Raw genomic sequence first — 71,481 nt, 5'->3', positions numbered from 1 at the left:
AAATGCTGTAATTGTAATTCTTGCTTGATATCTGTCTTGTTATATGTAATTTTACTATGTTAAAGTTAAAACCTTCCTTTTTATTTAAACAGAAAGAGGAAATGGTGTGGGAAGTCCTTCTGTATAAGTGTTGCTTTTATTGGTTAATAAAGAAGCTTCTTTCAACCAATGGCTTAACAGACTATAGCCAGGCTGGGAGAGATATATAGAGAGAAAGGAGGCAGAGTCAATGAGAAGCCATGGAGCCTCCAGAAAGAAAGTAGGACTCTCGGCTCCTCCAGCACCATGTCTGCCCACATGCTGACATGGCCTGCCATGATGATAATGGACTGAACCTTTTAAACTGTAAGCCACCACCTCAATTAAGTGTTTTCCACTATAAGAATTGCTGTGGGCAGGGTAATGTTGGCGCACACCTTCAATCCCAGCACTAGGGAGGCAGAGGCAGGTGGATCTCCATGAGTTTGAGGCCAGCCTGGTCTGCAGAGTGAGTTCAATGACAGGCTCCAAAGCTACAGAGAAACCCTGTCTCGAAAAAACAAACAAACAAAAAGGTTTATATCTGGGCCAGGTGTCGTGGTTTACACCTTAATCCTAGCCCTGGGCAGGCAGAGGCAGGCAGATCTCTGAGTTCAGAGTAGCCTGGCTTATAGAGTATGTTCCAGGACAGCCAGAGCTGTATAGAAAAACCCTGTTTTGAACTCCCCTCCTTGCCTCTCCTCTCTCCCCTTCAGCCCTCCCCCAAGGTCCCTATGTTCCCAATTTACTCAGGAGATCTTGTCTTTTTCTACTTCCCATGTAGATTAGATCTATGTAAGTCTCTCTTAGTGTCCGCATTATTGTCTAAATTCTCTGGGATTGTGGTTTGTAGGCTGGCTTTCTTTGCTTTATGTTTAAAAACCACCTATGAGTGAGTACATGTGATAATTGTCTTTCTGTTTCTGGGTTACCTCACTCAAAATAATGTTTTCTAGCTCCATCCATTTTCCTGCAAAATTCAAGCTGTCATTTTTTTCTGATGTGTAGTACTCCATTGTGTAAATGTACCACATTTTCCTTATTCATTCTTTGGTCGAGGGGCATATAGGTTGTTTCCAGATTCGGGCTGTGACAAACAATGTTGCTATGAACATAGTTGAGCACATGTCCTTCTGGCACGATTGAGCATCCTTTGGATATATACCCAAAAGTGGTATTATTGGGTCTTGAGGAAGGTTGTTTCCTAATTTTTGAGAAATCACCACACTGGCATCCAAAGAGATTGTACCAGCTTGTACTCCCACCAGCAATGTAGGAGTGTTCCCTTTATCCTGCAACCTCTCCAGCATAAGTTCTTATCAGTGTTTTTGATCTTGGCCATTCTTATAGGTGTAAGATGGAATCTAAGAGTTGTTTTGATTTGCATTTCTCTGATGACTAAGGATGGTGAACATTTCCTTAAGTGTCTTTCAGCCATTTTAGATTCCTCTGTTGAGAGTTCTCTGTTTAGGTCTGTACTCGAGTTTTTTATTGGATTATTTGTTCTTATGATGACCAATTTCTTGAGTTCTTTGTATATTTTGGAGATCAATCCTCTGTCTGATGTGGGGTTGGTGAAGATCTTTTCCCCTTCTGTAGGTTGACCATGTCCTTTGCTTTACAGAAAGTTTTCAGTTTTAAGAGGTCCCATTTATTTATTGTTTCTCTCAGTGTCTGTGCTGCTGGGGTTATATTTAGGAAGTTGTCTCCTGCACCAATGCATTCAAGTGTACTTCCCACTTTCTCTTCTATAAGGCTCATTCAATGTGGCTGGCTTTATGTTGAGGTCTTTGATCCAATTATACTTGAGTTTTGTGCATGGTGATAGATATGGGTCTATTTTCATTTTTCTACATGTTGATATCCAGTTATGCCAGCACCACTTGTTAAATATGCTTTCCTTTTTCCGTTTGATATTTTTTGCTTCTTTATCAAAGATCAGGTGTTAGACGATGTGTGGATTGATATCCGGGTCTTCCATTTGGTTCCATTGATCTTCCTGTCTGTTCTTATGCCAATACCAGGCTGCTTTCAGTACTGTAGCTCTGTAGTAGAGTTTGAAGTCCGAGATTGTGTTGCCTCCAGAAGTTCTTTTATTGTATATGACTTGAGTGAGAGTCTCCCCATTCCGGGGGTCTTTTATTTAGGGGCTCATCTGGGATTGGCCAACACCCTCACCTCCGAAGACCTACTTGTCTGTGTCTTTGTGTTCCCATGCTGTGCTGGCTGAATTCAGGTTCTGCACTTTTGGTTTTGCAGTAGCTCGGGAGGAGACAGAGGGAGTGATCAACAGACATGCTAGGAAATCACCAGCTGCTGCCCTGGGAGACATCCTGGGAGGTGAGGAGGGACCCCAGGGACTTCTGGGAGATTCCCGTCTGGGTGCTGGTGAGGATATGGAAGTTCTTCTAGATTGGAGGAACTATACGCCCTCCTGGCTGTCTGTATTTCTGGAGTGGTTTTGTCTGTCTAGGTGGAGACGGACATTTGTTAGCCTTTGTTTGTGTGTCTTCGGTCTTTGTTTTGTCTTACTTGTGACTTTGATGATGGAACAGACTGTGAAATTGACTCTGGATCATTGGACTGAAGTTATAGCTAGAGCACACAACTTGTCAGTTGAGATTAAGAAAGGTCCATGAAAGACTTTACTTTTTGTTCCTCGGAGTGGCCAGTGCTTGATGTTGGCTGGCCTCCAGAGGGCACCTTTGATTTAATCATTATTTTTGAAATTAAAGCTATTGATTTTCAGGAAGGACCAGGATCCCATCCTGATCAACAACCATACATTCTGTATGGCAAGATTTGGTCCAGGATCCCCCACCTTGGATTAAGCCCTGGGTGCACGGATGGAAGCCAGGTTCCCGAGCCCTGGCTCTCCCAGAGCCGGAGCACAAACCGAAACCTGTAGCTCCGAGGTCTGAAAATTTGCCCAAGAACCAACCTTCAGCTCCTCCTGAAATCTATCCCAAGATTGAGCAGCCGCCTGAATGGCCGAGCCCCCCACCATCCCATTACCCACTGCCCCAGATGCCTGATCCTGGTGCTAGGGGCAGCACTGGGGGATGGGTGGAGAGGGCTGCGACAGGGACTGAAGTCGGCATGCTCAGAGTCCTGCACAGGGTCCCGGAGGACCAGATTCAACAATGGCGCTGCCACTGCACGTCTATGGGCCTCCAGTGGACTCACCCCACCTCCAACCCCTCCAGTACTTTAATACAGCAGCAGGTAGGGAGCGGCTGACAGTCTATTGCCGGGATCTCATGGCAGGTCTCTGAGGGGCCGCAAGATGCCCCACTAATTTGGCCAAGGTAAGGGAGGTTCTTCAGGGGCCGGCTGAACCGCCATCTGTGTTTCTTGAACGTTTAATGGAGGCTTACAGGCATTATACTCCCTTTGACCCAACCTCTGAGGGTCAGCAAGCAGCGGTAGCTATGGCCTTCATAGGACAGTCCGCATCAGATATTAAGAAAAAGTTATACAGTGGTTAGAAGGGTTGCAGGATTATACCTTGCAGGATTTGGTTAAGGAAGCAGAGAAAGTGTTTCATAAGCGAGAGATGGAGGAAGAGAAGCGAGAGAGGGGGGCAGGAGGCAGAGGAAAGAGAGGACTGGAGGGATGGAAGACAAGAGAGAAATTTGACTAGAATTTTGGCCGCAGTGGTAGGAGAGAAAGGGAAGACAGAACCTAGACAGATAGGGAACCTGGGCAACAGAAGATCAAAGATGAGTGAAGATGGACAGAGGCACCCCTTGGACAAAGACCAATATGCTTATTGCAAAGAAAGAAAAAGGACATTGGGCAAGAGAATGCCCAAAGAAAAAAGGAAGGGCCACTAAGGTACTGACCCTTGAAGAAGATGATTAGAGGGGATGGGGCTAGGACCCCCTCCCCAAGCCTAGGGTAACCCTGACTGTGGAGAGGACCCCTATGGATTTTCTAATGGACACAGGGGCTGAGCACTCTGTGCTGAAACAACCATTGGAGAAGCTAAAGAATACAAAGACTATAGTAATTGGAACAACCGGACAGAAACAATATCCATGGACCACCTTACGAACTGTAGATTTGGGAATCAAAGCCTTTTGTGACTGAACGAGTGACCTTCGTTCCCCCTGCTGTCCTCAATCCCGCCACCCTCCTGCCCGAGACTGATGACTCCTCACCTACCCATCACTGCGCTGACATTCTGGCAGAAGAAGCTGGTACCCGAAATGATCTGAAGGATCAGCTTTGGCCCGGGAGTCCGAACTGGTATACAGACGGTAGCAGTTTCATGGTTGAAGGTAAACAGAAGGCAGGGGCAGCAGTGGTGGACGGGAAGCAAGTGATCTGGGCCGGTAGCCTCCCGGAAGGGACGTCGGCCCCGAAAGCTGAACTTGTGGCTGTGATACAAGCTGTACGGATGGCAGAGGGGAAGTCTATCAACATCTACACTGACAGCAGGTGTACATCTGCCACTGCCCATATACACGGAGCAATATACAGACAGAGAGGACTGTTGACATCTGCAGGAAAAGACATAAAAAATAAGGAAGAAATTTTGAGCCTCCTCAAGGTCATACATTTGCCAAAGAAGGTAGCCATCATACACTGTCCAGGACACCAAAAAGCTCGATATTCTGTGGCTAAAGGAAATCAGATGGCAGACCTAACCACTAAACAGGCGGCCCAAGGAGCAATGATCCTGGCAGTCAAAGAGCCTAAAGATTATTATGATATCAGTGAAACTAATTTTAGATACACCCCCAAGGACTATCAAGTTATGGGCAAATTACAACTGGTAAAGGAAGCCCCATATGGGGCAGTAGAGACAGAAGGAGGAAAACTAGTCCTCCCACGAAAAGAAGAACACAAGTATTTTACCAACTTACACTACCCACTTGGGGGCCAAGAAACTAAAAGATGTAGTTAGGTCCTTCGACTATTATGTTATAGGACTCTCTGACTTGGCAGAAGAAGTAGTCAAAAGCTGCAAGGCCTATGCTATGACTAATGCAGGACATTCCATATATACTCCTGGGAAGAGGCTCAGGGGCGACAGGCCTGGGGCCTACTGGAAGGTAGATTTTACAGAAATTAAGCCAGCCAGATATAGATACTTTTTCAGGCTGGGTAGAAGCTTTTCCTACCAGGGCTGAGATGGCCAATGTGTATGTTTCCCTCTGGTGTCTTCCCTCATTCCTCCAGCGTCTCTTGACTCCTTTGGGAGCTAAAGAGATGGTTCAGTGGTTAAGAGCACTTGCTGCCCTTCCAGACGACCTGAGTTCCGGCACATACATAGTGGCTCACAGCCGCCTGTAACTCCAGCCTCAGAGGATCCTCTTCAAGCCTCTGAGCGGACCAGGCACAGACATACATGCAGGCAAAACACCTATACACATAAAAAGAAATATACTTGTCTAAAAACTGTAAATTGCTTTCAGAGGACTCAGGAGGTTTGTTCATAGTTAGACATTGCCTCTGGGGAGGCTGATGCAAGAGGATCAGCAGAGTCCCAGACTTCAAAACCCAGCGTGGAAAACATAGAGGTACATTTATTTTAGTTTCATCTCTGTTGCCATGGATAAAACAAACAAACAAATAAAAACAAACAAACAAACAAAAAACCTCTCTGTGTTGCGGGTCTAGTGGCATGACTTTAATTCCAGCAGAGGCAGTGATCTCTGAGTTCAAGGTGTACAGACTGAGTTTCAGGACAGCAAGGACTGCATAGGGAAACCCTGTCTGGGATGAAACAAAACAAACAAAACCACAAAAACACTTTGATGAAAAGCAACTTGGGGGAGGAAGGAATTTCCGTAAGCTTACAAGTTATAGCCCATCACTGAAGGACGGCAGGGCAGCGGCTTGAGGCAGAAACACTGCCTGTTGCTTGCTTGCTGGTCTGGGTAACTCCTCCCTTCTTAGGTCATGGTGAAAGCTAACTGGGACACCATCTCAAGAGAAAAGTTAGTTACAAACCGAATTGTTCCTAGGCCCCATGGATAAATTGAATCATAATCATTGGGGATGATGCCCAAACATTAAGAATTTTTCAATATACAATAATGGGAATCTTAAGTTCTTTTTTTTTCTTTTTTTCCCTCCTTTTTCTTTCTTTCTTTTGGTTTTTTCAAGGCAGTGTTTTTGTGTGTAGCTTTGGAGCCTGTCCTGAAATTTGCTTTGTAGACCAGACTGGCCTCAAACTCACAGAGATCCAGACTGGCCTCAAACTCACAGAGATCTGCCTGCCTCTGCCTCCTGGGTGCTGGGATTAAAGAGGCATGCGCCACTACCACCTGGCAAGTTTTATTTTATTATTATTATTTACTTTATATGTATCAATGGTTTGCCTACGTTAGGTCAGTGCACCAAGTGCTTCTATATTGCTCTTGGAGGCCAGGAGAGGGTGTCAGATTCCTTAGATTTTGAGTTACAGACAAATAGTTGTGAGCTGACATGTGGGTGTTGAGAATTAAACCTGAGTCTTCTGGAAGAGCAGCCAGTAGTCTCCAGTACCAAGTTCAGTTTTATAAATAACTGCTTTATGGGAAATTATAGGTGGTTTTACTACCGAAACTTATGAATGAATAATCTCAGAGCGTGATGAGTAAGCTTGGACAAGTCTTAGTTCCGCACTCCATAGACAATGTAAGTCAGCTCTGTGATGGGCCAGACTAAGGGAAGGAAGATTCTTTTCTGACTCCATGGCAGGTCTTTCTTTGAAGCCCACGGACAGGTTTGCCCACTTAGTGGAGAGCCAGCCTGGTGGTTCACGAGGTTGGCTGGGAAGTGGGCTGCGGGGTTTTAAATGCTGCCATCTGGACTGACTGTCCTTCCTCCCAAATCTGTCTGTCTGTGCCGCTGTAGGTCCCTCCAGAGAGTGTCCCTGACAAGATCTGTTGCAGATCCAGCCAAACTATTCTTCCCACCAGCCTTTAACTGGGAGAGTGAGTCAGGCTGACTTCAAACAGGCTCCCGTGATTTCTGACGATTTCTGACGCTGGCACGTGGTGGGTGTGGTGAGCCTACCCGAGATAACAAACAAAACCACTTTGTAAGCTGCGCCAAAGTGACTCCTACTTGTCATTACCCTGGGTCCATCCTGCTAGACATCACAAAGAAAAGTGGGCACTCAGCAGAACTAGAGCCGTGCCCCACAGCGAGTGTACGTTCTAGAAACTTGCTAAGGAGCTTTACACCGCTGAGGCATTGGCTCTTCCCATTTCCCTGGCACCACTGGGAATGCAAACATCAGTTATCTCTCCTTGAAAATTAAACTGCCACACGTGAAAGTGGAGGTACCTAGCTTTGTTTTCATTTCCTTCTCTAGCCCTGGGTAGAGAGCTGGCAGTCTGAGCTGCCCAAAAAGAGACAAGAGGACCAGTTATCTCTGCGTTGTGTAAATTTCCTAAGAAATTAAACATTCCATCCTGCAGGGAAGCTCCTTAAGCAGAAAGGCAAACAGCTCAAAATAGCTTCAGAAAACCCTCCAAGACCCACCAGAGCGACCAGACCCCTCCCTTCCAGGGTAAGCGGTAATCTGAGAGTCGCTTCCAGAAGAGCAGAGCCAAGCGGCAAGATTCTGAGACCGGATCAGCTTCCGGTCTGATGGGAAGAGGTTTAGACCCACTGAGGCGCCTGGAAAGGATGCTCTCCAGGTTCCCAGTTCTGTGAGCTGTTTCCCGTGCTGGAGTGAGTTTTGGTGATACAGCCATCTTTGAGTCATTTCTGCTCCTGTACAAAACCCCTCACCCATGCCCTCACAAGTAACCCCAATAAAGCTCATGGTCCACCCAGCAGAACTTTGGTGTTATCTGCACTTTGGTCTGTGGTGGACTCCCTGTCCGGGGTGTCTTGAAACACTTCCTAATGAGATAACATATTTTTCCTTCTTGAAGCCTCCTTTTCAGGACAGCCCCTTGCAGCTGCTGTCACAATATCTGCCACAAAGCCTGCCCACTTCTTAAGTTACACAGAAAGTGTGGATTTCCCTCCTCCCCGCTCCCTGCCAGAGCCCAGGCAGCTTCCCAGTGGTCTCTCTTCACCTCTCCTTCCAGCAGCTGGCTGCTCATCCATCTCCATTACAAGTGGCATTGTCTTTTCTCTTCCTCTTCCATTTCTCTGCTCTTGGCCATTGCCAAGATTTAGAACTTGCCTGTCCTGTTTCCTTTTTGTGTGTTTGTTTTGTTTTTGCTTGAGCTCTAAGGAATTGCACTCAAGCTTCTTGTCTTCTATCTTTACAAAACAATTTTAACTTTATTGTGTATCTGAGGCTTTTGTCAGTAGCACGGGCATGCCTGGTGCAGGTGAAGGCCAGAGGAGGGCATCAGGTCCCCTAGGACTGGAATCCCAGTATCCTGTGGATACTGGGAATTAATCGGGGACCTCTGGAAGAGCAGCCTGTGCTCTTAACCACTGAGCCATCTCTCCGGCCCCTTTCTTTTATTAATGAAACTAACAATCTTAAAAGGGAACCCCAGTTTTCTTTGTAAGGAAATGTTGCACATGTCGAGGCTGAATTTTAAGGCATTTGAGCTGCATCTTAGTAAAGCTGCCACACTTTTTTTTTTTTCGAGACAGGGTTTCTCTGTGGTTTTGGAGCCTGTCCTGGAACTAGCTCTTGTAGACCAGGCTGGTCTCGAACTCACAGAGATCCGCCTGCCTCTGCCTCCCAAGTGCTGGGATTAAAGGTGTGCGCCACCACCGCCCGGCTAAAGCCGCCACACTTTAAAGGATGGATTTAAAACACTCAAGCAGCAACAGTTCCTTCAGCATCTCCCATCTGAACAAATACTTCATGGTTAACTAAGGGGTGTAGAAATTTCTGAAGTGTCCACTAATAACCTTTCAGTCATTCCCTTCAGAAGAGTCTCCTGTGCTAGAATTTTACTGGTAATGACCATCACGAGTATATAAATGGATGCAGATTTCACATACATGCACATTGCACACACATGCAAAGATACACATTATACACATACACACACATCACGCACACAATGCATGGTCATACACACGCGCAAAGGTCTATAAAAGGGACTGAGGAACTGGCTCGGTGGGTAGAACACTCACTGTACAAATGTGGCCTGCCAGGTCTTGAGTCCCCAGAACCCTGTGAAGCTGGATGGGTAGCACACACCGGAAATTCTAACGCCTCAATGGTGATTTGGGGTCAGAGGCAGGAGATTCCCTGCAAGTTCACAAGCTAGCTCGCCTAACATCCACAGTAGAGAACAGCAAGTCCTCTGGCCCCCACATGTGCCGTGGTGCTCACGTGACCTCATTTGTACACCTGTACACTCAGACACAAGACTGAAAAGGAAACAAAAATTATTTCTGGTAGTGAGAATAGTATTCTGAATCCTTCTTAGGTTGACTGCATCTTAACAGCAAGCTACCACTGACCTGTTTGTGTGTCTGACAGCAACAGACTGAGTCACCCTTGCAAGGTAGGATAGTATTTGCCAAGACCAACAGAATCTCCGGTAAGGGTCCTGGAGCACACATAAACATGGAACCTAGGGTGACTGTCGCTGTGATGAAACATCGTGACCAAAAGCAATTTGGAGAGGAACGAGTGAGTTTATGTGGCTTACACATCCTAAATCACCATCCACTGTCTCATCAATCTCTAATTAAGAAAATGCCCTGCAGGCTTGTCTGTCTACAGCCTGGTTTTATGGAGGCATTTTCTTAATTGGGTTCCCTCCTCTCAGATGACTCCAGCTTGTGTCAAGTGACTATAAAACTAGCCAACATACCTTCCCAGACACTGTTTTAGCTGTGGGGAGTCTGTAGTCACCTCTGCAGCAGCGCTCTGAACCCAGGCTTTGCATCACCTTTCTTGGAGAATTTGAGCTACCGAAATTGCAGCTCCTGGGAGATGGGTGGGCACTGGTGAGTCTGAGGACCAGGCGGCTATGTGTTGTTTACCACCCACAAGTTGCCCTTGGTAAACGGTAAATGGTATTTCCACCAACATGAACAGTCATTTTCTCCATTGTTGGTGCCTTTGCAGTTTGAGGGCAGAAGTTAATGTTAGCTTTTCCCAGAAAAGGACAATATTCACAGGCTGAGTTAGAACTAAGTTCCTAGATGTAGTTCAGAGTTTACAAAGAGCCGGGCGGCGGTGGCGCACGCTTTTAATCCCAGCACTCAGGAGGCAGAGGCAGGCGGATCTCTGTTGAGTTCAAGGCCAGCCTGGTCTACAAGAGCTAGTTCCAGGACAGGAACCAAAAGATACAGAGAAACCCTGTCTCGAAAATCAAAAAAAAAAAAAAGTTTACAAAGAGGAGCCAGACATGGTGGTTCATGCTTGTAATCCTGGCTCCCAGGAAATAGAGGCAAGGGGATGGTGAGTCCTTGGGCTACAGAGCAAGACCTTATCTCACACACATACACATATGTATATATACATATATGTGTGTGTATATATATATGCGTGTGAGACATATTTACACATTATGCATATATTTTCATAAAAGGAATATTTAATGATTAATAAAAAGAATTTTAGCGTATTTTCTTGCCTTGTTAATCATGTTTAGACTAAAGTAGAAATATTACTTATAAGGTGGCATAAAAGAAATGAGTGCATTGAAATTTTTATGAGATGATTTTTGTCTCCCTAACATTTTCTCCTCTGAACAAATATATAAGCAAATAAAAACATGGAAACACAGAGAAATGTTAAATTTGTTGGGGCAAACTCTGTTTGCAAAACCATTGCAATAATTATATGTCATTAATATTTTTAACGTGGAAACACATGGGTTCTAGTGTACACACAGAAAAGGAAGGTTTTTTTGTTTTGTTTTGTTTTCTGAGATAGGGTTTCTCTGTAGCTTTGGAGCCTGTCCTAGAACTAGCTCTTGTAGACCAAGGTAGCCTTGAACTCACAGAGCTCCACCTGCCTCTGCCTCCCAAGGGTTGGGATTAAAGGTGTGCACCACCACCACCAGGCAAAATTTTGTTTTTTATTTTTTAATTATTAGTGTATGTGTGTGACTGTATGTAGTTCTGTGCACATGTGATGCATGTACCTTCAGAGTTCAGAAGAGGATACCAGATGTCCTAGGCCTGGAATGACAGGAAGTTGTGAAGGGACACAAACCAACTCTATTTTGATCTAGGCCCCAAGGTGGCTGTCTGTGGGAAGTTCCCTAGACTGGAGCCCAGCTGCTGTCAGCAGAGTGGAAAATCCCCTGGACTAGAGCCAATCAGAGAGTCACCCATACCCCTTATACCCATAACAATAGATTTGTGATTTTTTTTTGCCTTTATAAACCCTGCCTAAGAACAGTGGGGCACCTCCTCTGGCCCCCATTGAATCGGTGTGCAAGATGAAGTCTTGAGGAAGGTTGTGTCCTACTTTTCTGAGAAATCGCCACACTGACATCCAAAGGGGCTGTTCCAGCTTGCACTCCCACCAGCAATGCAGGAGTGTTCCCTTTTCCCCCACAACCTCTCCAGTATAAGTTGTCATCAGTGGTTTGGGTTTTTTTTTTTTTTTGAGACAGGGTTTCTCTGTAGCTTTGGAGCCTCTCCTGGAACTCCCTTTGTAGACCAGGCTGGTCTCGAACTCACAGAGATCCGCCTGCCTCTGCCTCCCGAGTGCTAGGATTAAAGGCGTGCGCCACCACCGCCCAGCTGTCATCAGTGTTTTTGATCTTGGCCATTCTTACAGGTGTAAGATGGAATCTCAGAGTTGTTTTGATTTGCATTTCTCTGATGACTAAGGATGTTGAACATTTCCTTAAGTGTCTTTCAGCCATTTTAGATTCCTCTGTTGAGAGTTCTCTGTTTAGGTCTGTACCCCATTTTTTTAAAATTGGATTATGTGTTCTTTTGATGACCAATTTCTTGAGTTCTTTGTATATCTTGAAGATCAGACCTCTGTCTGATGTGGGGTTAGTAAAGATCTTTTCCCATTCTGTAGGCTGTCGTTTTGTCTTGTTGACCGTGTCCTTTGCTTTACAGAAATTTTTCAGTTTCAGGAGGTCCCATTTATTAATTGTTTCTCTCAATGTCTGTGCTGCTGGGGTTATATTTAGGAAGTGGTTCCCTGTGCCAATACATTCCAGTGTACTTCCCACTTTCTCTTCTATAAGGTTCATTCAATGTGGCTGGCTTTATGTTGAGGTCTTTGATCCATTTGGACTTGAGTTTTGTGCATGGTGATAGATATGGGTCTATTTTCATTCTTCTACATCTTGATATCCAGTAATGCCAGCACTACTTATTAAATATGCTTTCTTTTTCTCATTTGATATATTTTGCTTCTTTATCAAAGATGAGGTGTTCGAAATGTGCGGATTGATGTCTGGGTCTTCTATTCAGTTCCATTGGTCCTCCTGTCTGTTCTTATGCCGGTACCAGGCTGTTTTCAGTACTGTAGCTCTGTAGTAGAGTTTGAAGTCAGGGATTGTGAAGCCTCCAGAAGTTCTTTTATTATACAGGATTGTTTTGGCTATTCTGGGTTTTTTGCTTTTCCATATGAAGTTAAGTACCATTCTTTTGAGGTCTTTGGAGAATTTTGCTGGGATTTTGATGGGCATTGTGTTGAATCTGTAGATTGCTTGGTCTGATCATTTCTTGCAATCACCTATTCTTCCCTTTTGTAGCCAAAATATTTATTCTGCATCATTGTATGTTATTGTATGTCGGAAGTGTATAACTTGCTTTCTGATGTTAAAAAAGTTCACAGTGGCCAGGCGGTGGTGGCACACGCCTTTAATCACTTAGGAGGCAGAGGCAGGCAGATTTCTGTGAATTCGAGGCCAGCCTGGTCTACAAGAGCTAGTAGTTCCAGGACAGGCACCAAAGCTATAGAGAAAACTTGTCTCGAAAAAAATCTCCCCCCCCAAAATAATAATAAAATAAATAAATAAAAATAAATAAAAAATAAAAAAGGCTCACAGTGAAGACAGTGCCTGGGTCTCTAAAGAGATTACATTTAAGCTTTTGCACAGTTTTGGAGCTGTTATGGACTGAGGACTTTTGAAGTTGGAATGAATGTTCTTTGCATTATGTCATGAGCCTGTGGTAACAACAGGTGGAAGATGATGGCTTACCAGTGGTATGTTTGGGTGTTACACTGAATTACCATGGTTAATATTGATGGTCAACTTGACAGGCTCTAGGATCACACAGGAGATGGTCCTCTGGACCTTCTTGTGAAGGGTTATCTAGATTAGGTGACTTGCGGTGGAAAGCCTCCCTCACCCTGAAGCATCATGGTCTAGCCCAGAAGAACCACCCCTGAAAAATTCCTGTAAAACATAAGTCTGTTCCTTGAGTTCATCCAAATGTCCAAGAGATGCCTTTTTTTTTTTTAAATCTCCTATACCGTTTCATTCAGCCTCAGGTGTAGATGGAAATTTCTGTCTTGCCTGGTCCTGTAGCTGTTCAGTCCCAACAAAACACACAGAGGCTTATATTGATTATAAACTTGTTGGTCTATTAGCTCAGGCTTATAATTTTTTTTTTTTGGTTTTTCGAGACAGGGTTTCTCTGTGGCTTTGGAGCCTGTCCTGGAACTAGCTCTGTAGACCAGGCTGGTCTCGAACTCACAGAGATCCACCTGCCTCTGCCTCCCGAGTGCTGGGATTAAAGGCGTGCGCCACCATCGCCCGGCTCAGGCTTATTATTAACTAGGTTAATAATTCTTACCCATAATTCTTATCTATGTTTAGCCACATGACTTGGTAACTTACTCCGTAAGGCATTCTCATCTTGCTTCTTCTATGTCTGGGTAGCAACTACAGACTGATCCTTTCCTCTTCCCAGAATTCTCCTAGTCTGGTCACCCTGCCTATACTTCCCGTCTGGCTACTTGCCAATCAGTGTTTTATTAAACCAATATGAGTGACAATCTTTACAGGGTACAAGAGCATTATCCCACAGAACTTAGGTGTTCTCCAAACACCCATGCCATTGGTTAAGGGAAGGACAGTAATGAATGGATTAGGTTTCACAGTCAGTTGTATCTGATAATCTAGTATTTTAGGATTGCAAAGGTTGTTAGAAATCATGAAAGTATAAGGGAGCATTGATTTATCACCAAAATGCAAACATTTTGAGAGTGAAAAAGGATGTTGTAAAGTATATGCCAAAGGGCTGGGGGAATGTAGCTTAGCAGGGAGAATGTTTGCCTAGAATGCATGAAACCCTGGTTTGACTACTCAGCTCCACATTCATGGGACAGATGGTGTGTATATGTGTCATCCTGGCACTCAGGGGGAGAAACACAAGATGCCGAAATGTAAGGTCATTCTTAGCTACGGAGGAGTGAGTTTGAGGGCAGCCTGGGCTATGTGAGACTCAGTCTCAAAATAAAAGGTTGCATCAACTTTCTCTTTATCATCATACACATACACACACACACACACACACACACACACACACACACACACACACCCCTCCAGTAACAGGTCTGGACAAATTTCACACTGAGCATTTACTATTAATTGAATTTTATCTTTTTTTTTTTTTTTTTTAAGATTTATATATCACAATACAGTGTTCTACCTGCATGCCAGAAGAGGGCACCAGATCCCATTACAGATGATTGTGAGCCACCAAGTGGTTACTGGGATTTAGGACCTCTGGAAGAGCAGGCAGCATTCTTAATCCCTAAACCAGATTTCCAGCCCCTAAATTTTATCTTTTTTTTTTTAAAAATAAAAAGTACATAGTTTTATTCAGAAGCATAGACCTTGTCTTAAAACTAAAAGACAAAAATAAAGTGTTAACCGTGGACTGGGTGTGTTGGCCTATGTTAGTGGTTCCCAGCCTTCCTAGTGCTGTGAATCTAATACAGTTCCTCTTGTTGTGTTGAGACCAACCATAACATTATTTTCATTGTACTTCATAACTGTAATTTTGCTACTGTGGTGAATTATAATGTAAATATTTGTGTATTCCCATGGTTTTAGGCAACCCCTAAAGTGAGCAAGACCCATGTGTTGAGGATCAAATCCCAGCACTCAGGAGACAAAGGCGGGTGTATCTCTGTGGGTTCAAGGACAGCCTACTGTATGGAGAAAGTTCCAGGCTAGCAGAACTTCTCAGTGAAACCCTGTCTAAGAAAGACAGGAAGGAAGGAAGGAGGGAAGGAAGAAGGGAGGGAGGGAAAAAGGGAAAGAAGAAAGGAGAAAGAAAAAATGAAATGAAATGCTAATTGTGCCAGAGTTCTAGAGACAGCAATCAGACTTGGGGACGAAAGGTCCCTCTCTCTTATTGTGTCCCCATAATTTCTCTGTCACAGTCTGATTAATTGTAATCAATATTGTTTGTTTGTTTGTTGAGTCTTACTGTGTAGCCCTGGCTGGCCTTGAGCTCACAGAGATCCACCTGCCCTGGTTCCTAGAGTACTGGCATCTTGAGTACTGACATTAAAGGTGTGTGCCATCATGCAGGCCTAAAGAATGGTGGATTTTTAGATAAATTCTTTCTAGATTAGAGTAGGCCCTAAAGTCAGGATTAAATGTCTTCATAAGAGAAGAAAAAGGCTGAGGATGTAGCTCAGTGGTAGGCTTTTTGCCTAGGAAGGTGAAATCAATACCGGGCAGAGATGGGGGTTACACAAACCCAAGGCCTCTGGGAACAGAGGCTTGAAGAGGGAAAAGATCCTTGCGAGGGCTTAGAGGGGCGCCTGACCTACACTACAGATGCCTTGATCGCAGATTTCTGGCTTCCATTAAGTGAAAACTGTGCTATTTGGTGTCTCAGAGGAGTCCTGCCTGCAGGAAGGGAAGGAGCTTCCCAGGAGGTAAGGCAAGCCTGAAGCCTCTCCTTTTCTAAGGTTGCCAAAAGCGCCAGCATCTTTTGGGGGGCTGTGCTGGTTTTGCAGTCTTCAGGTGAGAAGGAACACTGCCCTTCTAGCAGTTTTCTGACTTCTTGATGCAGCTTTGTTTACAGAGCCATTCCTAAACAAAACCCCAAACCAAAGCCAGTTCACAAGTTCAGTTATGAACAAGCAAACATACTGGGGCGCGTGTGCACTCGGTACAGTGTGTTTAAAGAGAAACGAGGGCTGCCTGGATGTTTCCTCTACAGGGTGGATTATGGAGCAATCATTCAGCATTTGGTTGGAGGAAATAAAGGAGGCTAAATATTTTTCCTGGACAATATTAAATGAGCTAGTAAATCTTAGATTGTGAGCTAAATATATAAACCATATGTGTACACAAAGATATATGTTGGCCAGCTTCCAGAAATGTTTATTTCTGCACATAGATGTTTCTTTTTGTGTTTTTGAGACAGGGTCTCATATAGCCTTGAACTCCTGGTCCCTTTGTCTCCATTTCCCAAGTGCTGGGATTACAGGTTTTTCTCTTCATGCCTGGCAATTTTTTTTTCTTTTTGTTTTTTTTTGAGACAGGGTTTCTCTGTGGCTTTGCAGCTTGCCCTGGAACTAGCTCTTGTAGACCAGGCTGGTCTCAAACTCACAGAGATCCTCCTGCCTCTGCCTCCCGAGTGCTGGGATTAAAGGCGTGCACCACCACCGCCCGGCTTGCCTGATAAAATTCTTAAGTGATGTTTTATTTTATCGTGGTGTGTGTGTGTGTGTGTGTGTGTGTGTGTGTGTGTGAAAGAGAGAGAGAGAGAGAGAGAGAGAGAGAGAGAGAGAGAGAGAGAGAGAGAGAGAGAGGCCAAGGAGAACCTGTGGTCAGGGGTAAATTGATCCTGAGCTTGCACCATGGGAGTTCAAAGACTGACAGTCACTATGTTTGGCATCTCACCTTTGTTGGCGAGCCATCTCACTGGCCCCATTTTGAGAGTAAGTTCCTGATATCTTTCCCTTCACAACTTCTAGTGGGGAGAGTGTGGACAACTGGTTGGAGGAGCAGAGGAGGTTCCTACCTCCTTCACGCCCCCTGGGGGGTGGGGTAGCCTTCTCTGCAATGTTTGTTTAAATTAACACGTTCCCGTTCAGTTTGCGGGTCACTCTTCTTTTTCCAGCTCCAAAACCAGTTCCCGACGGTCAACTGTGAAGTTAGTTTGGTCTTACTAAGGATTTAGAGCCGATTCAGTGATGGTCTGGACCCTACTGTTCTCAGAGTCCTTTCTCAGGCTTAATCTTAAAACTGTTTGTGCTGCAGCGGAATACACGTGCAGGCTTTTTTGTTCTTTGTTCTAGTAAGGGCTAGCACCACAGCGGCGTGGGACATGGATCCCCGGGAAACTCGTGTGCGGGTTGGGTGAAGGTTAGCATTTGAGAAGCATTTTCTGCTGTCTGTGCTGAGTGTGGGTGGACTAAGGGAAGCTTAGACTGGAATCTCCTCCGGGGAGGGGAGTGACAAACAGCCCCCTCCCTGCTCGCCCTTTAAAGAAAGATGGATCTGGCTATTTAGCCCCAGGCTGACTATTGGAACACCACACAGCCCAGTACGGTCTCCTCTTCAGTCTCAGATTCCTGAGTGTAAGTGCTGGAATTACAGTCCTGCGACACTGCCACTCCGGTCTTCTGGGTCTCTTCCGTGCCAGGGAGGTGTTGGCAGAGTGATTAGGAGGCTTGTGGAGAGCGAACGCGCTTTCTCCTTTCCTGCCCGGTAGGTTTCAGCCCTGCGGCTGGCTGGGTAAGGAAGGAGGCGTGGGGGAGCCAGGAGCGGCCGTGACTGCTCACCCTTGCTCTGCAGTTTCCTACGGAAAGCTTTTCCTACGAGGTCGTTTTGCACGTTCACAAAACAAGGTTTTCCGCAGTGTCCGGGAGACCTCAGATTCTGTGGGTGAAGATGGAAAGTCTGCTCCCAAAAGGACCTTTGCAGGGAGTGCAGTGCACGGGGGCGGGGGAGAGGCGGGACGGAAGGCAGTGGCTCACAAGGCAGCATGCCCCTGGGACTCAGTCGTGCCAGGGAGCTCCCCGTTGGGTGGCGAGGGGGGTGGGGCAAGGGCAGAGTGCAGTAAAAGGGGTTCCCGGCACCCGAAAGCAAGCCAGTGGCTTGCTACCCGCATAGCCCGCAGCCCACGCCAAGCCACAGGGAACCTGCAGGGATCCTCACTGCCCCTGGGCCTCGGTGAGTCACCGCGGGGTTGTCGCAATCGCTCCCCGGAGGAAATCAGGCCCGGGGTGGGGCACGTTCCTGGCTGCCTTCGTGAGCTCTGACCGCACCAACCAGGGTGTCCCCTAGATCCCCGCCAGTTGGGTCTTCTCAGATCTGCTCCTGCCGCGGTGTGGCCGCAGCTTGGCCTGGGCCTCTAGTGGAGAGTTAGCCCTTGGGACAGCGGGGACCCCAGAGGAGGAAGGAAGGAAATCGCCGTAGTTCTGAGAGTTCTCCCTCTCCTCTTCGCTCCGCAGAGCTGAAGGGAGTGAGGCTGGCAGCTCTGACTCCCCGGAGCCCGGCTCCGGGTCGGACGCTGTATTTTCCGAGCTGCACTGGGCTGCCCAGGACTCAGGTATCTTTCTACTGCGCCCGGACCTCCTGGGGACGTCTCCCAGAGGGCGTGCCGAGACATGGAGGGCACTGACCTGGCGGTGAAGCTGCTGTCTACCTGGCTGACGCTGGTAGTCACCCTCATCCTGTTGCCCTCGGTCTTCGGATTATCTCTAGGCATCTCAGAGGTCTACATGAAGATCCTGGTGAAAACCTTGGAGGTGAGCGCTGCGGGGAAGGATGCGGAGCCCTGATTGCTCAGAGAACTTAGGGAGCCTGAACTTAGAACGGTGGGAGCCTTTTGAGCAAAGGGTCAGGGTGGGACGTTGGGGGGGGGGGGTAGAGATGGAGTGGGAACCTGGTCTGCCTTAGTGAGAAAGACAGCGACCCACCTCAGAGGAACCCTTGCCCCTGGGCTCTGTCTTCACTAGTTTCACGAACGAGATGAACTCTATGACAGCCGTTTGCTGGATCAGCAGATTCATTGCTCACTGTGCATGCCTGCAAGCTGTCAGTCACTTCGTTGTGAGTTTTTACAGCCCCAGGTTTCAGAGGTCCTTTTGTGCCTACAGAGATCATGTTTCACTTCATGCCCAAGATAAGACACTAGTGGCTGGGTGGCAGAAAAAGAATCTGATTTTATTTATTGGAGTCACGGGGATTTTCATCCCCGTGTCCCTGGCATACCATCACAAAGGTTCTTGGACCTCAGCTTAGCCTAGGGTGTGTTTCCAAATTCCCCTAAGGATGTTAGGTGTGACTGAGTGGAGATTGGAGGGACGACTTCAGCTTAACTTTACACAAGTCTTTAGTAAAATTCAGGAGGCCTCTCCACGCAGGGAGGCAGGTGCCAGGAGACTCAGCGTTCCAAGGTTTGTTTGAATTCAGCACGACAGACAGTGGTCTTAATGGAAAGGGGCCCTGTAGACTGTACAGATTTGCCTAGATTTGATCTAACAAGGTCATCTGATTCTAGTACTTCATTGCACTCGTCTACCTAATAGGAGTACCAACACCTATTGCCTACTGTTTTCATTTGTCTGTCTGTCTGTTTGATTTGAGACAGGCTATCACTCTTGGAGCCCTAGCTGGCTTTGAAAATCTTTTTTGTTTTGTTTTGTTTTTCGAGACAGGGTTTCTCTGTAGTTTTGGAACCCACTCTGTAGACCAGGCTGGCCTCGAACTCACAGAGATCCACTGTCTCTGCCTCCTAAGTGCTGGGATTAGAGATGTGCACCACCACCGCCCCACAAAGTTCATTTTTTTTTTTTTTGGTTTTTTGAGACAGGGTTTCTCGGTGGTTTTGGAGCCTGTCCTGGAACTAGCTCTGTAGACCAGGCTGGCCTCGAACTCACAGAGATCCGCCTGCCTCTGCCTCCGAGTGCTGGGATTAAAGGCGTGCGCGTGCGCCGCCATCGCCCGGCTAAACGAAAATAGGTGGGTCCCTAGCAGGGTGCCTGTTTATTAGCTGCCCTGTGTGTTTGGTGTGATTAAGTGAACGGTATGGTTGTTTAGAGTTGGCTGTCTTTGTTTCTCCAGCTTCTTTATTACCACTCACAACTGTGCGGGTTTTTTTTTTCTGGCCTGTACTTTTTGTCCTCCTGTAGGATTTGGCTCTGTCTCTTCTTAGTAAAGGAGTGGCTCCTAGATGTCTATCTCTGCCACAGGGCTGCCTGCTGCTGCTTTTCCTAGATGTCTATCTCTGCCGCAGGGCTGCCTGCTGCTGCTTTCCTCTGGACTTTTTCTTTGTGGCTACTTCTTTGCTGAATCCTTGAGGCTATATTAGATTCTTTATCTCCAGTCTGCCGCTCGCTATTGCTTTTTCCAAGATGGCATCTCACTACGCAGCTCAGTCTGGCCTCGAACTCTGGATCCTGCTGCCTCAGGCTCCAAACACTGACCTAAGAGGTGTGTACCACCTTGCCAGCAAGCTCTTGTCTGTTGTGTGGTCACACTGTGCTCTGAGTGTGTTCCTCCCTCTGTTAGACATTCTAGCATGCTCACACCACAGCAAATGATCCTTTCTGCCCGGGCTTCTGAAATGATTGAGCTGGTTTCCTGGGTAGCAGTGCCATTTGGAGAGCGAGATAAGGGGAATCACACACATTGCTTCTAGGTACTTATTACTGCCTTTTTGCTTTAATCTTTCCTGGGCAGCTAAAGATATGGCAAGGAGGGAGTTACCACTTAGCCATTCTCAGCTGGTAAATTACTATATTTGATAAGATGATTGGCAGGCCAGGCTCTGACTTTGAGTTTGTTTGACAGGGCCCCAAGTTTTCCATCTAGAACAGAAAGAAACTCTACAGATGGTCTCACTCTCTCCACATGTGTATGAGTTTAAACCCAAACAACATACACATGTATATATATATATATATATATATATATATATATATATATATATACACACACACACAGCACACACACACACGTGTGTGCACACATATACACAGCACACATACCACACATACCAGACCATGTATATACACAGCACATACATACACCCAACCCCACTACACACACACACACACACACACACACACACTATAGCCTAAGTTAACCTGGAACTCAGAACTCTGAACTGACTTCAAATGGTCTTGGCCCCCCAAGTTCATGTTTTGAATTACTGATGTGAGCTTCCACACCTAGTGTCAGAGGTGAGTTTCTTGATAATTGGGTAAGTTTGTTTCAAAAGAAGTCTACATTCTTTTCTTTTCTTTTTTAATTAAAAAAAGACCCTTTTTTGGGAGACAGGATCTCATGTGGTCCAAACAGTCTCTGAATTGCTGTATAGCTGAGGATGCTCTTGCCTATCCCAACCTCCTGTCTCCACCTCCCAAGTTCTAGGATTCCAAGCACGCAACACTGCTTGCAGTTTCATTTGGTGCTGGGAACGGAGACAGGTCTTCATGCCTGGCCATCCCCAGAACTTGTCATTAGTTTTCTAAGTTGATGTGCAAAGCATTTTCACTCAATGATGCCGATACCATCCGATATTTTATGTCTCCTTCCTCCTAACTTCTCGTAAGGATTGCTATTCTAGTTAAAGCAGACATACTGTTAATCTTGGACAGTAGGTAGGAGCTAATGTAAGTAGTCATCTTCACTGCCAAGCTATTAGATTAGGGGGTGTTCGACATATACAGGATTTAGGTAGAGATTCATTTTGTGAATTGGTTGATTGTCGGTCATGGCTGTCTGGAGCTCCTAATAGGGACTAATCAGGGAAGAAAGGTGTGACCCCAGGTAACATCCTTCCCCCAGAACAGTGCTGTCTCAGCCACTTCCCAGAGGCTAGACTGACTACAGTGGATCGCTTTCTCCAGTGTAGGGATAAGTTTGGTCTTAGAACATGTTTAGTTCTCTGTATATCAACATTCAACAAAGTTAATTTTATAGACCCAGTACCTCTGTTACTCCTATTGCCCAGTAAGTGCTCAGTTAATTTGGTTCTGGGTTGTCTCAAGAATATTCTTGGGACACACACACAATTCTCACTATTTAACTTTAGCTGGCTTGGAGGAACTTTGAATATGAGTCCAACTTGGGTATATATCAAGTCACAGGGCAGCAAGGGATACACAATGAGACCCTGCCTCAAGAAACTAACAAGAAAACAAACAAGCAAACCACAGAGATCTGCCTGCCTCTGCCTCCCTAGTCCTGGGATTGAAGGCGTGCTCCATGTTGCCTGACTATATGTTGTTTAAAAACATCATTTAGTCTTGCCACTGTGTGTTTACCTTGGTTTTCTTACTGTTGGTAAATGGTTTTATAATGACCACACTTAGGTTCCGGAGGTTGAGTTGGGTGTGGATGTCTGCTTGTTATACTGTCAGGGTAGCTCATGGAAACCATGCGTGTCATCCTATCAAGCCCAGCAAGCAGAGACAGGAGGATTGCTTGGAGCTTGAGGACAGCTTAGGTTGCAGCATGAGACCTTGTCTTGAAAAAACATCCTTGAGCCCTCCTGATGGCTCATAAGAATTGTTACTATTGGGACTGGAGAGGTGGGTCAGTGGCTAAAAAGGTGCTGGCTGCTCTTCCAGAGGACTAGGTTCTAGTTCCAGCACCCACATGGCCTGGGATTCCAGCTCCAAGGGGTTCCAATGCTCTCTCTTGGCCTCCTCAGGCACTTTAAATATGTGGTAAACAGGCATACGTGCAGGCAAAGCACCATGCACGTAAAATTAGTAAGTCTAAAAAATTAAAGTGAAAAAAGTATTATTATTATTATGATTAATTTTGGCTTTTATGAGACAGGATCTAAGAATTATTATTTTAATTGTTACCTGTTAACTTTAATAAATGAAACTTATTATATATATGCATATATAATACATGGACTATCTGTCTACATACACATTATATATATATGGGCACTGAAAGCAGAAATGACTCTGGGGAGGAAGCTAGTGGCAGAGGGCGAAGCGAGAGAGGGCAGATATGTGGGGATTATGGTCAGAGTAGATGATGATCTGAATGAAACCCATCACTGTGTGCAAGGAATGAATAGATGCTGAGAGATTTCAGGTGGAAACAGAGCAAAATCTTTCTATCTGTTAACGCATATCTGTTAAGCCCTATAAACACCCGCCTAAAGTTAGAATTACTAACATTTCCTTATCTGACACGGTGGTCGTACTTATGATCTCAACACTCAAAAGGCTGCGGAAGGCTGTTGTAAGTTCGAGGCCAGGTTCAGGAGCCTGGTGAAATGGCACTTATCACCTAACCTGACAACCTGAGTTTGGTCCTTGAAACCCACATGGTGAGGCAGAGAGGTGACCATGGCAAGTTGTCCTCTGACCTCCACACATGCTGAGTTGTACATGCCCACAGATTCTAGTAGCCATCACGTTCTCTGTGAGCTATCATTTGATGTCTCCTTCCCCTTCCTCCTTCCCTCCTTCTCTGTCATTAAGTAGGACAGGATCTCCTTGCAGTGTGGCATTAAGGTAGTAAGGGGCATTGGCTTTTCTTGATTTGTTTCTTCCTTTAAAGGAAACACTTCTAATCTTAAAAATTGTTACTTTTTTATTGTATTATATTATTATTCTTTATAACTTATATGTGATTATATATCATTATGTACTATATAATTACATATTATTTACATGCCTGTGAATCTTATATATTTATATTACATTATTATTTTTATATATTGCTATTATACACATATTATATATATTTACATATGTGCTTGCATAATAACTATTTTTTGAGCATCTACTGCATGCTGCTTTCTTGGTTGCTAGGTGTCCTTAGATATGAATACATGTCTTTGGTATGGTGAGCTGTTTGAAGACAAGGCTTGAGTACTTGGGACAGGATCACTTCAGTGAGTGTGCAGACCTGGGATTTGGGGGAAATTGTTTTGGGATTCAAACTGAGAAGTAAAACTTCAGACTAAGGCGGTGTCCTCAGGAGAAATCCTCCCCCTGGATGGTCAAATGTATTGTCAGAATTCTGTGTGTGTGTGTGTGTGTGAGAGAGAGAGAGAGAGAGAGAGGTTTTCATGTTTATCCAACAGCAAATTAAGTGGTGAGAAACTCAATAGATCCATGCTTTTTAGCTTTCCTTGGGGCTTTAAGATTGAGGTGGGGTGTAGCAGTGGATGTTAAAGCTGCTTCTGCAATCAGGGTCCTCTTGTCTGCATGGTCTTGGGGCAAAAACATTCTGAGAATGCCAGAAGAACCGTCCTGGGACTCCCCCATGAGTGGAGAAGCTGGCTTGGTGAAAGACAAATAGTGGCTTGTTGGGAGAGACACTGATGGTCTGGGAACCTAAACCAAGTGAGGTGTGTGAGGAAGGAGCAGCCCACCAGGACTGCCTAGTATTCTACCATCTGGTGGGCATCAGGCAGCTGCTCTCCTATGCTTCCCCACACGTCCACGTCCTCATACTGGGGTTGAACCCAAGGACTTGCATGTGCTAGGCTAGTGCTCTCCACCACTGCTCTGTCTCCCCAGTCCTCATTTAACTCGTATTTTGACGTAGGGACTCAGTAAGTCATGCAGGCTGGCCTTTAGATCCCTAGAATTTGCTATTAGATTTAGTGTAGACAGGCCTTGAATTTATGATCCTCCTGTATCAGCCTCCCGAGTAGTTGGACTTACAGATCTGAGTCAGACCCTGCCTGGCTCACTAATCTTTACTGTCACCTTTGGTATTGACCCTCCTTAGAGAGATGATGAAACAGATTCCCCGAGAGCTTAAAGTCTCAGCTGGGAAATAATAGGAAGACAAATTCTCCCTGACACCAGGCAGGCTGCAATGCCTCTTGGTTTTCAGTGGTGAATAAGCACACACTGAAAAGTGGTTGTCTACACAGATTTTCAAGTGGTTGTCTACACAGATTCCCAAGTGGTTGTCTACACAGATTCCCAAGCGGTTGTCTACACAGATTCCCAAGTGGTTGTCTACACAGATTCCCACACAGATTCCCAAGCAGCTGTCTACACAGATTCCAAAGTGGTTGTCTACACAGATTCCCACACAGATTCCCAAGCAGCTGTCTACACAGATTCCCAAGTGGTTGTCTACACAGATTCCCACACAGATTCCCAAGCAGCTGTCTACACAGATTCCCAAGTGGTTGTCTACACAGATTCCCAAGCAGCTGTCTACACAGATTCCCAAGTGGTTGTCTACACAGATTCCCAAGCAGCTGTCTACACAGATTCCAAAGTGGTTGTCTACACAGATTCCCAAGCAGCTGTCTACACAGATTCCCAAGTGGTTGTCTACACAGATTCCCAAGTGGTTGTCTACACAGATTCCCACACAGATTCCCAAGCAGCTGTCTACACAGATTCCAAAGTGGTTGTCTACACAGATTCCCACACAGATTCCCAAGCAGCTGTCTACACAGATTCCCAAGTGGTTGTCTACACAGATTCCCACACAGATTCCCAAGCAGCTGTCTACACAGATTCCCAAGTGGTTGTCTACACAGATTCCCAAGCAGCTGTCTACACAGATTCCCAAGTGGTTGTCTACACAGATTCCCAAGCAGCTGTCTACACAGATTCCAAAGTGGTTGTCTACACAGATTCCCAAGCAGCTGTCTACACAGATTCCCAAGTGGTTGTCTACACAGATTCCCAAGTGGTTGTCTACACAGATTCCCACACAGATTCCCAAGCAGCTGTCTACACAGATTCCCAAGTGGTTGTCTACACAGATTCCCAAGCAGCTGTCTACACAGATTCCAAAGCGGTTGTCTACACAGATTCCCATACAGATTCCCAAGCAGCTGTCTACACAGATTCCCAAGTGGTTGTCTACACAGATTCCTAAGCAGCTGTCTACACAGATTCCCAGGCGAATGTCTACACAGATTCCTGTTGGGTTTTTTTTTTTTTTTTTTGGTTTTTCGAGACAGGGTTTCTCTGTGGTTTTGGAGCCTGTCCTGGAACTAGCTCTTGTAGACCAGGCTGGTCTCGAACTCACAGAGATCCGCCTGCCTCTGCCTCCCAAGTGCTAGGATTAAAGGCATGCGCCACCACCGCCCGCTCCTGTTGGCTTTGAAGAGCTGTTTCTCCAACCTTGAACAGTTTTGCTTATCTTGATCGGTTTTTGCAGACCCTTGGTGCTCTCCAATGGGGGAAACCTATGTATTCTCAAAGTTCTTATCTTTGAGTCTGATTTTTATGATGTATGCCGGAAGCTAGCGTGGTTATTACCTTCTGTGGAGTCTCCTGTTTCTGCCTCCCATCTATTCTGTAGGAGAGCTGGGATTATAGATGCTTGCCAACACATCTGGCTTTATGTGGGCCCTGGGGATTTGAACTCAAACCCTCACACATGCACGGCAGATGCTTTAACCCACTGAACCATCTCTGTAGCACTATCTCTGGTAGTCCGGATTTCTTCTTAGACTACTCGTCAGGGCTCACTTTAACGGCTTCATTTTAACCAACTCACATCTTTTAAAGATCTGCTCTCCAAATATAAGCCTTCTATATTTAACATGTGAATTTGGGAGGGTACATAATTGAGTGCTTATCTGCTAAAAGTGTTACGTCATTAAAATTAAAAATGCTCAGATCGTTAGTATGCCCTAACTCTCTAGTCTAAGGTGCCTTGGTACGAAATATAAAATCAGGTGGCCACAAGAAAAAGGTGAGTTCTAAGAATAATAATGATTGATTGTTCACACAGATTTATTTTATATGATCTTTGACTTTTTTTTACAAGTGATAATAGATGTCAAAGCTTTAGGGGAAAACTATGGGAATTCACCTTTTCCTCAGGTGAGAAAAGATGGGAGCCCAGAGTTTAGTGCCTCTCCCCCAAACAAGAAGAGAAAGGCAACCAGATGAAGACTGGGTCTACTGGTTGTGAGGGGCGACTGGAAGCCTGGAGGACTGGGCCTCTCTCTTTAGGTGTTCTAAGTTAGGTGGTCGTCTCCTGCGTGGCTCTGCGCTGTTGTGTATGGTCCTGCTAGAGTCTTGCTCCTTGACCTTCGACCTATGTTCTAGGCTGTTTATTCTCTTGCTTATTGGAAAAATACAATGTTGAATTTCTCTGTTTTAAGATGGATGTCTGAGCCTTTCAAGTTTCTTTTTGTACATTAAAACATCTGTCTTAGCCAGGCGGTGGTGGCGCACGCCTTTAATCCCAGCACTCGGGAAGCAGAGACAGGCGGATCTCTGTGAGTTCGAGACCAGCCTGGTCTACAAGAGCTAGTTCCAGGACAGGCTCCAAAACCACAGAGAAACCCTGTCTCGAAAAACCAAAAAAAAAAAAAATCTGTCTTTTCATCCCTTAATGGGTGCTTATATATGATTATAATTATCACAGTGCATTTTTATTTCTTATTTTGCTCCTTTCCCATTCTTTTCAGATAGTAAGTTTAGACTTTAGTGTCTAGGCTGGGTGCGGTGGCACATGCCTTTAATTTTAGCACTGGGAGGCCAGAGTTCGATGCCAGCGCCTGGTCCACAGAGTGAGATCCAGGACAGCTAGAGCTACAAAGAAATCCTGACTCAGAAAGAAAAAAAAAACAGATATTAGTATCTGGACTGTAGATATCATTGTAATTGGTTTTAAAAATAAACCTATTTACCTATGTTTCTGTCTGTCTATTATCTATCTGTTTATCAATCTATCATCTATCTGTATATCATTTCACTATTATCGATGCGTGTATAGCTGTGTCACCTACCATCTACATATCTGTATATCTATCATCTATCAGTCTGTCTATCTATCTATCTATCTATCTATCTATCTATCTATCATCTTTCTGTCCAGCTGTTTATCTGTCTGTCTGTTTATCTATCATCTATCTATCTATCTATCTATCTATCTATCTATCTATCTATCTATCTATCTATCCAGCTGTTTATCTGTCTGTCTGTTTATCTATCATCTATGTGCTGCTGAGGTTTTCCCCGCCCCCTGTGGTTGGTTTGGGATTTGGTGGGTCTTCTTTTCCAAACCAGACATTGTTGAAACCATGGCCTGTTTTTCTGCCCCGCACGCTTCACAGCTTTCTCAAGAAGTAGGCCATCATCAGTGACAACTCTAAGTGCACAAAGGAGACCTGTGTTAACCCTCTGGGTGAGAATAAACCACTGCCACGTGTTTGAGCTGAATTTGAAGCAAACTTTATTAAATACTGGCCAGGACGGTGGACACTGGCCAGGTCCATACCTGGGATTCCCAGAGAATGACAGAGAGTTAGTCCGGTGTTTATGGAACCCTAGAAGGCATGGTCTCTCACCTTGCTCCAGTCGGGTGAGCATACAGCCTGATGAGAGTCCTGACTTGCGTTCCTCCTGCGCTGTGTGATCAAGCACATCCTGTGCAGTTGGGGCCACCAACCTTGTTACAGATGTGAAAATGCGTGGCTTGTCATCTTACATGGACCGCAGCCCCCAGCACTCCAGGAAGTTATCTGGCTTACAGGCTAGAGGCTTTTTTGTTTTCTGGATCTCTTAAGCAAAGTGATTTAAACTTAAACCATAACTTTAGCCCTCACCCTAGCAAGAGTGCATCTCAGAGATTCCCTGGGGCGTCTCCCTAATTCAGACGGTGCCTAGCCTTAGTTTTCAATGTCTCTTCTGCATGTTTCTGTGTTTGCATGTGTCTATGGAAGAGTTTCAATGAATGCTTCTTGTTTTGAACAGTGGGCCACTTTGCGAATTGAAAAGGGAGCACCAAAGGAGTCAGTTCTAAAAAGCTCAGCTTCTGTGGGTAAGTCTTGCCTTCTAATCTGTTTAACTATGCAAACTGAATGGGTTTAGGGTGCTCAGGTTGAAGTTGGTGCTGCTCTTCTATAGGCCTAAGGCTATTCAGAGTTTGTGACGTGGAGGAGCAGCTGCCCGAGTTTGACAGAGTTGTTATCAGGAGGGCTGGGCGGTGTGTGTTAGCTCCTTTGTGTTCTTCCATATATTATTTTATTTCCAAGGCCTGCATTTGAAGAGGGTACTCATGGCTTTAAAGATGCAGTCAGCGATTAAATGAAACAGGCAGGCAACCAGTACTTTCGCTGCGCCAAGCTAACAGGGTATTCAGCTGATTTGCATATAATCAAGGACCTGGTGTGGTTCAATCTCCCACAGCACTGCGTACTTACTACTTGTTTATTTGGTTTTGTGTATGCTTGTTTTGGCGGGGGGAGTTATTGTTGTCTCTGGTACATTTTCCAGTTGCTGTAGATTATATGGCCGTCTTAATTACTCAGTACTTCACAATAGAATTTCTTTGTTTTATACATATATCACTGTTGTTTGAGTTTTCTAATCTTTACATTGAAAATTTTGTTAGCTTGAAAACATCGGTAATTATTTTTTCCATTTTGGTTTAGGGTTTCTCTGTGTAGCCCTGGCTGTCCTGAAACTCACTGTCTGTAGACCAGGCTGGCCTCTAACTCAGAGATCCAGCTGACTCTGCCTCCCAAGTGCTGGGATTAGAGGTGTGTGCCACCACCACCTGGCATGGTAATTATTTTTTTCATCTTAGTTTTTTGACTTGTCCTTCAACTTTGCTTTGTGTATGTTTTGATGGTATCAGTCAATTCTTTGTTTTACTTTGACCATTTACATCTTAATTTGCAGCTGACTAATTTTTTCAAGAGGGTGGGATGCTCTCTCTGCCTTGATGGCTACATTATGTCCTCTACATTCCAGCATCGTAGACGTCTTAGACTTGACCTGGGCAGTGGTTCCAGATGCTGCCACCGAGTTTTTACAGGACTTTAAATTCTCACTCAGTTTGCAGGACTTATCTTAGTTTCCAGTTACATTTTTTTCCTAAATATAATGAAAAAATGTAGAAAATTCTTGGTCCTCTGATTTCGTGTTAAAACTGGTCAAGTGGTCAGGTACTTTATAAGGAGAAATTTATCATCTGAAGGGTTGTGGATGAGGAACTGTGTGCTGTTTGGATCTGCGGATATTTGTTGGTAGATTGCCTGTCTGGCGTACCTGAAGCCCAGACTTTGGTCCCCAGTGCCACACGAGCTGAGAGAAGTGGTGCACACTTGTAATGCCAGGCACTCAGGATGGTAGAGGCTGGTCAAGATCATCCTTGGCTAGAGTTTGAGACCAGCTTGGGTTACATGGGCTATGCAAGACCCTCGTCATTTAGAGAGTAAGGCTAGCACCTATGACATTTGCTGTATTTAATTCAGAGAAGCTGTTCTTTAGCCGGTGAAACTGGAATAAAATCTCTAAGTTATGGACCCTCTGCAACATCTAACGTTGGCATGAGGTCCTAAGCTCATTAAAGGGTGGAGTCTGTTGGGAGACAGTCATCCTCAGGCCTCTGCGACAGGTACACATAGGTGAACACACAAGAGATGATGTAACAGGAGTTATGATGTGTTCTGTGTTCATTTGTGTGTATTACTCCACGTAAATCATGACTGTATGCTGTTCACCTCTGCCCCACTTCTGATTCTATGTTTAGGAAGCCCGGGCTTGGGGCAGTGCCCTGTTAATGCACCCAGTGTTTGGAGTCAGTAGGGAAACGGTGTCACAATCCTAGACAGACAGTAGAGGGTGACGAAACTCACTGAGCATTTGTGTGCCTGGCTGGCGCAATCATCCGTCCGTGGAGCATCGTGTGTCTGCACCGGAGCCAACAGAAGCACAAGTCAGGGTGGAGCCATCCAGCTCAGGCAAGGGTCACTGGCAGGCCTGGGGCCCTGGGCAGTGTGATTTCTGACATGCCTCTGAATTTACAGTCCCAACAATACATTTGGAGAACCCATGAGGCACAGACTGGCTAGAAAGGGGTAGGAAGTACTTATCTTTTGCACGCTCATGCAGAGTCTGCTCACATAGATGAGTCTGCTCACTCAGATCCTTTCTGCTGCTATTAGTGAAACACATATATTTTATAAGACATCAGGTCTCTACCAGTTATATGCCTTTCATGTTTTATTTCTTCTGTGCTCTTACTATATAAGCCATCTGCAAGCAAACCTAGGAAAATAGCATTATCATGGAGAAGTCTCTTTTCCTGTCTTTAGCTACGTTCATTCTCCTGTGCTGACTGTAGAAGATGGTGGTATTGTTTGGGCTCAGGATACATTCATGAGTAGGATCTTCCCTTGCCTGCATCTTTTTTGAGATTAGAGGCCTTTCTCATGGTTAATATATAGGTGGAGGTTAACCCCTTCAAGTAACTGTTATACTGGCATTTAGTTGGTGGGACTATAATTACTCCCTTACTCTCATCCTTCCTGGGTACCACCTTCACATGACACCCAGAAGAGTGGCTGGCCACACCCTTTGGGCCCTTGATTGAATCCACGACAATGTTAGGCTTGAACTGGTCATTTTGGTTGTGAAATTTTAGGGGCAGCAGTGATGTGGGAGTGATTTCTTATTAATAAAGAAACTGCCTAGGCCAATTTGATAGGCCAACCCTTAGGTAGGCGGAGTAAACAGAACAGAATGCTGGGAGAAAGAAGCTGAGTCAAGAGCCGTGTGAGGAGGAAGGGAATGACAGGGAAGGAATGCTAATGGCTCCTACGTTGTCTACCCCCACCCCCAGACAGGGTTTCTCTGTGTAACAGCTCTTGCTGTCCTGGTACTAGCTCTTATAGACCAAACTGGCCTTGTACTCACAGAGATCCATCTGCTTCTGCCTCCCAGCTCTAGGTTGCTTTTAGTCAATAACCATAGGACTCTGGGATATGGACTGAGATCTTTTTTTTTTTTTTTTTTGGTTTTTCGAGACAGGGTTTCTCTGTGGCTTTGGAGCCTGTCCTGGAACTAGCTCTGTAGACCAGGCTGGTCTCGAACTCACAGAGATCCGCCTACCTCTGCCTCCCGAGTGCTGGGATTAAAGGCGTGCGCCACCATCGCCCGGCTGGACTGAGATCTTAATAACTTTCATTTTAACTTGCTATAAATAGTATAAACTTTTAGGACTTAGGAAAACTTATTATTTTTAACATAAAGATAGGGTCTCTCTGTGTAGCCCTGGATGGCTTGGAACTGTCTATGTAGAGCAGACTGGCCTCAGAGATTCATTTGTCTCTGCCTTCTGAGTGCTGGGGTTAAAAGTGTGTGCTGCCTTGCTTGGACACCCAGAAGAGTGGCTGGCCACACCCTTTGGGCCCTTGATTGAATCCACGACAATGTTAGGCTTAAACTGGTCATTTTGGTTGTGAAATTTTAGGGGCAGCAGTGATGTGGGAGTGATTTCTTATTAATAAAGAAACTGCCTAGGCCCATTTGATAGGCCAACCCTTAGGTAGGCAGAGTAAACAGAACAGAATGCTGGGAGAAAGAAGCTGAGTCAAGAAGTCGCCATGATTCTCCCACCCAACACAACTGCAGGTTAAGATCTTCCCTGGTAAGCTACCTCATGGGCTACACAGATTATTAGAAATGGGTTAGATCAATATGTAAGAGCTAGCCAATAAGAAGCTGGAACTAATGGGCCAGGTAATGTTCAAAAGAATACAGTTTCCGTGTCATTATTTTGGGTAAAGCTAGCCGGGTGGCGGGACACAGCCCGCTGCTCCTATTACAACAGAGTGGTGTTATGCCTTCGCCTTCACAGCAGGTGAATTGTAGTGTAAGCATATTATGATGCAGGGACTCCAGGATGGTTTCCAGCTCAGAGTCAGCTGGCAGGAACATCGGCCCTGCTCTGAGAGTGAGTAGGACAGGGCCAGCACTGTTTGCGGAGCTGGGGTGCATGGAGCTGTGGCGCAATCATTCGGCCTTGGTCCTGGGAAAGTTATTAAGTTGTCTTTGATAGTCTCTTCTTTTTTTTCCTTGTGGTCCTAATGATCAAACTCAGATCTCATATATGTGAGTTGGGTGTTGTACCATTGTGCTATTCCTTAATCCTATAGTCTGTCTAAATTGGGTAATTGGTGTAAGTACTATTTATTATCTTGGTTTAAACTCACTGAATACACACCCAGGACTTACCACCCTAAAGCATGGAGTGCAGAACATTTAACGGAGTACTCTTAACCTCTGAGCTCTCTTTCTGGCTCCTGTTTGGCTAGTTTTGAAGACAGGGTGTGGTGGTTTAAATTAGAATGGCTGCCATTGGCTCATATGTTTGAATTCTTGATTCCCAATCAGTGGAACTGTTTGGGAAGGATTAGGAGGTGTGGCCTTGTTGGAGGAGGTGTGTCACTGGGGACAGGCTTTGAGGTTTCAAAAGCCCAAGTCATTCTAGTGTCTTTCTCTCTGCTTGTGTCTCAAGATGTGAGCTCTCAGCTGCTGCTCCTGAGCCATCCTTGCCTTCCTGTTGCCTTTCTCCCATCCGTGATGGTCATGGACTCTCACCCTTTGGAACTGTGAGTTCCCAGTGAGCTTTTTGCTCTGTGAGTTGCCTTGGTCACAGCGATAGAGCAGTGACTAAGACACGGGTTTAACTCTACAGCCCAGTCTGGTCTGGAATGCAGATTGGTCCAAGTTTGTCTCACATTCCTAAGTCTTTTACCTCAGGCTGCAGGTGGGATCAGTTTTGCTTGGCCCATCATGATCTCTTCTCCCCTCCACCCCTGGACTCAGGGTTTCTCTGTGTAGCCCTGGCTGTCCTGGAACTTGCTCTGAGGACCAGGCTGCTCTTGAACTCAGATCTGCCTGCCTCTGCCTACTGAGTGTAGGGATTAAAGGTGTGTACCACTGCCACCCACCCAGCTATAATTTCTTATTTTTATAAAAATATTTTTATTAGCATAAATGACTATATGTAACTACAGATTTTATTATGGCATTTCTATACATATATACATGTTTTTTGGTCACATTCACAAATTCAACCTCTGCCCCTTCTCGTCTTCCTTTCCCCCATCTCCTCCACTTCTCAACACTTTTACTCCTGCTAACACCGTTCCTCTTCCCAACTAGCCCCACTTTTACATTCATCTCATGTGTGTGTGTGAGTGAGTGATTCAGTGGGTTTTACTATGGTTGTTTATGGAGTTTCTCATCCTCCCTCACCAACCATTAGGGAGGGGTAAGGCTCTGTGAGCCCCTTCCTTTCCTTGACAGGTATCGACAGGCCCAGTCTCAGGGAGATTGTGTGCAGGTAATCACAACTACTGTGAGTTCAAAGCTATGTCATGCCCAGAGTTAGCTCTCCTCTCTTTTCCCCTGCCTTCCCTCTGGCTCTTATGTCCTTCTTATTCCTCCTCCTTCCTCAGTGTGTCCTGAGCCCAGGAAGGGGAATAATTAAGACATCCCGTTTATCGCTGTCCTTTATTCTCTGTACCTTGACCAGTTATGACTGAATCTTTGTAGCCGCTGCAGAGAGAAGCTTCTCTGAGCAAAGCTGATGCGGCACTCGTGTGTGCTAAAGGTCTGGTTATCTAGAGCACATCGTGGCCCACTCAGCTTAATATCCACTAACACACAGCAATATTTACATTACCTCAATTCAAAAATTTATTTAAAAAAAGATTTTTTTATTATGTATACAGTATTCTGTCTGCATGTATGCCTGCAAGGCAGAAAAGGGCACCAGATCTCATTACAGATGGTTGTGAGCCACCATGTGGTTGCTGGGAATTGAACTCAGGTCCTCCAGGAAGAGCCCCCACTGCTGATAACCTCTGAGCCATCTCTCCAACCCCTCAACTGGAAACATTGTTTACAATTGATGTGGGTGAACTGAAATTCACTTGTGGTTCAGCAGAAATGGTTACTAGCTTCCCTCTTTTTATGTAACTCCTGCTAAGTAGACCAGGCTGGCCTTGAACTCACAGAGTCTCCTGCCTCTGTTGTTCTTTTACTTGCAAATATGGAAGTTTTGTGGAAGTTTTTAACATTTTGTAATTCAAGGAAAGTAAAAATGAGTTTAGAAGTAAGTGGACCTGAGAGAAGTTTACCACATTGCTCCCTATTTTTTGTCTATATTTTTTGGAAGGTTTTGTTTTGTTTTTTTGAGACAGGCTCTCCTGTAGCCAGTTCAGGTTGACCTTGAACTCCCAACCTGCTTCCACCAGAGACTGCCAGCGCACGGCAAGGGGCATAGCTCTGTCTCCTATCTTAGTATTGACCTGTAGCTGGCAAATGTTTGGTTCTTTGATTACTTGTTTGTTTGAAAACCACAGCTTCCAGTCTCCATTTAAATGCAATAAAAGTCTTAACCAAGGACCTTGGAGAACAGTTTGGTGGCAGCTGTGTCTTAGTTTGGTTCTCTGCGATGGACCTCCATGAGTAGAAGCCATGTGGAGAGGAAGGTGCTTTTACAGCATGCTTCTGTGTCACAGTCCATCATCAAAGGAACTCAGGGCAGGAAGTCAGGCAGGAACCTGGAGGCAGGAATTGGGACCGAAACTCTATGGAGTTACTATGGTCACTGCCTGCTTATTTTTCTTTTTTTCTTTTTTCCTCCTTCCTTCCTTCCTTCCTTCCTTCCTTCCTTCCTTCCTTCCTTCCTTCCTTCCTTTCTTCCTTTCTTCCTTCCTTCTTTCCTTCTTTTTTTTCTTCTTCTTTTTTAAATAAAACCCAGGACCACTTACCCAGAGGTGACAGCACGCATAGTGCCACCTCAATCACTGATCAAGAAAATGTCCCACAGGCCTGTCTATAGACCAGTGTGATGGAGGTGTTTTCTCGGCTGAGGTTTTTTTCTGCCTTCCCGATGACTCTATCATGTGTCAAGTTGACGTAACTTCCCGGAAGACTTCATCTTGTGTCAAGTTGCTGTACCTAGCAGAACCTACTTACTGAGTGCAGCTGAAGATTGTTCTTTAGCTCACGGCCCACGGCCTCGTAAGACATCAAGCCTATCTAAACTCCGAGTGTGGCTGCACCAGGCCAGCTGACACAGGTGCGTGCCTTGAACTCAAACGTGGCTAGGAGGCCTTTTCACAGCAGGACGTTGACTTTCAAGCTCTGTAGCCGCTGGAGCGAATTAGCTGGACTTGGAAGAAAGGAGATAAATCTCAATGTTAAGAGAAAAGGGAATATATACTGTGATCACGTTTCTTTAAGATTTCCTGCCATAGGTGCTGAGAGTGTGTGGTTGGTGGTAGAATGCTTAGTATGTAAGAACCCTTGAGGGTTGTTTTTTATTTTTATTTTTTTAAATTTTTCCCAAGATAAGGTTTCTCTGTACAGCCCTGGTGGTCTTGGAATTCACTATGTAGACCAGTCTGCCTCCACCTCCTGAGTGCTGGGATTAAAGGCATACACAACTATGGCCAGCTTGAGCCCCCCGAGTTTAAACCCAAGCAGCACAAACACACACACACACACACACACACACACACACACACACACACACACATTAAAATTTACCACTGAGTATGGATACTCCATATTTAAATAAATATTTACAGATAAATATAATAGACGTATGGAAATGATAAATACTGCAAGAGAGCCGTCTTCTAGGAAGGAGGCGGCAAGGTAGGAATTTAATGTTAGCTTTGCTGTAAAGGCAGCTGAAGGTAGGCCTGGGGAGGTAGCCCAGTTGGCAGGCAGAATGCTCACCGAGCATGCGTGAAGCCCTGCGTTCAGTCCCTGGCAGCCTGCAGCCAGGGTGTAGGAGTGTGTCCCTTTCCTTGCTGGGACACCAACTCCCTGGCTCTCAGCTTTGAATCATGACTCTGACAAATGAAGCTAGGTAGTCTTATAGGAGTGGAAAGCTGGCACTTGTCCCAGGAGTCCGACTTGATGCTTACTGCCTTCAAAATACACCTTCCTTTAGCCTGGCTAGTGTCTAGAATTTAAAGCTCACCTTCCTTCCTGGTTAGTGTCTAGAATTTAAAGCTCACCCTCCTTCCTGGTTAGTGTCTAGAATTTAAAGCTCACCCTCCTTCCTGGTTAGTGTCTAGAATTTAAAGCTCACCTTCCTTTAGCTTGGCTAGTGCCTAGAATTTAAAGCTCACCTTCCTTCCTGGTTAGTGTCTAGAATTTAAAGCTCACCTTCCTTTAGCTTGGCTAGTGTCTAGAATTTAAAGCTCACCTTCCTTCCTGGTTAGTGTCTAGAATTTAAAGCTCACCTTCCTTCCTGGTTAGTGTCTAGAATTTAAAGCTCACCTTCCTTTAGCTTGGCTAGTGCCTAGAATTTAAAGCTCACCTTCCTTCCTTGTTAGTGTCTAGAATTTATAGCTCACCTTCCTTCCTGGTTAGTGTCTAGAATTTAAAGCTCACCTTCCTTCCTGGTTAGTATCTAGAATTTAAAGCTCACCTTCCTTCCTAGTTAGTGTCTAGAATTTAAAGCTCACCTTCCTTCCTGGTTAGTGTCTAGAATTTAAAGCTCACCCTCCTTCCTGGTTAGTGTCTAGAATTTAAAGCTCACCCTCCTTCCTGGTTAGTGTCTAGAATTTAAAACTCACCTTCCTTTAGCCTGGTTAGTGTCTAGAATTTAAAGCTCACCTTCTTTTAACCTGGTTAGTGTCTGGAATTTAAAGCTCACCTTCCTTTAGCCTGGTTAGTGTCTAGAATTTAAAACTCACCTTCCTTTAGCCTGGTTAGTATCTAGAATTTAAAGCTGGGGAATATAGGCATTGTTGACAGAAAGGTCCTTACTGGGGAGTGGGATTTGTGAACTCCCACACTGGTTTAGACAGGAACTCCATGAGGGTGACTGAGTGACCCTTTATTGTGGACCACAGTTTCCTACTTGTGAGGTGCTTAGCAGCATTCCTGCCTGATGCCTCTAGGTGACAGCCGGGCACACCCATCTGATGACCAGGAATGTGACCAGGAATGCGAGCTGACCCTCCCATGTCCACCCCAGTGTCACCTCAATAGTGCCTTCAGCGATTAGCATGCACCATTAATAACATGGTTGACTTTTGTGTCCCCCAGAACTTGGTTTCCAGTTTTCAGTGGCTGGTTTGGGGAAGAGCGGGGTGACAGGACAATGTGAGGGGCAGAGGGCTAGCTATGTGAGTAGCTGTTGGGGGCTGTGGACCCAGACCCTGAATTTCCTGTAAACAACTTGTTATGCTTGCAGTTGCTCTGAGCAAAACAACTTGTTTCCTGTGTTTGCAGCTGCTCTGAGACCGTGCAGGAGTTCCTGATGGCGGGGAGTGGTTTCTGGTGGGTTTGGCTGGGGCGTGGCTATCAGTTAAGAATCCATATATAAGCGGCTCTGGTACACAATACAGGGGGCATTCTTGTTTCAAGGATGACCCGGGTCTCTCTCCACGTGCGTTTGTGTGTTTAAATCTCCAGGTCCCTGGCCGGCTCGTGACTGGTTCTGTAGTGCAGGCTCCGCACTCCAGGCGTAGGACCGTAGTACACGTAGTAGTACGGACAGTACAAGTAGCGTGTTAACAGAGAACACCGGCGTTCATGGAAGTGTGCTCCTCAAGGAATGGCAGAGGCAGGTTAGGCCGGCCCCACTGTGTCTTAACCCAGTGAGAATGCGTTGCTGTCTGGGTCTCATCCTAGAGCCAAGGATTTGCTTAACTCTGGAGTGGCATGGGGACTTGTGTGTTCTGGATGTTCGTGTGTCTGATGCCCCACTCCCGGACTGACCATTTGAAATCTTTGCTCCCAACACTACGCACATTATTTACGTGAGAGAAATCTTATTAGCCCTCATCTTGCTAATGAGGAAGTTCAAGCAACTCAATCCAGATCACACCACACCAGGCAAGGCAGCCTCAAAAGGAGTTGGGATTTGTCCTCTGCCGAAGCCCCTCCTACCACCCCTCCCAAGAAAGGAATTGGGATTTGTCCCTTGCTGAAGCCCTCATAGGACCCCTCCCCCTAGAATCCTGCCATTTTTCCGGATCCCCAGTCAGCACCTACTTCTTACCCAGCTGGCTGAGGCCACTCTCCTATAAATAACACCTCCTCTGCACTGTCACTGCGACCTAGCAAGAAATGGTCATTTGCCTTCCTCACCCCTTCCCTGATGCTTCCTATAGAATCTTGGGAATGTCTGACACGCAGCCTCTTTTGGATACCAGTAGAGTGGCTGCTGGATGGAGTTCCTGCATAGCTTCAGGATGGAGCCCATGACCCTTCTCCAACTCCAGGGGCTAGGGACTGTATTAGTTACCCCATGAGAGCTCTGAGTTTGATGCTAGCTTGGTCAACATGGTGAATTCCAGGTTAGCCAGAAGTCATAGTGAGATCCTGTCTCTCAATTTCTTTTTCATGTTGTAATTGAGGACACTGCAGGTGGGCACCAAACCATGAAGTCTAACATATCTCCCTCTTGTGGAACTTCTTATTTAATTGAGTTACCTATGTATAAATCTGCACAGTTGACTTATACAGGTGTGGGCTGTCAGTCAGAGTAAGAATAGGCAGTGTTGAGTGAGCTGCTAAATTGAAATCTTGCCTGTTATTTCAAGTGCCTGTTGGTTTCTCTGTGGTGTTGACTGACAACTGATTATAATGTCTGCAACCCACCTCCGACTTTCATGCTTCAAAACACAGGGCTAATTCCATAAGAAATACTCATTTGGGTTAAAAAGCTTCACATGTTGTGATCGTCATTGACTGTTTTATAAACGTCCTCAGTAGAGCATATAATGACTGATTCTCCTCAGTTGTTTTCAATACAAAAGTAAATGCCTAACTCTTTTAGCTTAGCAAGAGTTTTAGTCTATTTTGGCTTATAAAACAAAATATGATAATTTGGGTGGCTTAGAAGCAACAGAAATTTATTTTTCACACTTCCGGAAACTAGGCAATTCAGTTCAGGGGTCATAGACAAGAGTCTTTTGCTATGTCCTTAGGTGGCAGGGATGAGGGACTTCTCTGAGGTCTTGTGTGTGTGGTGTGTGTGTGCTCACGTGCGTGTGTGCGTGTTTGTGTGTTGCAAGTGGAAGCTAAAGGTCAACAGTAAACAACTTTCTCAGCTGTCTCCATCTTACTGTTTTTGAGACAGGGTCTCATTGAGTTAGTCACCTGCCATCTGGGCTAGCTGGTGAGCTCCAGCAATCTTCACTGGGGTACAATTGTGTACTCTCTGGCTATGGGATCTCAGCTGAGGTCCTCATGATTGGCGTCTCCCAGCTCTGAGAGACATTCTCAAGGACTCCACTCTTGTGACCTACTTGACCTCCAAATGTCCCATCTCCAAATACCTTCACATTGGGGATTACATTTCAGTGTGTGGATTTTATGGATATACAGCCATTTATCCTAAAACAGTAGTTTTATCTGGACTTTGAAAAGCAAGGGACACCAGCAGAAAATCATTTAATAATAAAAAGAAGTGTGTGCACGTGTGTATGTGTGTGTACATGACTGTGTTTGGTTGGTTTTTATTGACAGACGTGCAAACCATGTAAAAATAGGATGATAGAAGGTACATTTATTGGAGTTAAGCCTTTGAGTCTTTTCATCCTAAGTAACAGGGTCAACACACCAATTGACCATCCATCACCCTGGAGATAAAATGAGCTGGTGAGATCTGTTACTAAACCTAGATACAGCCTTAGCATTCACATTACAGTCCGGCAGACAGATGTCACAAGATGCAGCCTCAGCTTTATGTCACAGTCCTGCAGACAGATGTCACAAGATGTAGCCTCAGCATTCACATCACAGTCCTGCAGAGAGATGTCACAAGATGCAGACTCAGTATTCACATCACAGTCCTGCAGACAGATGTCACAAGATGCAGACTCAGCATTACGTCACAGTCCTGCAGATAGAGGTCACAGTTAGCTAATTTGGAGCTGTCTTTCCTGATGGAGCCCTTGTTCTAGCATGCAGGTGATGTCACCAGCCTGGTTTTGGTACATACTTGGTTTCATTGCCTGAGGTTATATTGATCAGTTTGACATAATTGAAAGTACAGCGAGGTTGATTGAATGCTTTTAAATTAATCGTGCTTTTAAACAATATAGAAGACAAATAGAATTTGAAGTCATCTTGGAGCTGGGAGTGCAGCTAAGTATAAAGCACATGCTTACCCCGCACCAGGCCCTGGGGTCCGCACTCACTGTACAAAGTTAAAATAGATATTGGTGGTTTTCATAAGTGAACCATTGGACTGGGCGGCTTCATTTTACTTAATTTACCCAAGGGTGATGATGCAGGGGACCCTGGGGTCCCTTCTCTGAGTTCTTAGTTTTAATAATAAACTAAGAATGGATTTTAATGGGCGCGGGAGGACAATTTTTTAGAGTTTAAAAGAAAAACACCTCAGGGCAGATAATCTGTAAGTCTCAGCAGCTGCCTGGAGGAGGGGAATGGAAAGAAAAAGGAAAACATAGGCTGTTTAAGCCGGCTTGGATGTCAGACAAGTAGGCACATGGCAGGGGTAGGGGCTTTACAGAAGGAGCAAGGAAGCCAAAGTGTTAGAAGAAACATGGTTAGCTCTGGTTAGTCTCTAGAAGAAAGAGACAGAAACAAGGAAAAAGGAAAAGTTGTATGTTTCTCAGACAGGACTGAGAAGCACCTGGACCGCTTGGTCTGTAGGGCTGGGATTTCAGGGAAGGAAAAGATAGTCTCATTAAAATGATTCCACCTGCCTCTTTAGTGTGGTTTAGAGGAGCCCACCTTCCTGGCTCTGATTCCTTGGCCAGGAGATTGGCCTGGCCCAGGGGAGGGTTAGGTAGGTATCCAGGGCAGGCATTCTGTTCTCTTGATCAGAGGACCTAGGAGTCTTCATTGATACTCTCGACAATGATGCTTGGTCACATGACAGAAAAAGCCTTGCTACAGAATGTCAGCAGAAGAAAACAGATAGCCACTGGTGGAAAACAAGGCAAAACTAGAACCTAGAAAGATGCCAAGGTGGCTCCCACCGCCCCAAGGCTCAAATATGTAATGATAGACTGCTTGACCCATCTCTCACTCAGAACCACGGCTGCCACGTGTCTCCACATACCTAGTAGTCTAGCCCGCACTGTGGTGATGTTGGGCGCGGCCTTACATAATTCTTAGGTTCCATGTGGGGTGGTGTTTACCAGCATCTAAGTGTTAATGAGAGCCAGGCAATGTGTCATCGAATTCCACAAATGTATACATGCAATTATTTGAGAAAGACAGTTTCTAAGTGCTTCAGGGGATGAAATCATTTTGGATGGATAAATTGATGTTGAACCTGCCTTGTGGAGATGATTTTTTAATCCAGGGAAACAAAGGAAAAGTTTAATTGTGCACGAGGGTGTGTTGGTTTACAGAGGAGAGGCAAACAGAAGTAAGGTTGTATAGGTGGGTGTAAGCAGGCCCTCAGAGCGTGGCAGTTTAGAGCTGTGTTCCTGCCTGGAGCCCTGACAGGCAGATTCTGACATCTCAATAGCTAGTCAGCCAATGAGAAATGGGGAGCTTCTGGTTCAAGGAGACCTTGTCCCAAGGCAACAAGAGGGACGGCAATAAAGACAAACACCTGGCATTCTGCTCTGGCTTCTGCATGCCTGAGCCTGGATATGTGCGTACTCATGTTCATGTACCACACACACATGCACGCGCACACACACACACACACACACACACACACACACACACACACACATGCACGCACACACGGCAAACCAGAAATTAGCAAGATTTGAGTTGGCTGTTTATCAAGTCCAGAGGAAAATGAGGATGTCTCACTAAAGTTGTCTAATTACTAGAGAAAGTAAACTTTACTTTTCTTTTTTTTTTTGTTTTGTTTTTTTTTTTCGAGACAGGGTTTCTCTGTGGTTTTGGAGCCTGTCCTGGAACTAGCTCTTGTAGACCAGGCTGGTCTTTTACTTTTCTTCATATTCCTAAAAGATGGAACAAAAATGTTGGCTTAAGTCAAAATCACATAATTAAATTGTATGTAAGGAAAATCTCCTTATTAGTTAAAAATGATCAGAAAACCCTGCCAGGTTAGTACATTAGACAGTTGAAAATTGTGAACTAATAATGAAACTCTTCTCATTTTTAAAAAGAATTAAGTCTGGAGAGATGGCTGAGCTTATGAATTGCTCCTGAAGACCATTCTTCTTCCAGCTCCGGGGGTGTCTGGCATCTTGGCCCCACAAACACTCGAACTGCCATGCATACATGTACCTACATCACGATTATTTAAAAGCGTTTTTTTGTTGTGAAATTGTGTGTGTGTGTATCTGTCTGACTGTATGTGGGTAGGTATGTGCACAGGAGTGTAGATGCCCTCACAGGCCAGAAGAGGGCAACAGAGCCCCTGGAGCTGGAGTTAACAGGCAGTTGTGAGTTATAGTGCACTACCTGGGTGCTAGGAACTGATCTTGGCTCCTTTGGAAGAGCAGCAAGCATTCTTAACCACTGAGCTACCTTTCCAGCCCCTGTTTTCATTTGCTTTTTTTATTTATAGTTCCTGATTATCTTGGTGGGTATAAATTATGTATGAAAAACTGAAGCTGTGTTTATTTCTATAGTGGTGGGTCACCTGTAGGAGGTGGGTCATTTGTTCCATGAAAGCCACAAAGATCATCCATCAGTTCTTTCTCCTTTTCTCTGAATGGTTTGTGGCATTTCCCACTTCTGTTTCCTTTCTGAAGCTCTTGGTTAACCCCTCCCCCACCACACCCTCCAAAAATAAAGCAAGCAGTGGAATCAATGTCTAAGCAGGCTGTGCAGAGGAGATGGGCACATGAGGCATGCTCCTATGTTGAGAGAGAGGTTCCTGGGCCTGGGAGGAGAGAATCCTTTACTTGTGTTAGCATGGTAAGAAGCCGGTGATGTATGGATGGCCTGGTGACAGGCGGAACCTCAGGAAGGGTCCTTCCCGTTTCAGAGCAGTGTGAGGGAGCTTCCCTCACTTTCCTAGGTCAGATGCATGGTTTCCCAGCGCGTCTCCCTCCAAGTTCTGTTTGCTCCAGAGCTTAGATTAGCTTCAGAGGAATATCGACTGCTTGGATTCTTGCATTTCCAGAAGGCTCCTCTAGGAGTGGTATGCCCTTCCCTCCATAATTTCTTAGAGACAGTGGTGAACAGTATCAAGAGGATGGAGCAGCTTCTGGGATGATGTGAGTGTTCCTGAGCTCCTGGTACTCTGCAACCTGGACCAGCTCGCTTCTCCCGGGTCAGCCCTGATTCAGGGAACTCAGGTGACAACCTGGACCAGCTCGCTTCACCCAGGTCAGCCCTGATGCAGGGGACCCAGGTGACAATCTGGACCAGCTCACTTCACCCAGGTTTGCCCTGCAGCATCGGGATGCAGGGGACCCAGGTGATAATCTGGACCAGCTCACTTCACCCAGGTCAGCCCTGATGCAGGGGACCCAGGTGACAACCTGGACCAGCTCGCTTCACCCAGGTCAGCCCTGCAGCATCACGATACAGGGGACCCAGGTGACAAACCCTGACCCATTTCCATTTCAGTATATTGAGAAACCTACTGTGGTGAAGACAGCATCATGAGGGAGGGAGACTACAGGCCTTTAAAAACAAGATAAAGCGGGGCGATGGTGGCGCACGCCTTTAATCCCAGCACTTGGGAGGCAGAGGCAGGTGGATCTCTGTGAGATCGAGACCAGCCTGGTCCACAGAGCTAGTTCCAGGACAGGCTCCAAAGCCACAGAGAAACCCTGTCTCAAAAAACCAAAAAACAACAACAACAACAACAACAAACAAGATAACTTATTTGGCAATAGTGCAACGTGTATAGTAAGTACATGACATTATTTTTCAAGTCATAGGCTGTGATGATACCTCATTACAGCCAGTGACATTCTCTTGGTTTTCAGAGGAAGATTCTTAGGGCTTTGTACGTGCTGAACAGTTGTACCACTGAGGTACATTCTCAATTTCCTCTTTGGGGAATTTTGGAGGGAGAGAGATACTAAGAGATAAGAAACTGAAACTAGGGCTGGAGAGATGGCCCAGTGGTTAAGAGCACTGACTGCTCTTTCAAAGGACCTGGGTTCAATTCCCAGTATCCACATGGCAGCTCACAACCATCTGTGACTCTAGTTCTAGGGGATCCAACGTCCTCACACAGATATACATGCAGGCAAAACACCAATGCACATAAAATAAAATAAATTACTAAAAAATAATAAGAAATTGAGACTAGGTAAAGAGGATGCTGTTCTGGTTCCTTGATGGAATACATAATTCAAGTTATGAGCCATGGTGGTACATGCCTTCCATCCCTGTAACTGGGAGGCAGATCTATATGAGTTCAGGGCCAGCCTGGTCTACATAGACAATAGACACAGGCAGATCTATGTGAGTTCAGGGCCAGCCTGGTCTACATAGACACAGGCAGATCTATGTGAGTTCAGGGCCAGCCTGGTCTACATAGACACAGGCAGATCTATGTGAGTTCAGGGCCAGCCTGGTCTACATAGACACAGGCAGATCTATATGAGTTCAGGGCCAGCCTGGTCTACATAGACACAGGCAGATCTATGTGAGTTCAGGGCCAGCCTGGTCTACATAGACACAGGCAGATCTATGTGAGTTCAGGGCCAGCCTGGTCTACATAGACACAGGCAGATCTATATGAGTTCAGGGCCAGCCTGGTCTACATAGACACAGGCAGATCTATGTGAGTTCAGGGCCAGCCTGGTCTACATAGACACAGGCAGATCTATGTGAGTTCAGGGCCAGCCTGGTCTACATAGACCGAGTCTCAACACACACACCACATAACAAAATTTTTTTGCAAGGCGGAGCACACTCCCCCTTAAAATGTGGTATGGCTTTAGTCATGTTGGTACTGGCCAGTGTTTCATGTCATATCCCTTCCTCTTTCTGCCTCTCTGGTGACGCGGGCGCCATTCTGCTTAACTGACTAACTTCCTCATTTCTGCTGACTCACGCCAGTTCACATCAGCAGGTGTACTTGAGCTCAGGTATCTAAATAGGCGTGTCCCCGCAATCTCACTTATGGTGACCCCACCCACAGGATCTCTTAGCATCAGCGCACGCTGCTGGCAGGCTTTCAAATCATCCGCTGCCTGGTGAGGTCTCTATGCAATGATCACGGGTCCACTACCTCCTTTAGTCAAGCTCGGTCTAAGTTTTGAAACTTTGAAGTGGTATTTCAAGATTGATATGACTTTTTTTTTTTTAAACACAGGGTCTCACTCAGTGCTAGAGTGGTTTGGGCTCCATGGGAAGCTGGGCCTCCTCTTTCCAGTCCGTGTCCAGTGTGTTCCCTGTCCTTCAGTTCACCTAGAATGATTTCTCTTTGATTAGTTCTTCCTGGCCTGGAAATGTATGTATGTGGAGTCATGCTGCATGTTCTCTGTGTGCATTCCTTTCCCGCTCAGCAGGCGGTCTGGAGGCTTCCTTCTGTCGTGTGTGCATTCCTTTCCCGCTCAGCAGACGGTCTGGAGGCTTCCTTCTGTCGTGTGAGGCAGATTTTTAAAGGCCATTTTTGTGCTATATTCCTTTACACAGACACCGAGGGTTTGTTCATCTGTGGTCATATTGATTGACATTTGGTTTGGTTTTAGTTTTTTACCATTAGGAGCAGGGCTGCTGAGAACATTGTTGTACAGATACTCTGGTCAATCTTTTGGCTGTAGGATAAGCAACTAACTATTGTTCAGCTTTGTTAGAAAGTGCCAGTGGTCTCCTGAAGTGTTTGCACATACTCACCAAGTACTGCCAGGTGCTCCCCTCTGGATCCCGGCTTAGGCACAGACCACACCCAAACTTTTATTTCCAAGCACAGAGATACTTTTATTTTTTATTTTTTTCTGGTTTTTCGAGACAGGGTTTCTCTGTAGCTTTGGAGCCTGGCCTGGAAGTAGCTCTTGTAGATCAGGTTGGCCTCGAACTCACAGAGATCTTCCTGCCTCTGCCTCCCGAGTGCTGGGATTAGGCTGAGATCCTTTATTGAGCAAGGCAAAGAGACTGAGTGGCTGGGTCTGAATCAGAAATAGCACAAAGGGCTTTGCAAGTGTTAGCATGAAGGAAGGCAAAGGGGGAGGAGTCTGTGAATGAGCGAGCACGTGTTGGGAGGTTCTGATTGGGCATTTAATTAGTTTAATCTAAGGGCTGATTAGCAAGGGGAGAAAGGTAAAAGGTAGAATTCTCATTGCCCGGGTGCAGCACCGTGGTGTTGACATGGTCCAGTCTGCTGGAGCCCTTCAACTTATCCAAAGCATTTATTGAGAATTTGATACATTTGTTTCATCTGTCTTTTTTCTGGGTTTCTTTGTGGAATTATTTGTGCTTTGATTTGGATCAGGGCCCCAATCTTTCTGCCTCAGCCTCCAGAGTGCTGAGGTTATAGGTGTGAAGCATCCACCCTACTTGGCTTGTTGAACTGTTTTTAAAACTCAAATAAATTGTAGACTAAGCCTATAAATGACATTGAAAGTTTGGAATTTACAAATAGGTAGTAGTGTATTTTGGGGCTGGAGAGCTGACTCAGCATTCCCCATGTAGGAAGGAATCTAAAATTACAGTTCAGCTGCTTTTCCAGAGGACGAAGTTCAGTTCCCGGCACCCACGTCAGATGGTTCACGATAGTCTATGATTTGAGCTTTAGGGGACTGGACATCTTTTGCCCCCAAAGGTACCTACACACTCACGTGGCCTAGCACGCACAAATGCTGGGTTACCTTCTCAGCACCGTTAACTGGATATGGTGGCTCACATCTGTGACCTCTGATGTGGAGATCTGGAGGTAGGAGGATCAGAAAGTCGTGGCCATCAGCTACACAGCGACGTCATTCAAGGCCAGCCTGGGATATGAGACACTCTCTCAAACAAAATCAAGAAACGATAATCATAGCACTATTTTCATTATTACACTTAACTAAACTTATAACAATAAGAATATTTTAAAAAGTATTTGGGATAGTTCCAGGACAGGCTCCAAAGCCACAGAGAAACCCTGTCTCGAAAAACCAAAAAAAAAAAAAGTATTTGGGAAAGGCTGAAGTGAAGGAGTCGCTGTGAAATAAGCATAGATTACCTGACGGACACCCTGAAGCTATGACCTGACTAATGGCGCAGGGGATGCTTTGGAAGTGGAGAAACTGGGGCTTGGCCCTGTCGAGCTCTCGCTGAATCATTGTGAAGAAGGATGCGAGAAGCTGGACGGACAGGGGACCTGTTCTTTGCCTGTGTAGTTCGTTCGGTGATTCACATATCAAAGTCATAGCAATTAACAAGTGGGAGAATGAGGTGGACCGACGTTCAGATCCCAGCAGGATTTCTCCAGCTTTAACAGCCATGGTTATAATTGTTCTCTCAGTCTGTTTAAAATCAGGCTGATCATAGCTATGGCTCAGAAGGAAACTGGGTTTTCATAAGGAGGGACCTTATCAGGCCACATGCCATAGTATCCCCTCTCCTCCCTGCTCTACTTTCTGCGTAACTGGGGATGAAATAGGAGAACAGTATATGTAGGAAGAAGTCTGTCTTAGTTAAGACTTCAGTTGCTGTGAAGGGACACCATAACCTGGCAACTCTTAAAAATGGAATAGTTGGGGTGACAGCTTACAGTTCAGAGGTTCAGTCCATTATCATCATGGTGGGAAGCATGGCGGTGTACAGACAGACATGGTGCTGGCTGCTTCTTGGTCCTAAGGCAACAGGAAGTGGACCGTCTGTCACACTGAGCAAAGCTTGAGCGAAAGAGACCTCAAAGCCCACCGCCACAGTGACACACTTCCTTCAACAAGGCCACACCTTCTCAAAGTGCCACTCCCTTTGGGATTATGGGGTCAGTTACATTCAAACTACCACAGAGTCTAAAATTACAAATGCATATTTTGTTACCAAAGTGAACTTAATTAGCTTACATCCAAAGCAGTGGTTCTCAACCTTCTAATGCTGTGGCCCTTAATGCTGTTCCTCATGTTGTGGTGACCCCAACTATAAAATTACTTTTGTTGCTGCTTCATAACAGTAATTTTTGTACTGTTATGAATTGTACTATAAATATCTGTGTTTTCTGATGTTCATAGGTGACCCACATGAAAGGGCCATTCAGGGGCTGAGACCCACAGTTGAGAAACCAAGAAATGGAACTTGACCAATTCCCAGAATGTTCTCATGCTCCCCCCTTCCCCTGGAGAGTGTACACTTAATTTTAGATATTTACATATACAATATCCAAAAACAATATTAGAATAGATGATTGTCTACTCTTTTTTTTTTTTGGTTTTTCGAGGCAGGGTTTCTCTGTGGCTTTGGAGCCTGTCCTGGAACTAGCTTTGTAGACCAGGCTGGTCTCGAACTCACAGAGATCCGCCTGCCTCTGCCTCCCGAGTGCTGGGATTAAAGGCGTGCGCCACCATTGCCCAGCTTCCTTCCTTCCTTCCTTCCTTCCTTCCTTCCTTCCTTCCTTCCTTCCTTCCTTCCTTTCTTTCTTTCTTTCTTTCTTTCTTTCTTTCTTTCATCAAGACAGGGTTTCTCTGTGTAGCAGCTCTGGCTGTCCTGCTTCTGCCTCCTGAGTGCTGAATTTGAGGCGTGTGCCACCACCATCTGGCTGATTGCCTACTTTAAAAAATGTTTTTGAGACAGGGTCTCAGGTAACCCAGCCTTTTCTCACTCTAAAGCTGAGAATGCTGTTGAACTTCTGGCCTTCAACTCCCGAATCGCCGGGATTCCAGGGGTGTGCGCAGCTACTTCCGCTCTTTAATAAATTATTTTTATTTGCAGTTTTAGCTCTATGTGTATTCATGTTTTGCCTGCATGCATGCATGTTGGTGTACCATTTATGCCTGGTACCCAAGGAGGCAAGCAGACAGCATTGATCTTTGAGAATGGGGCTACAATGTGAGCCACCTAGGGGGTGCTGGGTGTCAGTTTGGGTCCTGTGGAGGAACAGCCACCTTTTAATCCCCGTTTGGACTTTTATACGATGCTGAGGATTGAGTCAAATGCTAGGCTATCACCCGGCTGACTGAGCTATGCCTTCAGTCCCACCTGCCTTCTTGATAGAGGATGATAGCTGAGTTGGCTTCTTGATTAATCAAGGTTTGGAACAATGGACTCCTGACCTTTGGAACGTTGATAGGTTAAGGCTCTACTTAAGTGTGTAATTACCATGTCCTCTTTGGATCTGCAGTAGGTCTGCTTCTTTTAATCGGTGGCTTAGGAAGTTCCATCTATAACGGAGGACGGGACGCGATTTCCAAAGGGGCAGGTATCCCAAAAGTTCACTCGGCTAATTTAGAGTTAACTGTGGAGGAGGTGGTTTTGACTCCCGCGTCCGTTTCTGCAGGCCAAGGCAGAGGGCCACAGGGCACCTTGTGCAATTAATCTCTTGCATTAGACCAAGAGCTAGCTCTTAATTTTCATTTTTAACCAAGCATGGTCTATGTTGGCTCAGCCTGAGCATTTTGTGTAAGGACAAAGTTCAAATATTCATGGCTTTATTTTCTTAAACTGAATTGTAAAACTAAAGGAAAATGTCTTAGAGTCCGTGTTTGCTCACTTAAGTGTGGGGTCTGAAAGATCAAGATTGGTCTGTTTAAAAACAACTAGACTCTCTTTAAAAATCATTGTTATTGTTTTATGTGTATGGGTGTTTTACCTGTGTGTACGCCTGTGCACTGTGTGTACACCTTGTGCCCTTGGAGGCCAGAAGAGTGTGTCACAGCCCCTGGGACTGGAGTTTATAGAGACATTTGTAAGCTGCCTCTGTGAAGGAAACCTGGTTTCTCTGGTAGAGGAGCCGGTGTTCTTAGCCACTGAGCCATCTCTCCAACTCCTGTTCTTTATGATAGTGTAAGAATTGTGCCTATATTAATTTGATGTGTGCGTGTGATAAATTTTAGTCTCCTTCCAGACATTTTTTAGTGCTCAAAAAAGTATTTTTACTTTTTTTTCTAACCTCCAATTTGACGCCTGACTCATGGTTTTCGCTGTATATTGATTATGTTAGTTATTTTCTTCCTGTGGTTTTCGCTGTATATTGATTATGTTAGTTATTTTTTCCTGTCAGAAGTTTATAATTTGGCAGATTGGATGCATAGTTCGACCTGCAGTAGTTACTGTATCTCAGAAAGAAAACGTTTTGAGTAGTGGCTTCTCATAGGGCCTAGTTTATAAATCCATCTTCAGGTATTGTGTGTCTAGTGATCTCAGATATTTTTTTCATTTTCCTGTTGTGGTTTTTATCATATTTATGCCCAGCACCATGTTTAATAAATAAAACAATATCTTGAGATGTAGGAAGCTTAGTATATTTAAGGCAGCTAAAAGATTTGACATGTAAATGTGATGTAGGAGCTTGGGTTGAATATTGGATCAGGAAAAAAGTTGTCTTAAAGGACAGTAGTGACAGATTGAATCAGGTAGATCAGACACCAGCATTGCTTTGTGCCAACCTCTTCTTAAAGCACAGTTGTGCAGATTGAATCAGGTAGATCAGACACCAGCATTGCTTTGTGCCAACCTCTTCTTAAAGCACAGTTGTGCAGATTGAATCAGGTAGATCAGACACCAGCATTGCTTTGTGCCAACCTCTTCTTAAAGCACAGTTGTGCAGATTGAATCAGGTAGATCAGACACCAGCATTGCTTTGTGCCAACCTCTTCTTAAAGCACAGTTGTGCAGATTGAATCAGGTAGATCAGACACCAGCATTGCTTTGTGCCAACCTCTTCTTAAAGCACAGTGGTGACAGATTGAATCAGGTAGATCAGACACCAGCATTGCTTTGGTGCCAACCTCTTCGCTTTTGATACTTTTGTTCTGGTTAAGTACCCCGAGGAAATGTCTGTGGAGAGATAAAGAACACTGTGTGCACAGTTTCTTCTAAGTGGACCAGAAAAATATTTTCATGCGTAGAGATGGAATAACAAAGTAAATGTGGTGAAATGAAGGCAATTAGCATATCTGGGCGGGATGACCCATGCTTGTAGCCTTTCTGTGCATTTGGTATTGTGTAAAAGATATCTGAGTGGAATTCCCGAGTCCTGCTCTCTGAATGTTTGCCTCTACTCCACGGTGCTGAATTGCTTTCCAGTTCAGTTTTACTAATTTGTGGGTCACTCGATGTGACCGTGTTGTTGTGGCGCAGTGAAGCCGAGCATCTTTTCTGAGAGTCGAGTCATGACAGGCTTTCTCCTGCTGTGTTCTTAGTCGTCCTTACTGAGCTTTGCAGTTCATTCTTCTGCTGGCTTTTTGTGTCTTAGTATATGATAGAAGTCTTCTTTGTCCATCCCGTGGCGTTGCAGCTGTCCACACATTTTTGAAAGATACTTAACTAAAAATACAGAACTGCATTCCATTTGATTGGAGTTGCAGGGCACAGGCTAGGTCCCAGGTGGGTGGGGCTGGCAAGCCGCAGTGTAGGCAGCGTTCTTCCACCTTAGCTCAGTTATGTAATCAACCCGGAGTTGCATTCTCTCATCTCTGGCCTTTCAGAGAAAGGATATTTCTAGAAGGTCTATCTTCTGTCCCTGATGTATTTTATTCAGAGATTTACTGACAAGCTTTGCCTTCTAACCTTTGTAGATGTTTAAGAAAGATATAGATTGCTAAATAATGAAACAGTTGCATTGCTGAGTATCAGCCAGTACTTGGATAGAGTGAGTACTCTGCCTTAGGGCATTGCAGAACCTGTGGAGCAAGAGGGTAACTTGGTGGGGACACAGTCTTGGGCCATCCACTGGAAGTAATTAAAAGCAAGAAAGATTTGACCTAACTTAAAAAAAAAAACCAATCTAATAAGCATTCAAGAGCATGCTTTATTACTCTGATTATTTTGATTAACTTCTTTTGTTGTTATAATTAAGTTATTAGATAAAACAATTAGGCCAAAGCACACATATCCTCTCACTCTCTTAGTCCTTAGTCCTGTAAGAAAACTAAAGATGTCCAACTTCTTCATTATATAAAAGTCACCCACCCACCATGGAGCTGGTGCCTGACATAAATACAACCTGATTTTCAATTTCAAGTCAAGTTTTCTTTCTCTTCTGCTGTGTCCTGAACCCAGAACAGCTGGGACTTGACATGACTGCGGTTGTGAAGGCACGAAGAACAGACAGACAGACACACAGACAGATGTGCAGAAAGCTCACTGTACTCGCTCTGATGGAGTGAACTTACTTGGCAACAACAGCTTAGAACCTTAGGGCATCCATTCTGTACAACACAGGGAGGAGTTAGCTAGTCTTGGTAGGAAGCGTCTATAGGCGAGCAGTATACCTGAGCAGTCTCAGGTTTTAGCTGTCTGGCAGGAAGCTGTGGTTGCCAGTGTGGCCAATCACACAATAGTTCTCAACCTTCCTAATGCTGTGATTCTTTAATACATTTCCTCATGTGGTGGTGACTGCCAATCATAAAATTATTTCACTGCGGCTTCATGACTGTAATTTTGCTACTGTTATGAATAGTAATGTTAATATCTGGTCCGTAGGGATTGTGACCCACAGGTTGGGAATCTCTGGGATAGAGGGCAGTTTTGCCATTCTCTGAGCATCACTCCAGGAAGGCTTCACCAGTGTCTGTGGGTGTGAGGCCGTTGGTGTTCTTGAGAGCAATAGACATCCACTCAGGACTTCATCGATTCCTTACACATCCACTCAGGACTTCTTCCACTTAGGACTTCTTGGGCCCTCTACAAGGGTCGCCCAGTGCATCATGCTGTTATTCCTTTAGAACATCAAAAAGAAGAGAGAAAGAAACATTCCTTCTCTGGTAAATTTGGCTTTGAAAACCTTTTGAATTACTTTTTTACAGAAAATAGTTTCAGTGGAGAAGAAAACCTAATACTGTTACCCAAAGAGCATGTTTTCTTCCATAAACGTATTTCATGGCTTTAAATTGGTTTAAAGTCCCATCTCTTTTCACTTGATACTGGAACCTTGTTAACAGTGGTGCTGTGTATCACTGGGTAAGGTGCTACCGTGAACATCTTCCCTGTGTTCTTAGGGAACATTTTAGGAACGGGATTACCAATCCTGGGTAAAGTGCTGCAGTGAATGTCTTCCCTGTGTCTCTTAGGGAGGAACATTTTAGGAGTGGAATTACCAATCCCCAGCAGAACTCTTTTAGTCCTTTCCTGGGGAGTCACTTTAAGACTGGCCACAGGTCCTTCCACTTTACACAGGGGATTTAAGGGTAGCAGTCACCATTTCTGTCACCAAATTTTATCGCAACATCAAAGTGTCTGTTTACTAATGCAGTTATGCCTATCAATCCAGATACGCTTTGCATATTTTCCTGAAACACAGCTACTTCTATCAATCCAGATGTGCTTTGCTTATTTTTCTGAAACACCTTCTGGTTTCCTTTTTGTTTTGTGACAGGGTCTCATGATGAAGCTCTGGCTGGAATTCTCTAAGTAGACCAGGCTAGCTTCAAACTCATACAGATCTGTCTACTTAGCTTCAAACTCATACAGATCTGTCTACTTCTGCTTCTTGAGTGCCTATATGAAAGACGTCTGCCACCATGTCTGGCTGTATTTTCCTTATTAAATATTTTTGGCAGTTCCGAGGATTAAACTCAGGGCCTTGTGCATACTAGGCCAGCATTCTGTCACCACATAGACCCCAGTCTCTTATGAAGTAACTTTTATGAAGTCACTGGGTGGAGGTCGCTCTGTGAAGATGCTGTGGTCTCACCTCTTCCCATCATGCGCTAACATCTTTGCATCGCCCACGTCACTCGTGACACTCCCTGAGCTTGTTTTCTGTGTTCTGTGCAGTTAACATCGCCCCTTTGCTCCTATGGCGTTTTCTCATGTCTGATACTTTCTTTTTAAGGTATTATCCAAAGAGATGAGTCACCCATGGAGAAAGGGCTCTCCGGTCTTCGAGGACGGGACTTCGAGCTCTCCGATGTGTTTTACTTCTCCAAAAAGGGATTGGAAGCCATTGTAGAAGATGAGGTGACCCAGAGGTTCTCCTCTGAGGAGCTAGTGTCATGGAACCTCCTCACGAGAACCAATGTCAACTTCCAGTACATCAGTCCAAAGCTCACTATGGTGTGGGTGCTGGGTGTCCTAATACGCTATTGCTTTCTCCTGCCTCTGAGGTAAGTTTCCTGCCTGGTTTTATGGGTCCATCCAGTCCAGCCTCCCTCTTCATGATGTGTGTAATGGCTGCTTAAGTGTTTGTATGTGTATGTGCGTGTTCCTTTGTGTCCTAATACTGTGGATTAGACGGTCTTTTGGGAATTGTTGCAGCTGTGGTAAACGGTGAAATTCAGAACTACGTATATACTATTACCAGAACTGGAACCTGTCGGGCCAGCCTCGACAAAAATACCTCTTGCCAGGGTAGGGGTGTGGGAATTTAGAAATATAAGTAAAGACTATGATGATGCATGAAAAAATAATAAAACAGAAACCGTAGAACAGTACCGGGAGGGCATCCCAGTGAATACAGAAATTGTCTGAGGTTAATTATCCACACGCTTTTATACCCCACTGCTTTTATACTCCAATATGAAACGGGGAAGAAGGCAACCGAAGCCTTCTTTAACATGATACAAAGGACAACTCCAACAGTTCATTGCTTTAACACTTGGAGACATCAAGTCATTAGCATTCTGTTATTTAGGCAGTGAAGCCACTCTAGACCAAGTATCCTGAAGAGATCCACTCCCCAGGTGACCTCCTATTACAGAAGAAGGAGCAGAAGCACATTTGTATATCCTGACCATCTGTCAGGATGGAATGGATCCACCTGTGTGAGCCACCTTCATGTCAAAAGACCAAGTAACCACATCCTGAGTCAGGATGTGGAGCTACACTGTTGTCAACAATTTTGAGCCACCTTTAAACTCTCTGACCATCAGACAAGGTGGATATAGGCTCACATTTTGGGGCCTCCACCGGAACCTTAATTCTTTGCTTCCAAAGTGGGGTCCAAGTATTCTGGGGATGCACAAGACTGTCTTCTGACATTTGAGAAGGAAATACTAGAGCTTTTTGGTTTTTTGTTTATTTGTTTTTGTTTTGAGACAGAATTTCTGTGTAACAGTTTTGGTTGTCCCGAAACTCACTCTGTAGATTGGCTGGCCTCGAACTTACTGATACCTGCCTGCCTCTGCCTCCCAACAGCTGGGATTAAAGATGTATGCCTCTACTGCCAGGCAATACTAGAGCTTTTCAATTTTGTTTTGCTTATTTGATGCTTTTTGAGGCAAGGTCTCATGAAGCCCAAATGGCCCTGAACTTGCTAAACAACCTGGAATAGTCTTGAGCCCCTGATTCTTTTGCCTTGGCCTCCCAAGTGCTGAGATTACCAGTCTGTGTCCCCATAGAGCTTCTATTTCTGAGAACCCACCATCTTTTTATCTTCCTCGCAAAATGAATCATAGAACGATCTATAGAGTCATGTTGGAATCCATATTTACCAGACCTTCCTATCACTGTACCATACTCCATAATGCTCTGTCTCCAAAGTTAAAATAGTTTCCGTGTTTAGGAGGCTGTGAGGGAATTCTTCAGGCTGTGTCCCTAACGTCTGGCAAGTGCTTACAGTAGCCTTCTCTTCTCTTTCAGGGTTACTCTGGCTTTCATTGGGATCAATTTGATGATTATAGGAACTACGGTGGTTGGACAGCTCCCAGACAGCAGGTGTGTCTCTTTCCTCCTCGCCTCACATAGGACTGCCCTCTCTCCCTAGCTGTGCCCACTAAGCGAGAATTGGGATAGTCTGTCAGTTTTGCATTAATGTTATGGTCTCAAACCACTTGTGAGCATTCTTACCGAATTCATCTTTCATGGTCTTTATTTGATTTCTTTTTTTTTTTTTAATCGGTTCAAACCGAAAGTAGATTTTTCCAAGGGGAAAGGAAAAAAGGAAGTGAGACTGAGGAACCCTGAGGAAAAAACAAAGTCTTTGACCCTGGCAACCTGGGAGGTCCAGACCCAAAAAACTTCAGCTGGCCTTTTAGGACTTTATTTTAATCTGGCGGGGTGGGGGTTACTTCATACTGGAATTTTGTTTAATTCTCCTGATGTACTTTGGGCCTTTAATAGACAACACAGGAACGAGATGGCAAGAATCACTCTTTGGCGCAACAGAACCCAGGCTGCTGTGAGCAGCGCATTGAAGCTTTTATTGTGTTTCTTAGGAGTACCCAGGACAAGATAATAAAACGGTTTCTTTTTCTTTCAGACTCAAAAACTGGCTGAGCGAACTGGTGCATCTGACCTGCTCTAGGATCTGTGTTCGGTCCCTGTCTGGAACCATCCGTTATCATAACAAGTGCGTGTAGGCCATGGCTGCGGGCTTCAGACAGATCCAGCGGGAAGGGAGGGGGTGGGGGTGATGAGAGCTGGAAGGTGGTCGGGGAGGCAGCAGTGGGTTCTGGGAACTTCTGTATTCCTCATTGCTGTGTTTTCAGAAGGAATACAAAAATTAACACTGAGCAGAAGGAATACAAAAATTAACACTAAGCACGTAGACGGGCATGTGCTGAGGTGTGACCGTCTTGTAGGTTATTCCTGGGGGGTGGGCACTGCTATCTCACGGGAGAGATGAATTGTGGGAACTCTGGGTCTGGTTGCCCAGGGTGGCGCAGGCTCAAAGTCAGATTCTGAGCTGGGTCAGTCTATTTTGAAGATGCTGCTGCTGGCAGTCCTGGGGTATGGTTGAGTCTGAGGCCTGTTTTCCACACTTAGTCTTGCTGTTTCTAAAATTCTCTACCTGGTTCCTATGATGGAATACTTTATTCTGCTCTCTTTACCCACAATCAGAGAATACAAGTAGCTAGGGGAAAAGCATCAACTAAACTAAAGTGATTGCTTTTGAATTACTTTTCTCATAATTCAATGTTATTTTTAAAAAGCTTTGTTATTATTTACTATTATCATTCTTTTTGAGACAAGACCTTGCTACATAACCCTGGTTGTCTTGGAACTCATTAAAGTAGCACAGGCTAGCTTCCAACTTGTGGCTGTCCTCTTGCCTTGGTCTCCTAAGTGCTGGGATAACAGATACAAGCCACCCACCCTGCCTGGCAGCATCGTAATTGTAGGAATTCTAGAACAAGCTCTTCCCAGCCTGACTGGTCTCGTTTACAGGCAGAAACATGTTGTCATTTGGTTTGACCAGGTGTTAATCAACAAAGGGCTCCTTAAAGTTTTTAAACTGGTTGAGTGTGGTGGACCACAAGGTAATCTTAATGTCTGGGAGGCTGAGGCAAGAGAATCAGATGTTCAAGGCCAGTCTCAGCTACACAGTCTGTTTGAGGCCAGCCTGGGCTACAAGAGACCCTGTCTCAACAACATAATAGCATATTATACTCAGGGCAATCAACATAAATCAAAATAGTTGTGATTTAATAAAGCAAATTATAAATTACAAAAAGAATGTCATGGTCCCTCACACAGCTCATCGTAATACACGGGGTAATGTTTTAAAGATGGACCCATATAGTAAGTCTTTTTTTTTCGAGACAGGGTTTCTCTGTAGTTCCAGGGTGCCTGTCCTGGAACTATCTCTTGTAGACCAGGCTGGCCTTGAACTCACAGAGATCTGCCTGCCTCTGCCTCCCAAGTGCTGGGAGCATATGGCGAGTCTTTACATGCTGCCCTGTAAAAACCAAGTGTGTTCTTATGGCTGTTATAATTGTTATAATTTCAGGCAGTACAGACCCCAGAAGGGCGGCATTTGTGTTGCCAATCACACTTCTCCCATCGATGTCTTAATCCTGACAACGGATGGATGCTATGCCATGGTAAGAGCGGCTCCTTGTAGTTCAGTTGTGTGTGTTTGTTGCATTGTAAACTAGAGCGCTGGTTGTTATTAGGGATTTGGCTGGGACCGAGCAGGATAGGCCTCACAGTGCATTTCCACAAGGAGCAAACGCTGTGGGAAGATAGCTGTAATAGGGAAGGTGGGAAAACTCCTTGACGGAACTTTGTAACGTTGATTTCATCTTGCTCTGAACATGCCAGCTGGTGTTTAGTATACCGTACAATGTTAAAGTCTTCCTCGCCAGAGTTTTACAGATCCAGCCAGCCAGTTAGTTCTCCTTTCAGAGAGATGAGTACAGTTCTTAAAAAATCTGTTTCTTTCATGAGGATCTGGAAAGAAAGGCAAAATACTTGTGCCTCAGCCTGGGTCTCAGGTTGCAAAGGAAACCAGCAGAAAATCCAATAACCATGAAGTCCATAGCAAAACCAGGTCTGCCGTACCTTCTGTTGCTCAAACAGTTGGTCTTGACATTTCCTCTGCTGGGTGAATCCCAGATGCTGACTCAAGCTTCCTCCTGCTCACGGGTCAGACGTGTCCTAAGGAGGTGTGGGCACAGGACGATTAGACAGATGAGTGTCCTGGGTTCTCCTCTTCTCACAGTGGAGGGTGTGGATGGAGGGTCAGGCTGTGAGGACATACGGTGGCTTTTGTTCACCAGTCAGTTCTCCAGATTGATACTGGTGGCCTAGGGTGCTTTTCTGGGAAAGCCTTTGAGGGGTACCTTACTGGTGTGTGTGTTCTGAGTGAGTGGGGAGTGCCGTCCTGCACACTGGTTTGCACGGTGCCAGCATGTACACTCTCCGTGGGTTGTATGATCAACAAGGCCTCTGTAAAGATTCTCACTTGCTGCTACGTTTGCTTTCCTAAGATTGTAATCTCAGTGGATTCCGACATGTTCCCGTGGTAGAATACTTGTCTGGGATCTAGCCCCAGCACCATCAGAAAAGAAATAAAAATGTCTCAAATAAAAGTACAACCTAGCACTCAGAAGGGAGAGGCAGGAGGATAGCTGTGAATTTGAGGCCAGCCTGGACTACATAGCAAGTTCCAGGCCAGTCAGAGCTACACAAGAGAGACTCTGACATACCCCCATTTCTCTGCCAAAGTAAATAAATAGTGAAATAAAATCTTCAAAACATGTAACTCTTAGACAAGTACTTTTTAATTAGTGATGGTTATATACTTTGAAAAATGAAAAGAAACTGGAGAAAACACACATGTGTCATACAAACACAATTTTGTATATAATTTCAGTCTTTAGGCATCCTTCCTAAAGCCCACCCAAGGCAGCCCTCAGAGCCCCAGAACATGCTTGGGCATCCGTACCAGCCTTCCATGTGTGTGACATACCTACTTCATCCACTGTATCTGATTTTGTCTGTGATGCAGTTAGGTCAGGCCTGGGATTTCATCGTAGGAGAAGCAGAGGCCTAGGCAGCTGAGCTGCCTCTCTCAGGTCCACCTTGTGCTGACCTGCTAACAGAGTACTGCAGATGGGGTAATTTATGAGGAACAGGAGTTACTGGCTCACTCTGTAGGATGAGGAGTCTAAAGTCAGGATGTCTAGTGAGGATTTGACTGTCAGAAAGAAGGCGTGGAGTTACAAAAGGAGGTCTGCTCCCAAGAGCACCCCACTTTGAAAAGATATTTATTTTCATTTTTTACATGTGATTGTCTTGCCTGTAAGTATGTCTCTCTGTGCATCATGTGTACATCTTATTTCTTCTTGAAGGGTTAAAAAAGGCAAATGTATCATTTCATTTTTTATTTCACCCCAGAGACAACATTTTTATCTGTTTTTGCTTTTGTCATTTAACACCATTGTCTGGAAAAAAGCATCACTCCTTATCTGCCCTAGAGGTCAGCCTTGTCCTTTGCTCAACTGCATCATATTCTGCTGTACATGTGCGTGTATATGCACACACGCACACACACGTATTCACTGTATATGTGCGCGTGTATGCACACACACATATTCTACCGTATATATGCATGTGTATGCACACACACATATTCTACCATATATATGCATATGTATGCACACATACACACACACACCCCTCCACTACCATTACATTATTGACACTATTGTTCATGCATTTCAACATTTATGTATCTTTCAATATTTTGCAACAATAAGCAATACTATATCTCATAATCTTTTGAGCATGTATTTTCATTGTGCCGATATATTTTAGAAGAGTAACGATTAAAATGGAGGATAATTGACTATGTCATCTTGACAGCTGTTAGATGTCCTCACTCCTTCCCCAAAGCCTTGTGTGGTATCAGGCACTAAGTCCTTGCCGTTTGGGTACATTTGAAATCATAGCTCAGTGTGGCTTTGACTTGCATTTCTGTGATCTTGATGAAGTTGAGGGATCTCTGTTTTTAGAGTTGTAAGCCAGTCCATGGAGTGAAGTGACTTTAACATCCAGGGCACTGCTAAAGAACACATTTTGGCTTGCATTTGGCTTCGCAAATCTGTTGACTAGATTTGGGACTTACCTGTCAGTAAAAGGCAGCCAGTCTTTTCTCTGAGTGGGAAACAGCATTTTCCTCTCTTGAAAAGACTCCTTGCATCTTGTGGGTGGCTGTACCTTTATGTTTTTCTGTTTCTCCTGATACTTCTAGGTTGGACAGGTTCATGGTGGGTTGATGGGAATCCTTCAGAGAGCCATGGTGAAGGCTTGTCCACACGTCTGGTTTGAGCGCTCAGAGATGAGGGACCGACACCTGGTCACTAAGAGGTAAGCAGTACAGTTTCTTGGCCTTCACCGGAGGAACAGAGAAGCTGATTGACTTGGGTCTTTTGACCAAAAGGAAATAAATATTAAGATGGAACAAAATCATGCAAAGCTCTATTTTTCTGGAGTCATTGATAGGGTTGACGTAATAATTCTGTAGTCAGGGGGGACATATGGCTGCATATTATAACCAGACTGGAAAGCTCAGATGTCTGTTTTGCTATGACTTGAGTACAATCATTGAACTGTTAAAAGTTTAAAATTTCAAAAATTTATTTGCTGAATAAATGATTGTTTCTGCTGAGTGGCCCCGGGCCGTTAGAATCTAGTTACCAGAGAGCTGATGATCACCGCTGTATCTTTCTGTCACTGTCGCAAAATACACAAGAATCAACACAATAGGGGAATGGGTTTATTTTGATCCCTGGTGTTTGGGTAGTCAGTGTGTGGTCCCTTGGCTCTGGTGCTTGGGTCTGTGACCACACAATAAACTGAAATTTGGCAGAGGAAAGCCGATCACTTCATGGGGACAGGGAAACGAGAGAGAGTAGAGGGACCAGGGTCTCAGTCTTCCCAACAAGGGCAGGTACCCAGTGACCAACGTCTTTCTTCTAACCCCATCTCCTAAAGACTCCATCAGCCCTCAGCAGTGCCACAGGTGGCAGCTGAACCATGAACACATGGCTGTAGAGAGTATACCCAGCTACAGCAGATCTTTACGGAAAGAGAGATGAACCCACCAGGAAGAAAGCTAAGGAAAAGCTTTCCCTGAAGAGGCTGTGCTTACTGCTTTTAGACATGCAGGGGTGGCCTGTGTTCCTAATGCAAACCCTTTCCTCTCTGTGGAGCCCAGGCTAGACTTACTTGTGCCAGCCTCCTGTCTCACCTTCCTGAATACTGGGATTCCCATTCCTGGTTTACGGTGTTTGACTCAATAGGAAAGCTCATCCTGATTCATTTGAGGGGTTACATATTTAATGGCCATAATGCAGACAGATCAAGCGTGATCGGACTTCCCATTTTTTCCACACACGGACTTACCAACACATGGAGATAAGGCAGAACACTGATGGCACGTGGCTGTCTACGTCCCTTTTAAGAGCAGATGGAAGAGCTGGACTTGGCAATGCATACCTGTAGTCCCAGGACTTGGAGAGTGGAAACAGGAGGTCAGGAGTTGAAGCTCATTCTAGGTTACGCAGTGAGTTCAAGGCCAGCTGAAGCTAATGAGACTCTATCCCAAACACACTAGGCTAAAGTTAGCAAAACCCACTCACTTCAGAAAAAATGAAAGAGCCCCGATTTCCTTGTCCCCTTGCCCCTTATCTCTTTTTCTTTTGTCAGTTATTTCTTTCCTTATGACTTTTTTTCCTGTTAGCAGGATATGAAGAACAAGGACTCTCATCTCTTTGTCTCTCAATATTGACTCCTAGATCCTTTATTTTTTTCTTACAGATTAAAAGAACACATCGCTGATAAGAAAAAGCTGCCCATATTAATCTTCCCTGAAGGTAAGAGCAGAGACTGCCCACCAGTCTACAGCTGACGGCAGTAAGCCATCTGAGGGACTCTTTGGCACTCTTCGAGGAAGGGACGGGAGCCTTTTCTTTTCCTGCTTTCTGATGGGTCACAGAACCTAGTGATGTTTTTTTTCCTCTTCAAGACAGGGTTTCTCTGTGTAACAGTCCTGGCTGTCCTAGAACTCGATTTGTAGACTAGGTTGGCCTTGAACTCATAGAGATCCACTGGCCTCTACCTCCTGAGTGCTGGGATTAAAGGTGTGCACCATCACCTGATGCTTATTTGATTTGTAAAGTAATTTTTTTTACAGTGGTATTAAACAGCACGGTTTATGACTTTGTAGGTGTTATACTTGAAATGGATTGAAACTGTCAATCATTGTGATGGGGTTCATTGTGATAAGTGTTCAGTGGCAAAGTGAAAGTTTGCTGTTAAAATTACTCCAAACTTTTGAATTGTTTTTGAAGCAAGAGTTGACTTTCAAAGTAGCAGTAAAGTATCTGCAGTTTTGACCTCCAGATACATGCACCCATGTGAAAATTGTAACAATCTCTAAAGAAATTCCTTTTAAAATTTATTTTTATAAAGTGACTTGTAGGCCGAGACTGCCCATTCGTTTCTCGGTTGCCCAGACCCAAATAATCACACAGAAACTATATTAATCACAGCACTGTTTGGCCAACAGCTCAAGTGTGTTTCTAGCTAGCTCTTATATCTTAAATTAACCCATTTCTGTTAATGTATGTTTTACCATGAGGTTCATGGTTTACTAGTAATATTCTGGGCATCTGTCTCCTTCGGCAGTTAAATGGCAGCTCCATGTTGACTCCTCCTACTCTCTTTCTATGCCTCTGCTCAGATTTCCCACCTGGCTTTACTCTGCTAAGCCATTGGCCAAAACAGCTTTATTCGTTAACCAATCAAAGCAACAATAAAATATAAAATAAAAGGAATTCCTCACTTCCTCTGCCAGGTACCTGCATCAACAATACTTCCGTCATGATGTTTAAGAAAGGAAGCTTTGAAATCGGAGGGACCATCTATCCAGTGGCAATGAAGGTAGAATTCAGAGTTTCAAATGGGGAGCCTTTCATTGTTAGCTTTATTTGATATCGTTACAAAAGCTTTATTTGATATCATTACAAATTTAAAACATGCAAGAATGAAGAACGCTTGTATATTCAATTTCTTTGGATCTTTATAGTATACATTTTGAGCGTAGTCTTTCTAGATAGAAAATCAACAATTGATAGACAGGCGATAGAAACATGCATAGATAACTGGTAGGCGATATATAGATGCTCAGATAGTAGGTAGATACTTAGAGACAGAGATAGGAAGATGCATAGATACAGAAAGATAGATAGTTGGCCAAACGGGCAGACAGGATGACTATGCAGCTGAGGTTGTATTAATACTAATACAAATATTATTGGCGGGCAAATATGATTGACTCCTGATTTTGCTGACTTTCTAATTAAGTGTGGGGTCACATATTTAGAAGTCATGTTAATAGCTTTCTTAGTGCAGCACTCTGGGCTCTGCTTAGCAAAGCAGTTGGCACTAATTGAAGGCATTAGTTGGGTTGACTTAGTTCTTGCTAAAAATTCTATCAAGGGAAGATGTCAGTTCTCTCAGGATCTGATAGGCTCATTTATCTTACCATTTGAGAAACTCTGATTTGGAAGAAGCCAGCATGGAATTCATGGCTGGGATGATTGTTCTCTTGCAGTACAACCCCCAGTTTGGTGACGCATTCTGGAACAGCAGTAAATACAACATGGTGAGCTACTTGCTTCGAATAATGACCAGCTGGGCCATCGTCTGCGATGTGTGGTACATGCCTCCCATGACCAGAGAGGTATTGCTTAGATCATGTCCAGTCTATGATGTTTTATTTAATCAGATAAAAGCAAGAAAACCTTTTCCTAAAGCCTTGGGTAGTTCCATTTCTCCCATCATGCTTTTCTTCAATCTCCCATCATAATTTTCTTCATTCTTAGCAAACGGGATGTTTCTTAGTAATGTATTTAGTGATACAAAAACAGATAAAAATGATGTTGAGACATTTTCAGGTGTTTCAAAACGTTGTACTCAAGAAGTGTAACCTTTTCATTTAACCAGGAAGGAGAAGATGCGGTTCAGTTTGCGAACAGGGTTAAATCTGCCATCGCTATACAAGGAGGACTGACGGAGCTGCCTTGGTAAGAGCCTCTCAGAAGCAATTGTCTTCTTCTGTAAAAATACATACACTTAACAAAATCGCACTGGTTAGCTACAGAGTTAGCAAAAAGTACGCAAGAAAAACTTCTCTCCCACTTTAGCCTGGGAGTCCAGGCTGGCTAAGAGCTTCGCCTTTATTCCTATACCCACCTTTACCTTATGGCCCAAGATAGAGGTTCTACCTTCAGCCAGTGAGCACAGAAAATGAATGACTGGGGGCCCTTGGAAAAGGACACGCCCATCTTCATAGGCACACAAACTGGAAATTGCACAAGTAACAAACTTGTATCTGTCTCCTGCAAGTCTCGGGGTAGCAGTGAGCTGCAAAGGAAACTGGATAATGTAGTCTTAGGTAGAAGTGAGAGTTCTTTTACTAAAGAAGAAGGGAGAGGGAGCCTGGATTTGGGGGCAGGGCTGTTTGTGTTTCTTTCTCACTGTTGCTGTATCAGAAAACTGAAGAATGGGAAGAAAGGAAGGAAGTGAGATATTTTGGTGATAGATAGCTATAGCTTTCTTTCTTTCTTTCTTTCTTTCTTTCTTTCTTTCTTTCTTTCTTTCTCTGATGAAGGATTAATGTAGGTGTGTGTGTTGGTCATCTTGGCTTGTCATAACATCATACCACACAGTGGTGTCTTCATGGAATTTGTTTGCTTTAAGTTCCGAAGGCTAGAGGTTTGAGCTTAGGGTGATCAGCTGGTTTCTGGTGCGGGTTCTTCCTTGGGTTTCAGAGGCTGCTTTCTTTGTTCAAGCACAGAGAGAGCAAACTCTCTAGTGTATCTTGTAATAAGAGCACTAACTCGCTATAAGGGCCCCACCCTTTTGACCTCGTCCAATCCTAATAAACTTACAGTCCTCATTGTCAGGTATTGTCACACTGGGAGTTTGGCCATATCTTCAAAGATGGGCTGGCTAGCATTTTATATTCCTTTATCCAATAGTAGGGAGTGTCACTGAAATATATTTTGCCCATTCACCTATCTTGAAATCAGTTAATTTATGCCTTCCCAGCCTATTTCTGTCTCCTGGCTCCTGGAGGCATCTATCTGCTCCAGTTTCTGTTGAGCATCCTGGCTCCAGGAGGCATCTATCTGCTCCAGTTTCTGTTGAGCGTCCTGGCTCCAGGAGGCATCCATCTGCTCCAGTTTCTGTTGGGCCTCCTGGCTCCTGGAGGCATCTATCTGCTCCAGTTTCTGTTGGGCGTCCTGGCTCCAGGAGGCATCCATCTGCTCCAGTTTCTGTTGGGCCTCCTGGCTCCTGGAGGCATCTATCTGCTCCAGTTTCTGTTGAGCGTCCTGGCTCCAGGAGGCATCCATCTGCTCCAGTTTCTGTTGGGCCTCCTGGCTCCTGGAGGCATCTATCTGCTCCAGTTTCTGTTGGGCCTCCTGGCTCCTGGAGGCATGTGTGAGCACAAGGCCCCATGTCTTCACTGGCAGAGCATCCTCCTATGTGTACCTCTCTGTCCGCAGGGATGGAGGACTGAAGAGAGCAAAGGTGAAGGACACCTTTAAGGAAGAGCAGCAGAAGAACTACAGCAAGATGATCGTGGGCAATGGCTCTCCCAGCCTGGACCTGGACTGAGCACCGTGGATAAGTGTGGCTTCCCAGAGCTGGCCTTCAGGAGAGACGTTTTATAGCCTTGTTTTGTTGTGCTGCTCTTAGCTTGTTTATTGTTAGTCTTTTCTACCGGATGACTGTCTCTACCTCTTCATGCCGGAGGCAGAACCTACAGGTGCCCTTTTCTGACATCTTGGTTAGACTATGAACTCAATGAGTTGTAAGGCTGCTTCTCAAGTGGAAACAGAGCCTGCCTTTTGTAAAATGATGCGTCGTTGATGATTGAATGAAATCTTTGTATGTAAAACGACATGCCATTGATGATTGAATGAAATCTTTGTGTGCAAAAAAGTGCTTCTAAAGTGTGCTTGGAGCTTATTAATAGGGTAATTCTCACAAACAACCCCAAACTCTGTAATTCGATTTCCTTCTCCCTTCAATCTCCTTTATTATTATTTTGAGACAGGGTGTTATTTATATAGCCCAGACTAGCTTCAAACTCACACAGTCAAGACTGGCAGGGAACTATTGACTGTTCCTGGCTTCACTTCCCAAGTGCTAGGGTTCCAGGCATGTGCCACCTGGCCTAGCTGTTGACGTCAGTATCATGTGTGAAATCTCACCACAGCTCATTCCTTATGGGCATAATTATGGTTGCATTCTGCCCTAAGAATGGAAGAAAAATGGAGGATTATTTTTAGGGAAAAGGGCAAATCTGTGGTCACCTGATCAGAAAGGAATTGAATGGGGTTTATTTTTTCCCTGTGTGTTGCAAGAGAGATGTTGATTATATTTATTTAAGAAACGTGTAGGAGCGCCGTTTGTTTGCCGTGGTTCCCACAACACGTTCAGTCCAGCAGCAGCGGGAAAAGCTTTTCTTGTTTGTGTGCTAAAGATCTCCTTTGTCTTAGGATTTTCTTCTTTTTGTTTGTAAAAGGGAAGGAGCCTTTAATAAACAATCACACTGTCCTCAGTAGGGAGCGAGTGAACGTGGAGCTTGCCTCCTGTGCCCCCACCAACCTCACTGTAGTGATTTAGTCCCAAACTTTCCCCGGCCTTTTAAGCAGAAAACTAAGTGGTATAATTACCTTTTGGAAACTGAGCCTTAATGTTTTTAAAGAGGAAACAAGCTTTCTTCGAGTCCAATAGCATGAGCAATATTTGATGATAGCAATGTATTTCCGCGGCGAGCTCTTGAGGCTGTTAGGAACCTCCAGACAAACTCAATACAGAAAGTGAACTGTCTTACTGACTATGAATAAATTTTATATTTTTAAATGGGTGTTGCGTTATTCTTCCTCCGTGTCTCCCTCTTTTCCTGTAGCAAGCAAGTGTTGTTTTGGTTTCAGCAACAGATTTTATTGGACATACACTGGCTAGTTTTATATCAACTGGACACAAGCTAGAGCAATCCGAAGAGAGAGCCTAAGCTGAGAAAATGTCTCCACGAGGTTGGGCTGTAGGCAAGCCTGTAGGCGTTTTCTTAATTAGTGATTAGTGGGGGGAGCCCAGCTCATCGTGTGTGGTGCCATCCCTGGGCTGTGATCCTGCCTTGTTAGATAGCAGACTGAACAAGTCAGTAAGGAGCACCCTCCATGGCCTCTGCTTCAGCTCCTGCCTCCAGGTCTGTACCTGCACTGCTTTGGATGATGGAGCTGTGAGTGATGTAAACCCTTCCCTCCCCAAGTTGCTTTTGGTCTTGGTGTTTCATCACAGCAAGAGTGACCTTGACTGAGACAGCCCAGGACGTCAGCCACCACTCTTTCTCACCTTGGTGTGCAGCCTGGCTATTTGGAATCTGGTCCTTGAATCTGTGAGAGCCCATTTAAAGGGATAGTAAAGGTCAGAGAAGGTCAGCCCAAGGTCGTGGGTGGGGTGAATACCCACTACAAACCCCCTCTAAAGCAGGCAGACTCAGGCCATCTTAGGAAATGTGATTGGTTAGATTGGCAGGCACTGTCAGTGCTCCTCTAGCTGATTAGATAGAGCCAAAGGACATCGTGACTCTACAGTCCTTTCTGGAGAAGCATGGAGCCTTAGGACTAACCCCAGGTGTGCCTTGTCTAACATCCATGAAAACGTCTAACATGGCACCTTGAAGTGGATTCTTTCTCCATAGAGATACGAGGCCAAGCAATGGACAAGGCAAAGCTGCATTCTCTCAAATACTTGGCACCATTGGTTAGCCAAATTTATGCAGAACTTTAGAGAAAGGGATGGATTCCTGGAGTCATTTTGTCTCATGTCCTAAGCAAAACTGTGGTTCTGAAGGAACAATCCCTGAAGCCACTTAACAACAGCACTGAAAATTCTGATAAAGGTCTGACCATTCAATCGGTGCCCGGTTTTAGCAACAGATGCAGCTAGGGCTGCCTGAATCAAAGACAGTTCCCACAAAAGTCAGGCGCCCACCACAGCCAGAAACACAGGTACTCACAGCACAGGAGTAGCTTCAGAGACTGGCGTGCTTTCTGATCATGGTCAGAGTCTGATCCGTTGACACGGTAAGGAAAAAGTCACAGCTTCTGCAGCTTCCCTCAGCTGCTCCCTGCCATGGGGGTCTCTGTGTCCTCTACGTGAAAACCTCCTGATCCGTGTGGCAGTTCACATCTTCCCACACCTTACTTTGTAAGTTCTTCAGGACACTGTTAATTTACAAATAGGTCAAGATGGAGGTCAGCTGGGGTGGATTGTCTCTCACACATGACACTCTGGTTTGATTTCCAAACACTGCATAGAGTTAGGTGTGGTGGCACAGAACTGTAATTCCAGTCTCTCTCTCTTTCTCTGTATGTGTGTGTGTGTGTGTGTGTGTGTGTGTGTGTGTGTGTGTCGGGTGGGGGAGAACAGGAAGAACATTGGTTCAAGGTCAACCTCAGCTGCCCAACAGCAAACTTGAGGCCAGCTTGGACTATAGACTGTAGAAGACCCTCTGTCCCAAAACAAAAATAAAAAGAAAACACAATAAAATCAGCAATGGGTCTAAAGGAACACTGTTGCTCTTAAAATAATGGTCAAATCCAGATTGAAAGACGGAACATTTCTTTCTTTCTTTCTTTTTTTTTTTTAATTTATAGCTCTCTCTTTCCAGAACTTGTGTTTCTCAGAAGAACTAAGCCATCCTAGAGGATAAAGGAAAATCACACGAATGCCTCCTTAGACCAGCAAGTGAGGCCAGGTGTGCTGGGGTATGCCTTTAATCCCAGCATTCAGGCAGCAGACACAGGAGGCTCTCCGTGAGGCCAGCCTGACCTAATAGCAAGTTCCAGGCTGGCTGGGGCAACACTGTGAGACTTAAAAAAAAAAAAAGAACCATAAAGAAACGAGACTAACAAGTGAATCTGGATCACTCAGGCCAAGGACTGAAAAAAGTCAGCCCCAGTTCAGAAGCCAGAGCCTGGAGTCAACTGCAGCCATGCCCTTGAAAATGGGATCTCAAAAAGCCACACAGCTAAGCAGGAAGAAGGTAGAGACCATCCATCCCCCTTCCAAACGTGAGCAAGACAAGAGGCTTGTGTCAAACTTTCAGGCTAAGTGACAGCAAAAGTAACCCCCCCCCCCAAACATTTAAAACTACTCGGCAACTAAAATTCATGAGAGGCTTAGAGCACAACATGGATTCATTTCAAAGACACGAGGAACAGGAAGTAGTGTGGCAGCCTGTGAAGAGAGCTGTCTTCAGGATGGTTCTGCTCAACCTGTCCTGGGCAGCTTGTTTATCTATCCTCTGTATTTATTATCATTTCTCTATATTATATACCTCTCTCTCTCTCTCTCTCTCCCTCTTCTATGCATCCATCTATCTCTCTTTTATATCTACTGTCCATCATCCATCCATCCATCCATCCATCACCTACCTATCATCTCTCAATCATCAGTCTTCTTTTCTTTTTCCCCTCCTTTTTTTTCTATCTCTATTTTAAAAGCGCAAGTTCTCTCCTCTAACTATTTCCAGTCCAACACTGCAGGGTAGGTACACTTTAGTTTTCCTACCTTTCTGTATTGTACATCTCTCTTCCAGGGAGGAATGAATCTGTTTCCTACCCCCGATATTTACTCACTGCTAATCCATCCCATTGCCCTTGCCACCCTCCCCCACTTAGGCATCTTTCTCTCTTCACTCTGTGTCTGCTTCTACCGGATCCTCTTCCACGAGAGTCCACTTCAGGAGAGGCAGATCATAGGTGCTTGAGTCCCCATTCAAGACTGGCTCGTCTCAGTCAGGATTTCCTTATATCCCAATGCAGGTCCTTTACCTCCAGTGCCCGGGTAAGTCCTTCTCTGTGGATCTTCCCTGACTCAGGCCTGCCAACTTTGCTGATCTGCCATAGCCTTCCTACCACCAGGGTGGAGGTCCCTTTACTCTGCGTGCTTATGGCTTTAGGGCTGTGTTGTTCAAGGAAGGAGGATGGGAGAAAAGGGAAATGCAAGGATTCTTTCTGCTTATTTTCTTTTTTAGAGGCTTCTTGCACATCTTTTCCCAGGCCTTTGTTTTCATTTGTCCCTGTTTCTTTAGGTTACACACGGATGGAGAGACATCTTGAAGTCAGAACCTCTTACTTCTGTGGAGCTGGACTTCTAACTCATGGCCTCGTGCATGTCAGGCAAGCTCTATGCCTTTGAAGTTTGCTTCTAATCTTGAACCTACTGTGTCTGTTCATGACCAGGCTTGTTCCATGGGAGACGGTCACATGTTTAAGGGTCATGCTTACAGGATTTATTTTGGAAATGTCACCGTGACACACAACTGTCCTGCATTGTTTTAGCCAAGCTGTAGTTGGATATTGCTTTTTCCTCTCACATGTTGCCTGGTCACACTATTGGTAATATTGTTCCTTTCCACCAATATTGGCACATGAACCCTGGCTGCCTGGTTGAGTGATTTCTTCCTGCCTAAACACAGCCCACAAGCCCCAAGTGGGTTCTTTCCTAGACAGCAGCAGGAATGCCAGGAGACTTGGTTTTTTGTTTGTTCGTTTGTTTTCTAGACAGTCTTTCAGTGTAGCTCTGGCTGTCCCAGAACTTGCTCTGTAGCTCAGGCTGGCCTCAAACTCATAGAGATCCACCCTGCCTCTGCCTCCTGAGGGCTGGGATTAAAG

At 44.9% G+C, this 71,481-nt stretch overlaps 1 protein-coding gene across 2 annotated transcripts; it reads left to right on the top strand.

Moving 5' to 3' along the window:
* Positions 1–17,331: 17,331 nt before the first annotated feature.
* On the top strand, positions 17,332–67,660 carry Gpat3 (glycerol-3-phosphate acyltransferase 3). 2 transcript variants are annotated; one of them, XM_075943181.1, is made up of 13 exons: positions 17,332–17,555; positions 18,302–18,598; positions 28,520–28,586; positions 54,390–54,660; positions 56,135–56,209; positions 56,754–56,843; positions 58,224–58,317; positions 60,972–61,087; positions 62,540–62,595; positions 63,579–63,664; positions 64,338–64,466; positions 64,730–64,809; positions 66,295–67,660. In XM_075943181.1, exons 2-13 carry the CDS (start codon positions 18,458–18,460, stop codon positions 66,404–66,406), a joined length of 1,317 nt encoding a protein of 438 aa, XP_075799296.1. In that variant the 5' UTR covers positions 17,332–17,555; positions 18,302–18,457; the 3' UTR covers positions 66,407–67,660. The 2 variants fall into 2 exon arrangements, with proteins under 2 accessions (XP_075799296.1, XP_075799295.1); XM_075943180.1 differs by lacking the exon at positions 17,332–17,555 and adding an exon at positions 17,803–18,020.
* Positions 67,661–71,481: the final 3,821 nt, after the last annotated feature.

Source organism: Microtus pennsylvanicus, chromosome 12 (genome assembly GCF_037038515.1).
Source record: "Microtus pennsylvanicus isolate mMicPen1 chromosome 12, mMicPen1.hap1, whole genome shotgun sequence".
NCBI lineage: Eukaryota > Metazoa > Chordata > Mammalia > Rodentia > Cricetidae > Microtus > Microtus pennsylvanicus.
Note: the sequence above shows the minus strand (reverse complement) of the source record. Positions and strands in the feature narration are given on the sequence as shown.

Excerpts from the sequence above, each read along its gene's own strand:
- Gpat3 (XM_075943181.1), top strand. The coding sequence starts at position 18,458 with ATGGAGGGCACTGACCTGGCGGTGAAGCTGCTGTCTACCTGGCTGACG. Across the intron at positions 54,661-56,134 it reads TGCTTTCTCCTGCCTCTGAG|GGTTACTCTGGCTTTCATTG; the intron begins GTAAGTTTCCTG and ends CTTCTCTTTCAG. Across the intron at positions 63,665-64,337 it reads TCTATCCAGTGGCAATGAAG|TACAACCCCCAGTTTGGTGA; the intron begins GTAGAATTCAGA and ends GTTCTCTTGCAG.